Source organism: Ruditapes philippinarum, unplaced genomic scaffold (genome assembly GCF_026571515.1).
Source record: "Ruditapes philippinarum isolate M1 unplaced genomic scaffold, ASM2657151v2 ctg5032_1_1_1_1, whole genome shotgun sequence".
Taxonomy (NCBI): domain Eukaryota; kingdom Metazoa; phylum Mollusca; class Bivalvia; order Venerida; family Veneridae; genus Ruditapes; species Ruditapes philippinarum.
This window is the reverse complement of record NW_026858205.1, coordinates 1-72,089: the sequence shown is the minus strand read 5'-3', so window position 1 is coordinate 72,089 and position 72,089 is coordinate 1. Positions and strand designations below refer to the sequence as shown.

The 72,089-nt window shown below is 32.8% G+C and overlaps 5 protein-coding genes across 5 annotated transcripts in view; 2 read left to right on the top strand and 3 right to left on the bottom strand.

The window, feature by feature from the left end:
• LOC132752471 (uncharacterized) overlaps window positions 1–6,017 on the bottom strand; it is a 7,110-nt gene extending 1,093 nt beyond the window's left edge. The window contains exons 1-2 of the mRNA XM_060742796.1: window positions 4,472–6,017; window positions 1–912 (exon numbers count right to left, since the gene is read on the bottom strand). The exon at window positions 1–912 is cut by the window's left edge and continues 1,093 nt beyond it. Of these exons, the coding sequence (XP_060598779.1) occupies window positions 1–912; window positions 4,472–5,719 (2,160 nt within the window). The 5' untranslated portion in view covers window positions 5,720–6,017. The remainder of the gene's footprint in view (window positions 913–4,471) is intronic.
• Window positions 6,018–10,088: 4,071 nt separating this feature from the next.
• Window positions 10,089–17,047, bottom strand: LOC132752473 (beta-lactamase domain-containing protein 2-like). The gene is made up of 8 exons (XM_060742799.1): window positions 16,836–17,047; window positions 15,784–15,975; window positions 15,253–15,352; window positions 14,789–14,894; window positions 13,000–13,122; window positions 12,193–12,383; window positions 11,015–11,269; window positions 10,089–10,402 (listed from the first exon to the last, which is right to left on the bottom strand). The coding sequence occupies exons 1-8, from the start codon at window positions 16,976–16,978 to the stop codon at window positions 10,220–10,222; spliced, it is 1,293 nt and encodes a 430-aa protein (XP_060598782.1). The 5' UTR covers window positions 16,979–17,047; the 3' UTR covers window positions 10,089–10,219.
• Window positions 17,048–18,976: 1,929 nt separating this feature from the next.
• On the bottom strand, window positions 18,977–31,490 carry LOC132752470 (uncharacterized). Its single transcript, XM_060742795.1, has 6 exons — window positions 31,296–31,490; window positions 29,315–29,501; window positions 22,918–23,012; window positions 22,188–22,259; window positions 20,226–20,352; window positions 18,977–19,635 (listed from the first exon to the last, which is right to left on the bottom strand). The coding sequence occupies exons 1-6, from the start codon at window positions 31,374–31,376 to the stop codon at window positions 19,478–19,480; spliced, it is 720 nt and encodes a 239-aa protein (XP_060598778.1). The 5' UTR covers window positions 31,377–31,490; the 3' UTR covers window positions 18,977–19,477.
• A 4,149-nt stretch (window positions 31,491–35,639) lies between these two features.
• Window positions 35,640–59,887, top strand: LOC132752469 (serine/threonine-protein phosphatase 1 regulatory subunit 10-like). The gene is made up of 5 exons (XM_060742794.1): window positions 35,640–35,975; window positions 45,982–46,053; window positions 55,807–55,904; window positions 57,633–57,719; window positions 59,774–59,887. The coding sequence occupies exons 2-5, from the start codon at window positions 46,051–46,053 to the stop codon at window positions 59,862–59,864; spliced, it is 279 nt and encodes a 92-aa protein (XP_060598777.1). The 5' UTR covers window positions 35,640–35,975; window positions 45,982–46,050; the 3' UTR covers window positions 59,865–59,887.
• Window positions 59,888–59,919: 32 nt separating this feature from the next.
• Window positions 59,920–63,834, top strand: LOC132752467 (DNA topoisomerase 1-like). The gene is made up of 3 exons (XM_060742793.1): window positions 59,920–59,959; window positions 60,323–60,394; window positions 63,257–63,834. The coding sequence occupies exons 2-3, from the start codon at window positions 60,361–60,363 to the stop codon at window positions 63,808–63,810; spliced, it is 588 nt and encodes a 195-aa protein (XP_060598776.1). The 5' UTR covers window positions 59,920–59,959; window positions 60,323–60,360; the 3' UTR covers window positions 63,811–63,834.
• The last annotated feature ends 8,255 nt before the right edge of the window (window positions 63,835–72,089 follow it).

Sequence of the window (72,089 nt, the reverse complement as noted above, 5' to 3'; positions counted from 1 at the left end):
GGTCACAAATAGTGAAAGAATAGACAAAGATGAGCATGTGATAGAAACTATAATTTCGGCGGTCAACGTCCTTTCTGGTGTAAGATGGTGCATGATTTTCTGAAACATGTCTGTGCAGATCATGATATTTAAATGGTCTATATAGTAATATGTGTTACTTGGTATCTTTAATGTATTGAAATCCAACCCATCTACATCATTCGTCCAGGGAATATCTACTTTTGAGATATTCACCTTTGGGCAAGAAGAAAAGCGTATGACATCGATCTCATATGATTTCATATAACAGCCATGATTGAGCGAAAGGAAAAAAGTGTACGGCAGTAAAGTCAAACCATCTGTATCAGTCAGGGCGTACTTGGACATGATTCCGATTCTTTTTTCGGGCGTTGGAAATGATTTGACTTCGGAATGTAAACCATTGGATCCAAGTAACATTTCAGCAATGTTAAAAAATCGAACATCACTGTCCATTACAAATAAAGTATATTCGATTGATGTATTCTCGTTATTGACTATTCTCAGATTTGTATTATGTAACTTAAGTATATCGTCCGCCACTCTCCATGGCTCTCTGCTTTCTTCAAACAACCTTAACCTTACGTCAACATACTGAAGTCTCGATTGAATCAAAGCGGGTAATGTAATTTTATCAAAGTCTATATCAAACTTGAATAAAAGCTGTGTCTCACATATATCAAGATTTGAAAAATTCGCTTGAAATACATTCATTACATTAAACGACCAATCAGAATCATTTGCGAATACGTCACCAGCAGACTGGGTTGACTGTGGTTTTAGTCGTACGTATAGAATGTAGCTAAAAGCGTCGAACACGTCTGTGTATGCGTTAATGCAGCGTCCGTCTCGCAGTACTCTCATCCCCGGGCAATAAATATCTTTACAACGATTCTGAAACATAAAAAAAAGAATAAATTAGATGACACCGGGCATATATTATTGCGGTGAGGAAACCTCTATCAAATGCACAACTCTAGTTATATAACTTAACAAATAGTATCTCATTTTTACCGTTTTATACCTCGTTCCTTGGTACTGAAAAAGCCCATTATGCCCCATAAATGTTTTTGATTTTATTTCGCAATAGCTTTTATTTTTGGCGTCCTGTTATAGTTTTCTAAATGTTAAACATTGGCCAAGTACCTGAAACACTTTTTGCTTCTGTTGTTTAATTTTGTTAATATATAAAATTATAGTTATTTTGTATGGAATTAGAAAATATACTACTTTGTTTACATTTGCTACTTTTATGACAGATAATTTAACATTCAGTGCTTCTTTCGTTGGGTGATGAGTACATGTATCTAACATGCTCTAAGACATTTCAAAACCTATGTTTGGCTTTTATTAAGATGGAAAGAAATATGCATTTCTGAGGCATAATGCGCAGTAACACCGTACTTTGGGGTCCAACGCACTTTTGGGTCAAAATAGAGAATTTGACCCCAAAGTGCATAAAATGCTACATATCAACGCACTTTGGGTTTCAGAGTTTTGAAGGTGATCACTGAGTTCTGCTTAAATACTGTGTACTGACTTATGTTCGATCTGCGACATTGAAATATTTGAGGTGGAGTTCGAGATGACGGTCGATACTTTGTTTCATGCTTAAGTGATAAACGTTTCATTAATTGTACTAATTGAAATATCTGAAAATTGTGTCCATATAAAAAAGTACTCTAGTGCATAAATTGTGAATGTATTCCCAAAATTAAAAGATGCTGCGAAAAATATCATATTCTGTCAGCCATTTACTTGATAACTTTTGGTGCCATATTGAGCCCCATTTTAAATAAGAAAGTTCTTCACTAACTGACCAAGATCATTTAAAATCGCTATTGATTCGACTATAATTCAGTATTTCAGGGCACATGTTTTGCGTCTATTTTATACCTTGATATCACATTTTTTTGTAAGCTCCGTAACAACCGTTCGCCAGAGGCTTCTTAATGGGAAATCTCACATACTTCTTAAGAAAGGACAAACATGAATTTTATCATGTTTAAATAATGGTATCAGAGAGAGTAAGATGCTTGTTACCTGAATAAAGTAGCGATAACTGTGAAATAAGTTGTCATAAAAGTAGCAAAATGGAAACAATACAGTATTGTACTTTCATATAAAAAAACTAATTCACTATAACTGTACTCATTGCGAAAAGCCAACAAATGACAAATTGGCCAATGAGTAACTTTAAAAAATGTAAAGTTCTCATTGAAGGGTCTAAAGGGGATGGTGGGGTGTCGATCGCCTCGAGATTATTAAACTAAAGTTTTAAAGGCCCATGATGTATTTCTTAAAAGCTATTAATTTTTGGTGTACTATAGAAGTACATTTTCTAAATGTGTGACTATTATATAGAGGATATTTGTTTGTTTGTGTGTAAGATGAAATTTTATTTCATCGAGTGGGCTTTAAAAACAGTATTCTCACGAGTGGCGAAGCCACGAGTGAGAATACTGTTTTTAAAGTTCACGAGATGAAATAAAATTACATCTTACACAACAAACAGACAAATTTTCTTTTTATTTTATGCTTAAAAACAAGTTAAAACGAAATTTCCATAATTTTAACGTTAATATTAAAACTGTTTCCCCCCATTGAGAGCCCCATTTATTCGGAATTTCTCATTAAAAAAAAAGAAGTCTTGAGCTGAAAAATAAGTCCGCCAATCAACATTAAATGACGGTGATATTTATTAATTTTATTACAAAAATATGAATGATCGCTTGTTTTGATAATAAAAACAAACAATTCTTGTAGGAGAAAAAGTCCAACCATCCATCCATATTTCTGTTACTTAGTGCGAATTTATATTAGACCTGGCTTTGTAAATTGTAAGCGGCAGCCATTTTTTAAAGTTGTGTATTTCATGGGAGGAAAATAATTGTGTAAGATTCAGAGGGATATAATTTGGATTTGTTAGTCATACACATTTTTAAAAGAACGAAAACTTATTTGAGGATTGTAACAGACAAAAAATAAGTGTTGACAGATGTGAAAACATTCAGAAAAGGAGCTAGGAAAATGGAAAACTTGGAAACCTGCACAAGAACGCTGGGTTGATTTAACTTACTCTTCGAGTTATGGCTGTCAATGCTTTCAATTTTTCATAAAGCATACGGCAGTTATTGCTCGTAGGATACTTTAATATGCCCAAATGTCATCAAGAGCAGTTTTGCATGGGGAAGGAATGTATTTTTGAGACTAAAATGAAACAAAAAAAACGAAATTTGGTGATTGGAATTTCATGAATTTGAATGAATAGAAGTAAGTTTTCTTCTTTTTATTACTTTTGACATTTAAGTTATTTATCAATTTCAGTTTTGCTTTTTCTTTAAACAGCCTGACATTGTCAGAATTGTCAGCAAAAATAAAATTGAGGTACCACATGGGGAAAATCTTAAAAAAGTAGTTTCGTCATTGAAAAGAGTGAAATTATATTTTGATAATTTTCACTGTGAAATTACCAAATATAATTTTCACGGATAAATCAGTAATCCACTGAAAAGCATAAAATAAACTAAACTAGTGTTACAGCCTGTACGGACTATTACTACTTAAGGTCGCATCTTCACCTAGTCAAGTTTCTTAATGTCACATTTAGAGAAGCTAAATAATGGCCCTTTCAACATTTTATCAGGCACATTTTTTTTACTGAAATGTCTTATTTAGATATCCCAGGATTTATAAGTTTTCTTTGCTAAGACTATCATATTTCTATAAAATGTGTAAATAAAAAAAGGGAAAATGATGCAATTAGCTAAAGACAATGGAGTTAATGAAATGTGTACATGTACGTTCTTTAAAAATAAATGGACAATGTGAGAAAAAATATTTTGAGCTTATTAATTAATACAATTTTTTTCATTTGATAAAAGTTCTTCACTAACTTATCAAGATCATTTAAAAACCCTATTGATTCTACTATAATTCAGGGCTTCGATGTGATATATTGTCGGAGGAAGAACAAGAATCATAACACAGAGTACAGGACGCATTTTCTTATCAAAATCTTGTTGTAATTTTTAGATGTAATACATCTTTGTCATAGTCATGCTGATACAATGTAACATAAAGTATCTTGCTGTTATAGTGAAAAAAATAGTCATGAATCTTACAAGTATTAATTTTACAATGTTTTATGCATGTATATACTTAATACATTTAATGCATATAATGAAGATTAAAACAAACTATTAAACTAGAGATTTTACCTAAATAGGGAGATCATGGGGCATCTAACAGTTAACATATAGAACACTATTTCATTCCGTTTCCAAAGGAATATCGGAATATGCATGCTAACAAAACAAAATACATATAGCAAATGAAAAATGAAAAAAATAACAAAACAAATGGCCCTTTTTTCATCTACAAGGCACGTCCGTACGAGTACCTTGTGGGTATTCAGTATGTCAAATATTGACAAGAAAAACACATCACTTACTGTTAAAGCGTCGTATAGTTGCTCCGTACTGCACGATGAACGCTGGTTCTCCCTGTTTTGTGCAAGGTAAGTTGTTGTAAAACCTTGATCAAAATCAAGATTTAATAATCCTGAGAAGGCAAAAACATCCGTGGCAAGAATATAGTGTATGTCACACGTCACCGAATGTGGAATTATTCCATTACATAATGCACAAAATACATTCCGGAACACGTAATTCTCATGCGTGAACTTAGATTCATACAACTGACAAGCCAGATCAAGCCGTATATCGTATTGTTTCCAATCCGCAGTCACGTTACATTTGGATATAAAATATTTACATTCTTTTATATGAACACGTTCGTCGTAAAATGCGTATGTCAAATCACACGATTCATTTGAAAATATTAGCTCAACGAGTTCTTGTTCTGATGTCACGTGTGTTGAAAGATGTTCCCTATCACCGCAGGAAACTACTGGACGGAAGTACATTATATCCTCTTCAAGCACACCGTTACACAGGGCGCAGAATTTATTCCTGAACAAAGACAAGCTGATGTTACTATAAGCCGGTAAGGTATCCTTGATTCTAAGGTCATCCGTGTATGGCCTTGTGCAATTGTATACAAGTTCAAGGTCACTCTGAAAGGGGCAATCCGAAACAGCCAGAAATCCTTTTTGCAAATACGAAGGCCGAATTGTCAGATGGCGTAAATTACAAGTTGGTTTTGTCAGTCCTCCAGATTTAGATATTTCCGGATTAAGCATCATATTTATACCGTTCAACAGAACCGTATCGTTAATGTCATATACAAACTTCGTCTCGTTCAAAGCACTCGGACAACAACCTTTCTCACTATCACACGTGCTGTCACATAAGCACGAATCACAACAACTTTTCTGGTCCGTCTTTGCGTTAATTTCAAAATCACAGAGTTTAACGTATGGGCAATATTTCATTTGGGTTTCAACAACAAATCTTTGAAATTCGTTTTTAAAGCCCGCTAGGTATTCATGTACTCTATTCTGAGTCTTGATATAATTTTCTACGTCCTCTAATCTGGCATTAAACATTAACAAATCATGCTGAGGCATTGGCGCAGTTACTTCTTCAAAGAATGACGTTAACGTCAACAACGGTGGAAACGTTGTTGGTGCTATTGACGAAGTTGAACTATTCTCATATTGTGTTACAATATCACATCTACTTATTTCCAAACAAATATTCCAGATGCTCCAAACAAATATGAACCAGCTTTTAAACATTTTAACTTAGTTTTTAGTTCTTTTTTATTTAAAATAAATTCGTCCAAACCATAAACATTCACGCTCGCACTGTGCCTATCCGATCTAATATCAGTGATATAAACGTTAATGAATTATTAGTAAATTATTAATACAAAAATTCTAACAATAATGACAACATATTCAAAGGTATAATACATTAATGATGATATAAATCTATCCCCCGAAGGGGTTTCATTCACATTTTACAGTTTGGTAAACATGCAACTATTTAGATTTCCAGATATGGAAATTAATGTAACCGGAGTGTTTTTGTAATTGTCACGTATTGTGTGTGTGTGTGTTTGATTGATAATAACATTAACAATTGCATTTAGTTAATGCTCGAATTCGTCAGTTCGATGTTGTTGTTTTTAGCTCACCTGAGCATATGCTCAGGGTGAGCTATTAGGATCACACTTCGTCCGTCGTCTGTCGTCCGTTGTCCGTCGTACGTCGTCCTTCGTCCGTTGTCCGTTCACACTTTTAAAACGACATCTCCTCTGAAACCATAAGGCAGATCATAATGAAACTTCACAGGGATGTTCCTTGTGTGAAGCCTTAACAAAGTTGTTCAAAGAATTCCATTCCATGCAGAACTCTGGTTGCCATGGCAACCAATAGGAAAAACTTAAAAATCTTCTTGTCAATAACCACAAGGTCTAGAACTTAGATATTTGGTGTGTAGGATCCCCAAGCAGACCTCTATCAGTATTGTTCAAATTATGGCCCTAGGGTTAATATAATTGACCTCGCCCCAGGGGTCACATGATTTTACATAGACTAATATAGGAAAAACTCAAAAAATCTTCTTGTTAGAAACCACAAAGTATAGAGATTAGATATTTGGTGTGTAGCATCCTCTAGCAGAACTCTACCAAGATTGTTCAATGTATAGCCTTAGGGTCATTATTGGCCCCGCCCCAGGGGTCACTTGTTTTATATAGACTTTTAGAGGAAAAACATAAAAAATCTTATTGTCGGAAACCACAAGGTTTAGAGCTTAGATATTTAGTGTGTAGCATCCCGTAGCAGATCTTTACCAAGATTGTTCAAATTATGGCTCTAGGGTCAATATTGGCCCCGCCCAAGTGGTCCCTTGATATTACATAGGCTTATAATGGGAAAACATTAAAAAATCTTCTTGTCAGAAACCACAAGGCCTAGAGTTTAGATATTTGGTGTGTAGCATCCTCTAGCAGAACTTGACCAAGATTTTCAATGTATAGCCCTAGGGTCAATATTGGCCCCGCCCCAGGGGTCAGTTGATTTATATAGACTTATATAGGAAAAACTTAAAAAATCTTTTTGTCAGAAACAACAAAGTCTAGAGCTTAAACACTTTGCTTGTAGCATTTTCTAGTGGACCTCTACTGAGGTTGTTCAAGTTATGATCCCAGGGTAAATATTGGCCCTGTCCCAGATGTCATTTGATTTTACATAGACATACAAATGTATAAATGGCTATAACTTTGTTATAAATAAATGGATTGTCTTCAAACTTGGACAAAACAACACTTGGGACAAAACCTCAAATGTGTCCTAGCTGAATCCCATTTCATGTTTTGCTTGAATTTACATAGACTTATATTAGAAAAACTTCGAAAACTTTTCTTGTTTTTAAAAAGAAAAATACTTTATAAGATCAGGCAAAATTTTCATTTCTTTGTTTTTTAAAATTTTTCATTCATTATTCTGTAAATGTCCTCAAAATGAATATACTGGGCAGTCATAGGAACAAAACTCTTCTCATTATAAAGAATAAAATAGTGGTTTCCTAACTTGACCCACGTGGGTCAGGTTAGAGCGTTTCGTTTGATTGGAGTAACTATTGTTGTCATTAATTTGCCTGAGTATCCCTTTAAAGCTTTGCAATAATTAAGTACGGACCCGATATTTACATTGAGTGTCCAAATGTAAACTGTAAATCCTGTAAAGCATTTGATCATTCCTTTATTGAGTAATACTAATACTCTATTGTCCATTAAATCAATTGAATTCTACCATAAAAGATTTGTCCGTGGAGGATAACTATGACGGTGTAATGAGTAAATATTGTAAAAGGTGTATTTGATTGCTGAGCTTTGATAAAAAATAATATTGTTCTAATGACGCACAAACGACTCCCTCTGTACTGTAATTCATTTTTGCTGCTATTTATTTTCACTCCCAGTAGTGTAATTACATTCAGTGACCTGCACTGTTCAATTTTACTCCCCCATAGTGTTTTTTCCACTCAACTGTTTTTCAAAATTTTTGAACCCCTTTTGTTATACAAATCGTGTTATCTCATTTGAAATACATCTTTTTAATTCAGACTACACTCCATTCACTGTTTTTGATTAACACGCCCCTCTATTATAATATATTTTTTCACTCCCGCTCTAATTTTATATTATTACACTCCCCTTCTCTATTATATATCATATCACTCCCCTTTTATTATTATATTATTGCGCTCCCCTCTTTATTATTATATTAGTTCACTCCTCACACTATTATTATAATATCCCATTCCCATTATTATATTAATGCGCTCCCTTCTCTATTATTATATTATTTCACTCCCCTCTATTATTATGTTATTTCATTCCCCTCTCTATTATCATATTATTGCGCTCCCCTTTCTTTTATCATATAATTGCGCCCCGCTCTCTAATATTATATTATTGCGCTCACCTCTCTATTATTATTTCATTGCGCTCCCCTCTCTATTATTATATTATTGCGCTTCTCTCACAATTGTTATGTTATTACACTCCCCTTTCTATTATTTCACTCCCCTCTCTTTATTTTTTTCACTCCCCTCTCTATTATTTCACTCCCCTCTCTTTATTATTTCATTCCTTCTCTATTATTTCACTCCCCTCTCTATTATTATATTATTTCATACTGTTCCCTGTTATACAGTTATACAATTTTACTACTCTCTAAACCTGTGCCATTCCATTGCCTCTAGTGTTACTAAAATAATTCAATTTTACCACATCTATAGCTATTCAATTTTACTCCCTCAACATTTATTACAATTTTGTCCATTTAATTATTCCTTCTTTTCATTCTATTTAAATGCAACTCATTCTATAATTATTCATTGTAATATCTCTACTGACAATAATTTTCACTGGCTCTATTAAAATTCAATTTTATTCTAGTAACTGTTTTACATTTTGGTGGGTGGGTGGTCGGGGGATAACGTCGCACCAACACAGTGAAGGTCATATGGCGACTTTCCAACTTAACTGGTGGAGGAAGACCCAAGGTGCCCCTCCGTGCATCATTTCTGGCACGAACTGGCATCTAAGTAGAATAACCACAGTAAGTTAGCTCATGAAAGTAGTCAAAGTCTCGAGAGAGATTCAACAAGGACAAGTGATTAGAACCAAGATGGAAATTCTAAATTCCAATGTTTTTATTAAAACAATAAATACATGCCCATATAATGACATCAGTACTATTATGACAAAATTCGATGGATATAGAATTCAAAGCATTTCCAACAATATCACCAACATTTGTTAGTAACGGAAATTTTGACCGAATTTTCTATTTGTCAAAAAATATTTATTTTGCCAAATATTACGTTTACCTTTTTTTTGTAAAATATAAACAGATTTATTTAGAACTTTGTCCATGAACAGGCTCGGTTTGATTGACATTTTCAATTTTGTCCAACTGTGCGTTATTTAGGGATTCATTTTTCTCTCTCATTTTTTGTAGAAATGAAATGCAAAGATTTGTAAATGCTTATATAGCAAACAGTAAGCACAGTTTCATCAATAATAATTTTCAATACAACAAAGAAAATACTTAGCATAACAAATACTTAAAGCTGCATGCCTCCAGATAAACCAAAAATTTATATAAAAAAAAATAAATAAACAAACTTGAGAAAAATGAACCAAAATTTAAAGAAATGTAAAAAAGATTTAAAGATTCAAATAATAATTTACATGTTGTGTGCGTTAATGACTGATTTTTAAGTATTTATCATCTTATTTTTACTGCGTGACTAACGCAGTAAGGGTATTTTTTGTATATTTTGACCTCTTTTTAATTTATATGTCATTTATAAGTGCGGTTTGCAATATGTAAATTACTGTCTTTGTTCACATCGCAATATTTTACATTTAAAATACATTTTCAACATTTTCATGAAAGTTTGTATGAACCTGGAGGCTTGCTGCTTTAAGCGTTTTAAGTACGCATTGCAAAGATTGGTTTTTATTTTTCAATCTAACAATAATTATATGATTATTGTAGATCTGGCCCTGGGTAAATAAGCTTTGTAATATTGGTCTGCCATCTTTACTGTAAATTTAGAAATTTATGCAAAAGTTTAATTTTCGCGAGTAAATCTAAGCTGTTGCTAAAATGCAGGAATACACCACCAATCTTTATACACTATTATATGAGTATTATACACTTTTGTCAGATATTGGAAAACGAATAAAAATCAATTTGACTAGAATCCATCATGTGTTATTTTTTCTCTAGTTCTGCAATTGTTTCATACAGTATCTTTTCCAGATCTTGGTACCTGGGGTCATCTCCCACACCATGTATAGTTAAATGATTGGTCAAATAGGAGATCCCAATATTGTTCTTTATATCGCCCACGGCCACTTGACCCCCGTGACCAGTATGTCCGACTGTCTCCTCACCCTGTAATAATAAATATTTCTTGAAATGTACTGGTGCACTGTACAGGTGGCATCAAAATATAAAAATTATTACTGAAAAAAAAAAAAAAAAAAAAATACACAAAATTTGAATACCTTATATAGTGTGGAGCATTATTTACAATTATAACATCGCGAACAGCGGACAGGGCTTTTTCTCCCTAAATTATCAACGGATCCAAAGCTCATCTTATTGAGATTTTTTGTGTGTGGGTATGGTCTAGTTACCCTCCCCATCAAAATAGACCACATGGGCGAGCAACTTATTGTGATAACCGGGCGGCATTTTTTAAATACTCTTTTCAGATACATCACTCGAATCCCTTTGACGCTAACGGATTTTATACTTGATGGTATTAGGAAAAGGATCATACACATTCAACTGTCCAATAACAAAATGTATTGGATACTAGTGTCCAATACAGGAAGTGCATGTTTATTGGATGGTTTAGTGGTTCCTTTCAAAAGAAGCGACTTTATCGAAAAATAACTGGTGTAAAATAATGTGCAAATCAACAAATTATTTCCGGAACTTAAACTTAAGATATGATATAATTCTACGCAATAGTCGTTTGTTGTTGTTGTTTTCGCTTACCCATGGGTTCTTTCTATATAAAGTTCCAAGTCCAATTTCAGAGACCTCTCCCGTATTCATGACAGCGTCTGACCCTCTAACTATTGGTTTAGACAATCTATTTATAGATTGTTTAGACAATAACTGGTTCCCGTCATGTGCTCCTCCGTTTGCTATAATGCCATACATCTTAGCCAATCCTCGTGCAGTTCCCGTACCAGTTAATGAAGACACGGTCACTTCTCTGATGTAAGGGTTATTCAAAACATCAGTTCTCTGAAAACATTTATTTATTTATTCATTTATTCTTTTAATGTATTTATAAGAAATAATTTGAAAATTGCACGTTTGTCCTGTCTTTATCCCGATCTAGATGAAAAGCATTGCAACGCTTTTTAATTTTGTGTCGATTTTTTTCACAATAAAAAATAAATATTCTGGAAAAACGAAATGAGTGAATGATCTGAAATTTTGCACATAAATGTTTTGTATAGATCTGCATAAAATGGAACATCAATCTCGAAAAATTATTTCCAATCCCGTTGTGTCAAAAACCTTAGTGGAGTCCCTTTAAGGTCTTATTAAGAAAATTGAATCATTTGTAAAGTGAGCAGGACACATGGCTCATACAAAGAAAAAGTTCGTACGTAAAATCGGCCCGACATCGCCCGTGTCTCTGGATTCTTGTTAACCATAACTCCACTATGGCCCTTTGTCATAGATCTTAAAAGTTATAATTATGAGCCGCGTCATGACAAAGCCAACGTAATAAGTTTGCGACCAGCATGGATCCAGACCAGACTGCGCATCCGCGCAGTCTGATCAGGATACATGCTGTTCGCTTACAAACACTATAACAAGTAGAGAAACTGATAACGAACAGCAAGGATCCTGATCAGACTGCGCGGAGGCGCAGGCTGGTCTGGATCCATGCTGGTCGCAAACCCACTATGTTGGTATTGTCATGATACGGCTCATATTTGTTATAATATGAAGTAACATGGTTGCGACACTTAAAATGAGTTAAAAGGTTAAGAGGCAGCTAGGTCCCTTCACCACTAGGAAATTGCTCCGCTTGATTTTATAGTTACTTGATCTGGCTGAATATCATTTAGAACACAATGACTTAAGTAAAACAAAAACAAAATTATTTAAAAGATATAGGGTCAAATATCTATTTATAATGCAAGAAATCTTACTTGTGCAAATTCTATCACAGGTGATACGGATCTTGCCATGAGGGAGTCCGGATGAAAAACAATATCATATATGGGCTTAAGATATCTTCTGTACTGAAAAGCATCGAATAACAACTGGAACTTTGAGCGTGGTACCAGTCGTGCCGTACGGTACCAGTCTTCTAATGGCACCTTCATCCGGAAATCTATATCTAAAAGATGGGTGAAATATGTTAAACAAATTGTGATGCTAAGGCTTAAATAAGTGAAAAAAGGTCTTACAACTTTATTGAAGCAAACGTTATATAGAACTACCTAAGGAGTTCACAAACCACGTTTAGTAATAGCCCATCCATTAATTCATTATATATTAAATGAAAGCATTTTATTTTGAGGTCAATAAGCACATAAAAAAGAGACCGACCTAATCTATTCAAGAAAAACTTTTTTTCAGTCATTTTAAAATGTTTATTATGAAGCTCTAGTAACCAATACAAAAGGATCGAGAAAACTGATAGAAAAAATACTCCAGTTTAATAAAACATAATCATTGTTATGTTTTTCTTTTTAAGATTCAAATGTCTTCAGGCGTAAAATTTATATCAAAATTTAACAACATGTAGTTGCATGCTGGGAAAATTGTCGTCTGCTGAAATTGTCGTCTGTTTTGAATCTTGAATTGCATCCTTTTTTTCCGAAAAAAAGAAGAAAAGGATAATTGTCAAACAGCTTCGATCATACCTGGAAAGGTTCTGAGCAAAGGATATTGTAATTTCCTCCAGGAGCCGAGGCTAAAGCTTAAGGCTTAATAACATAATAATAAGTTACCTAAAGGTTTAGAAATTTCCTCCATAAATATAGTATCGGTATCTCTATGTGCGGGATCAACGCGCTGAATTAGCTCGTCCACAAAAAGGCCAAATGTTAGAGCATGGTATCCGAACTTCTCCCCTACAACATAACACATTTATTATATACATAAAATCATCATACCATATTACATAAGTTTTCCTCCGGTAAAAATACATCCATGATCATCTGAAGAAAATCTGTATCTGTATTTAATACTGTGTTCAATAAATTCAATAAATTCAGTATTGAACCTACATATATTACTATCCTCGTCCAATAGGTACGAATAAATCATATTAAATACCCGTCTTGCTCTATGATAATGACCAATTTTTTCCATGTCCTAAACACATATATAAATTAGTGTTTGAAATTAAATGTTGTCCAATGATATCATTCCATTTATTAACTAATTGGCAACTGGCACATTTTCGGCTATTATACATAATGTCATTATCCGAAGACTGACGGAAACGGCCGAAAAGTTGCGACTGATTATTATTTTTTTTTTATGCGTTTATTTAAGGTCGCCGCCGGAAAGCCCATATGGGCGACCGTACACTCAAGTCGGATCATCCTAGAGCGTCCCGCCGAGATTTTTCGTCGATTTTTTTTTCCAGCTTTATTGGTGGAGGAAGATCCCAGGTGCCCCTCCGGGCATTATTTCAGGCACGAGCGGGCACCTGGGTAGAACCACCGACCTTCCGTGAGCCAGCTGGATGGCTTCCTCACATGAAAGATTTCGACCCGAGTGAGGATCGAACCTACAGTGGTGAGGGACCTGTGATCTCAAGTCAGTGACTTTAACCACTCGGCCACGGAGGCGACTGATTAAATGGTATTCAATCTATTTAAAGGCACATAAAGCCTCAGAAATGAATTATATTTTCTTTCTGTTAAAGGACAAAAATGTGTCTTATACTGTCGTATTTATTGATTTAGGACATGTCAGATGCTTATCACATGCAGAAAATGCGCTAAATGAGAAATAATGTGTGATAAATTTAGCAAAATGTAAACAAAGTAGTATTTTGACTTGCATAAAAAATACCAAATCATTATAAGCATACCTATTGGCAACATGCAAAAGAGGCAAAATCTGACTCAGGTATACGTCCGTCTACTTATGTCCAACAGTAACTTTTTGGAAATTGTAACAGGCCCGAGGGCAATGAATATAAAATCTCTAAAAAATATTTGTTTGTTAATTGAAAGCGTCATGGGCACTAATTTGTCATAAAATAATATCCCCTAAAATCAGCGTATCATACCCGCACTTTGTTAAGATTCTAAACATAATTTCAAACTCTAACTGGGTTAGTGTATGCTAAATCAGCATAAATTCCGTTAGAACTGCCCACAGATTTAATTTCATTAAAGGCCCATTATGCCTCAGAAATCAAATTTTTCAATCTTTTGGAAATGTAAATATGTGTTTAATTATTTATAAAAGTAGCACTGAACATGCAGTTATGTATTGTAAAGGTAGCAAAATGTAAACAAAGTAGTATTTTGACTTCCATACAAAATACTAATTCACTATAATTATACCAATTGCCAACAGAACTAAAGATGCAAAAGATAGTTCATGTATATAGCAAATGAGTATGCTTTTGAAAACTGTAACAAGATACCTAAAATAAACAGTTTTTGAGATATAAAAATGATAGCAATTCTGAGGCATAATGGGCCTTTAATGCTAACAAACGCTAACCTATACTTAGCATATACTTAGCACGAATAATTGTGTTGAATTCCTACCTACCTGCAGGCCAGGCAGTTTTTTGTTTAGCTAAAATGTCCTGCCATCTCTGTCTGTTGTTTTTGTAGTCATAAATGGATAATTGTTCGTCCAAATAGACCAATCCCCCCTGATAAATAGAAAATAATCGGAGAAGATTTTATAAAATACAAAATGTTTAACAGGGGAAAGAAGTCTGATTGGATAGACTAATCTATGGGCTAATTGATATCTAATTATCCAAGAAACATTTAAACTGCTGACTGTTGATGCATTTAAAGTGACGTCATATCTGACGGTAAGTAATTTGATTAAAGTGACGTCTTACGGTCATACCTGACGGTAAGTATTTCGATTAAAGTGACGTCATAACAGGAGTCTTATAACGAAATGAAAGTGACGTCATATGTGACGGTTAGTGACGTCATAACTGACGGTTAGTGACGTCATAAATGGTGTCTTAGAACGTAACGAAAATGACGTTATACCTGGTGGCTTATAAGCATCTCTACAGTAATGTTGTCTTTATCTGCTTGAGCAAATTCTGGCCAGTAATAGCTCACTGGTTTGGAGTAGTCTAAGGTTCCCCTAGTGGATTAGAAGATGAACAATAGACTAAAAACACATAATTATGTGAAGAAGCAAAATGATGTTTATAATCTTTTGTGAAGATAATTGTGTTATAGTTAAAGAATAGACCTAGATTCCTTATTACATTTCGTCTTTCCTATAGTGATTAAGTGCATTCTTGTGCTTCTACAGATGTTAATGCACGAAATAAATGCATTAATCCTCTAATCAGATGTATTGGATTTTAAGTTTTAAAGAAATTATACACTTCTAATGTCATTTCATATCTACAAAAATGTATGGAAAAACAATTTAGTGTTCATCCCGTCGAAGTTTCTAATTTCTGTAGAACAGCACGGATGAACACTAAATATTTGTATGCATGCTGTCTTAAATATTGTTAATTTGTCTTTCCTTATTGGTCTATTTAGTAATAACTTTTTACTTACATTTCTGCCATTTTAGCCATTATAATGGCTGCAACTCCTTTAGAGCACGAGAACACGAGCGTGGTCGTATCCTGTTTCCACGGTGTGTGGCTTTCTAAATCCGTGTAGCCACCCCATACATCAACCACGGGTTTTCCTTTATAATAGACAGCAAACGCCGCGCCACGTTCTTTCCCGCTCTCAACATTTCGTCTGCAGAAAAAAAAAAGAACCGGAAGTTACTTAGATGTAACAATATACTCGTATTCATTTTACATGATTAAAAATGTTAGGTTTCTATTTCGGATGCAACAATTTCTATAAAAGACGTTTGAGGTAAAATAGAGCGTTTTCAAATTATCAACAATAGCATTATAATAAGCTAGTATTTTTGTTTTGTTTTCATGCGAAATAAAAGGCTAGCGGACGTACTTTTATAGTAGTAGTTTCAGAATTAGATCTAAGAGTTTTACTTTTATACCCTTTGACTATGTACTCAATATCAGGGTCTATTTCACAAGAAGAAAACTGCAAATATATTGGGAAATTACACCAAAGGGTGATTTATTTTTCTGAAATGCGATATATTGTGTTACGATTTATACCATCTCTTATAAAACCGAACCTGCAATTTTCTTATAATGTTGTTGCTTTCGGTGTTATCGAGTGACCATTACTTACAATAAATGCTCATTTTTATGTGATGTTCTATTTTCAAGACAACACAGTTTAGATAATTTTATCATTAACAAAGTGTTCAGATTATCAAATTATAAAATGACATTCAAAATAAATCATTTTAATTTCTTCAACATTCGCTTTTATTAAAGATGACAACTGACCAGCATTCTTGTTAAGAATAAATCTGTGACAGTTATCAAAAGAACGTTACATCTCATGTTATCAGAGAAACTCCGCCTTTCGTTTAAACTTCCCCTGTCGTATAACATTAAACATACATTTTAGAATGTAAGCGTTAAATATTCTGATAAGATATTTCAGTCATGCAGCAAACGATCATAATATCCCAATGTAAACAAATATAAAATAAAATAATAATCAAAATAACTTACTTAAAAACGTCGGCAACTTTCTTAAACTCCGGATCCCAAGTACCGCCAAAGTTGACTGGCAAAGGTGTCTCAAATAAACGTGACAGTCTTGTGGCGATTACCAAAACCATGCATACTACTATAGACTGCTTAATAACCCCCATAGTTCATCAAATCACTGGGGTACTATTGAGTATTATTTAGTACATGTGATTGTTCAAATGGGGCGTGCGTACAAAGTTTGTTTCGTCCGATAATCTATGTCAGCGTTTAACTTTTCTATATTACTATATGCCTATGTTGAAACGTTATCTGCGTGTGTGCGAGTGTTTACACAATAAAATCTGGCAATATTGCAGGTATATGTAGAAATTTATCAGCATATTTATTTGCTGAATATAATTATAGTTTTGAAATTGTGGACAGCACGTACTTTCATAATGATTTTAAAGAAATTTTAAGCGTACACGTGGTTATTTCACTTCAAATTGTGAACGCTATCATGTATACAGTAAAATCTCTGAAAACCGGACCCTCTGAAAACCGGAATTTTATAAAAATTGGACAATTGTTGAAGTACATTTTATTCTAAAAATCGCTACTAATGTATTTATATATGCATTTGAAAACATAACTTATCTTATGCATTACCGCAGATATTATATTCTAAAATTATCTAATTTATCATGGATTATCTTATCAATTATAGATAAAATATAGTTATCTCATATCTAACATGAACAAACAAAACCTGTACATTTAAGTTGCCGCTGAGTAAATCGAAAACTTACATGTAAAACGAATCTAAGGTCCACCCCATTTTTAACTTGAGTTCAGTCCACGATAAAAAGGCATGGACATTCTCTATCTCTCACTTACTCAGATTGTCATATGACACATCCCTGTCATTTCTCCCACACTATAGGTTAGGCTACAATTTGGTGCGAATATCAAGAAATTATTAATGCAGTCACATAACGAAATTAGGCTATGTTTTCATCAAGTAATTATTAATGCTGTCACATAACGAAATTAGGCTACAATTTGGCGCGAATGTTCTGTGTTTTCAACAAGTAATTATTTATGCAGTCACATAACGAAATTAGGATGAATGTCATGACCTGTACTTAATTCTTAATTCTGTAGAAGAAGACGTTTTAAGGTATTTCTATTTTTAGCTATAGCGGCCCCTAAAATTAGTCAATTAGTTCTGTAGAAGATGTCTAAAGGCTTTTTTTCTATTTTTAGCCCTAGAGACCCCTAAAAGGGGCCAATCAAATTAAAATGAGCAAACTTGATAAAAGACTACCCAAGAATGCTACAGACAAAGTTTGGTGATCATCCATCTTTTAGTTCTGTAGTAGAAGATGTTTAAAGGTTTTTCTATTTTTAGCACTGCTGACCCCTAAAAGGGGCTAATTGAAATGACATGAGCAAATTTAAGTGTGACTGTCACAAGAATGCTACAGACCAAATTTTAGGTAAATCTGCCAAACAGTTTCAGAGAAGAAGACGATTGTTGACGCATGACGACGGACGCCGGAGTATCCCCCTTTGATACTAATAGCTCACCCTGAGCCTTCGGCTCTGGTGAGCTTAAAAGTAAATAAGAATTATATAGGCTTAATTTCTCACTCTATTATTGCTATTCTGTAATGTACCTTAACAGGGCCGGGAAGCACTCAAGATATCTATATTCCAGAACAACCCTATTAATAAACATAAATATTTTATATACACATGATTTAATAGTAATACTGGTTTTGGCCCAGTAAATCGATTGGTAACACTTTCAAAACATTCCATGTGTTTTATAGAGAAACTTGAATGCTTTCCTGTGTCAGTGCTATCCTGTGTTTCTATGTACCCTTTCCTATTTCTGGAAATAATGCTTTCAATGGAAAAAAATTTCTAGGTCAGGTCAGCACAAAAACGCAAAAGGATGAGTGTGATTACACACAAAACTGAATAAAACTGGCAAATAAAGACAATTACAAATGCCCAATTAAAATTCATGCTAATTACAAGTCAACATATCTTAGCACAAGATACAAGAGATTGTCTATTTTCAGCCCAACATATATACTCCATTTTCAGTATTTCTGTTACTGTATACCACAAACTACAATAATGATTACATGAATAGAACAAAACAAGAAGCATTATATTCATATAACAATTTATTCAAACTTTTATCAGGCAAAAATATACAGTTTTTATGCTCTTGCAGACTTCAGATTTCTTAACATATGGAGAAAAAAACACCTTTTTAGTCACTTCAAGAGTAAAACACAAATAAGATGCTTATTTTACATTCAATTTTTGCAAACATCCTTTAAAGTTGAGACTGAAAAAGAACTGGACAGCCGTTTATGAGAATGGCATGTTTCTCAAGGTTTAACAACGTTAAATACTTACACTTTAGCAACCAACACACTATTCATCTTAATACATATGTATTCGATAACAAACAAAGCAAAATTACATACATTATGTAGTGTTTTAATACAGAGAAAATATGATAAAGGGGCCTTAACTCTGTAAGTTTCTAAAATATTTAATCTCTAATTGTCCCCCCTGACGATCCAACCATATCCTTGTTATTTGAAGTGGTCCCTTCCATAGATTTATTCATACAGCTCTTTTTCATTTGTTAAGATTTCTCAAAAACTTTCACTTGTAGAGGTCCCATCCATTGCTTGATTCATTGATGTTTCTTCAGTAGATGTTTTATTTGAGGTTAATGTTTTATTTTTCTCTGACATTGGTTCAAAGTATTCCTCCTCGTAATGTCGTAATGGAAAATATTTTTCCAGATACCCTGAAAAATAAAACAATAACAACAAATTATGACAACAATTTTTGAAAAGTCATTAATGCTTTTAAAATCTTTTAGAATCACTGCACATTGTCTCAATAAACAATTGATTCAAGTATCACAAATTCAAACAGATACTGAGCGGCCTGTCATCTTTAAGACACACCCTTGAATCTGTTCCTCGAAAGGTTCTTTCCGGTACTGAACAATAATAGTAAAGTTTCTTGCTCAAGGAAACAACGGCTTCTCCCTGTCAGGGTTTGAACCCACACAGCCAACAATCCTTTATATAACTAGTCCTATGCGTTAACCACCCGGCCATGTTGCCACGTAGTAATTTGTTAGCATGAATGGTATGTAGGTGCCTGTTCACATTAAGAGCTCAAATTATTTAGCCATTATTTCTTTGAGCAAGAAACTTTACAATCATTGCTCAGTACTGGTTGTTTTCGAGGAATGGATTCAAGGGTGTATCTATAAGACAACAGTTTCTTACAAAATCAACATAAAATAAATTCTGTATAAATTAAATTTCTAAATGGATTATTCCAAACAGAAAACGTCCATACAAAACAGTTAAAAAATTCAATTACCATAATCTTGAGCCTTTGCGACCTCAAGCTGCAATTTTTTCATCTGTTTTTTGCAGAGACCAACTTGTCGTATATTACGTGGTTCTAGTGAATCCTCAAATATAAACTGCTTTAATAACTTCACATTCTGAAAAGTAGATTTCATACATAAAATATTTTAAAAGGTATCTTTAACGTAATGAAGTAACACAGTCCACTCCACTTAGAATGAGATTTCTTCTATTTCTTTTTATTTGGTTGGGTTTTACATTGCACCAACACAGACTAAATCTATCAGGTGTTCTGAAATGTATTTTTGAGTGTACTTAGTAATAATGTCTACTCCACTAAGGTCAGATGGTGTGACTTTTCCTTCTACTTGAATTGTTTGTTTTTATTAAAAAAAAAAACAAGCGACCATTCACATTTTTTTACTAAAATAAATAATATCATCGCCATTTAACTTTGATTGTCAAACTTATTTTTCAGCTCAAGACTTCTTGTACTTTATGAGATATTCGACTAAAATGAGACTACCAGCGGGGAAAACAGATTTTAATATCAAAGTTAATATTAAGAAAATTTCATTTACACTTGTTTTTAAGCATAAAATAAAAAGAAAATTTGTTTGTTGTGTAAGATGTAATTTTATTTCATCAAGTGAATTTTAAAAACAGTATTCTCACTTGTGGCGTAATACAAATGTATTGTTTTTAACAAGAGCGATCAGTAATCACATGTGTCGCCTCATGATGGCCAATTTCATGTTGGGACAAATTTTGTGACAGACGGACAGACAGACGGACAGTGCACAACTAGACTAACCACTTTTTACTGATCATTCCTGTAAAATTTGGATAAAATTGCACCAGTAGTTTATGAGGAGTAGTCCGGACAAGCTTTTGTGTATCTGGCAACACACAGAAAAAAACACCTTTTTATCAAAGGGCCATAACTCGGCCAAAAATCATTCAAACCGGAAAACCCGTGCAATATGCGCAAGGACTTGAGCTACAGATCAATCCTGTAAAGTTTCATTGAAATTGCATAAGTGGTATAAGAGAAGTAGTCTGGACAAATTTTAAAAATAAAAATTATTAAAGGGCCATAACTCAAACAAAAATCATTGAACCGGAAAATGCTGACAATATGCACAACTAGACTTGGTACTGATCATTCCTGTAAAGTTGGATGAAATTGCACCAGTAGTTTATGAGGAGTAGTCCGGACAAGCTTTTGTGTATCTGGCAACACACAGAAAAAGAAACCTTTTTATCAAAGGGCCATAACTCGGCCAAAAATCATTCAACCGGAAAACCCGTGCAATATGCGCAAGGACTTGAGCTACAGATCAATCCTGTAAAGTTTCATTGAAATTGCATTAGTGGTATAAGAGAAGTAGTCCGGACAAACTTTAAAATTAAAAATTATTAAAGGGCCATAACTCTGACAAAAATCATTGAACCGGAAAATCCTGACAATATGCACAACTAGACTTGGTACTGATCATTCCTGTAAAGTTTGGATGAAATTGCACCAGTAGTTTATGAGGAGTAGTCCGGACAAGTTTTGTGACGGACGGACGGACAGACGGACAGACAGACAGACGGACAGACGGACAGACGGACAGACAGACGACGGAGAAGTGATCCCTATATGTCGCCACTACTCCGTAGAGGCGACACAAAAATCACTCGATGAAATAAAATTTCATCTTACACACAAACAAAAAAATATCCTCTATGTTTACATTTTGCTTCTTTAATGACAAACTATTTCACATTTAGCCCTATAAAAGATGTAGATAACATATTATCTATGTCTCTTGCCCTACTTTCTTCAGGTTACAAGCATTTAACTCGCTATAAAACCACTATTTAAACGTTCTTAAACTCAAATATGCACTACTTCAAAAGAAGTTAAAATTTATTCACTTCTGAAGCATAATGTGCCTTTAAAGAAAAGCTGAAGAAAGATACAAACCCTGTAGTCAAAAACCAGGTAATCGTCCCTGCATATCGGACATGCACTGCCTGTAGTTATAACCCCAGACCTCTGAAAAAAATAAAAGAAACCAATGAAAATGTATAATGCATAGTACTGGTACATTGTGATTCTTGTTTTTATTTAAAGTTTTAAAAAATGCAAAATGACCAATAAATATAAAGTATTGCAACACTTATCAATAAAACCAGGCTAAAAATCATGCAAAAAAATTGACTGTCAAGTTAACTCTTGTGCATAATTCTTTATCATCTTTCACAAAATTTTTCATTTTAAGTGCATTACTTGATCTATGCAAAGATTTTAAATATTATGCCTCTAGTTTTTTTTCATCAGTGGAGCTCCTTTAAAGGATACAAAGAGACAGTCTGTATTTAACAAAACAAACATGTTCATGATTATCTGACTATCTTATGAAATACAGTAAACACCCTGCAATTAAGACCACCATCGGGACTGGACCAAAGTGGTCTTAATTGCGGGATGGTCTTAATTGTGGATATTCTCATCATTGCTTACACACTTGAGAATGGTCTAAAACCTAAAAAAACAAACCAATGTTATAGATCGATTTGTTGATCACTTCTCCCTAATTTTCAAAACTTTCCTCTATTTTTCCTGAAGGTAGAGGTCAGGGAGGTCACTTCTCCGTCCAAGGTAGTCCTTGAATTATAATAACATGTACATGATTATCAAAGCAAATACATACTATGCAAGTCGTTCTGATCGGAGGGTAAAGATTTCCTTTGGTATTCTTCCTGTACGGTACCCAAACAGGTTCGTCTTTATAAACATCCCTGTATGCTGCAAATTTTAAGGAAAAGAATCATTAAATCTCTATGTAAACCTTAAAGTTGAGAAATTTGTTTGCTGCTGACTTTACATATATTATTTTGAGAACTCTGTGCTTGAAAAATTACAGTTTGCTTTTTTACTGTGCTGCATGACAGAGTTTTTATTGAAACATTCTTTTTTTCACATCACTTTCTGTTTAGGGTATAGTTAAACAGACATTGCGTCATTTGTTATTTTATAAACAACATTAATTTCTGAAGAAGACTAAATGTCAGAAAACTAAGAAAAGTGTTTGTTTTTATTAAACATATTATTATCATTAACTAAAAATTTCTTAAAAGAGACAAAAGGGATATATTCAAACATGTTATATCTTTTTTCATATAAGTTACTGAGTTATTGGGTCACACTAATGTTGTTTTGGGTTAACTCATTACAATTAGGGATTAAATGATGATAGATATATCGAAAAAATTGATTGTTTTATAGGACAGGTGGGTTGAGATGTAATTAATAATAATTTATATACAGTTAATTTAAATTTCTTGTGTGGTTGGTCCCTGATAGTTTGTTCCAGAATATGAGATCATTACATAATTTTCATAGATTGATAAATTTATTTGATTAAAATATTTTATCTCTCAAGGATAGGCAGTAGCATTTCTTTTAAACTAGGTAATTTCAGTTGCATAAAGATAGTATATATAGAATATAAATGGAATTCTTATAAATATTAAAGGCATGATATCGATGGCTGAACCGCAACACTGGTCTAACTGATTTTTACAAAAAAAATTTCAAGGAGGCTATAAACTTAATTAATTCTATAAATTTGGACATTTTTTGTTATTATTTTTAGATTTTTATATCCATATAAGTAAAAATTTTAGTTAAAAAGGAGTTTTTCATAAATAAAATTTGTTAAATAAAAAAGATAATTTGAAAAGATATGAGTTTAGATCAAGTTTTCCGATTTATAAATAACCAAATTTTCAATGGCATAAGTTTCAAGCAAAACTGGTCTCTAACTTGACTTAGCCCTTATGTTGGCATTTACAAAATTGGGTTCAATAAGGCCATAAAGAATATCAATAAGTGCTATGTTTGAAAAAATAGGATGATATAATAGAAAAAAAGCTGTAATACTATAACCATATTATAGATTATTTTAAAAGAAACAACTTTTATAAGACCGCAATTGTTATTTATACAAATTGACAACTTTTGCATAAATAACATACTAGAAATCAGACAATCTTAAAAGTCATTTGTTTTATCACATAAAAATATTTTAGAAAAAAAATTCTAATTATAAAGTTTCAGTTCAGAATGAATGTTTTGTAGACAAGATAAGATTTTTTACATTAAGCAGAATTCAATGTAACATTAAAATTTAAGCACATACTCATAACTGAAAAATAGAAGCATGTATATAAAACTTGCAATTCTAAAAACACAGGCAATATTATTCAAAATGAAACTAATTTTTGCCTATTGGATCTTCATTTATATTTTCAAGTTTATTTATGTAGTCAGAATTTAAAGAAAAATGTTAACTTTAGGAACATTTTGCATAAACTAAAGTTGCCATAGAAAAAACTTTTGCCTCTCTTTGTAATTAAACTTGGCATGGCACTTGTATCTATAGCTTTGTCCACCTTACTTTCTCATCATCCGTTATACTCAATTTTTTGTCAGATTTTTAAACATATTTTTTCCCATATTCCTATTACAGTAATTCATTACATTTATCTTTTATCTATCATCATTCTTACTTTTTTATCTAACATTTTCCCCATTTAATAACTATTTTCTATATTACATAAAGTATCATTTTAACCATTCTCCACTTGCCAGCACTCATCACCAGCATAATGATATCAAAAACCGTAATTTCACCTTCAAAATGATTAACAGCATTTTTATCACCATCATCATCCTCGGCTCTTATATAAACAGCATTCAGTCTCTACTAGCCCATATTAACCAAAATTACTATTCTGAATTCTTATCTCACCACCACTATCTTCCTTACCACCTATATAAGCAGCATTGCCACCAAATTAGACCTCACTACATCAATATTGTCATCAATCACACTTTTATCATCAGCATTGTCATCCTCAGCATATTTCCCTCTAACTATAATTATATCACCAATATTGTCCCCACTGCCCTTATAATACCAACATTGTCCTCACTATTAACTATAATATCACCAGTAATGTCCCCACTAACCCTTATAATACCAGTATTGCCCCAACTAACAATAATATCACTGTCCCAACTATGATATCACCAGCATTGTCCCCACAAGTTATAATATTACTAGAATTGTCCACTAACTATAATATCACCAGCATTGTCCCAACTAACCCTCATATCACCAGCATTGTCCCCATTTACTATGATATCACCAGCATTGTCCCCATTTACTATGATATCACCAGCATTGTCCCCATTTACTATGATATCACCAGCATTGTCCCAACTAGCCCTCATATCACCAGCAGTATCCCCATTTACTATGATATCACCAGCATTGGCACAACTTACCGTCATATCACCAGCATTATCCCCATTTACTATGATATCACCAGCATTGTCCCAACTAACCCTCATATCACCAGCAGTATCCCCATTTCCTATGATATCACCAGCATTGTCCCAACTAACCCCTCATATCATCAGTATTATCCCCATTTACTATGATATCACCAGCATTGTCCCAGATAACCCTCATATCATCAGTATTATCCACATTTACTATGATATCACCAGCATTGTCCCAGCTAACCCTCAAATCACCAGCATTGTCCCCATTTACTATGATATCACCAGCATTGTCCCCATTAACCCTGATATCACCAGCATTGTCCCAACTTACCCTCATATCACCAGCATTATCCCCATTTACTATGATATCACCAGCATTGTCCCAACTTACCCTCATATCACCAGCAGTATCCCCATTTACTATGATATCACCAGCATTGTCCCAACTTACCCTCATATCACCAGCATTATCCCCATTTACTATGATATCACCAGCATTGTCCCAACTAACCCTCATATCACCAGCAGTATCCCCATTTACTATGATATCACCAGCATTGTCCCAACTTACCCTCATATCACCAGCAGTATCCCCATTTACTATGATATCACCAGCATTGTCCCCATTTACTATGATATCACCAGCATTGTCCCCATTTACTATGATATCACCAGCATTGTCCCCATTTACTATGATATCACCAGCATTGTCCCAACTAGCCCTCATATCACCAGCATTATTCTACATTTACTATGATATCACCAGCATTGTCCCAATTTACTATCATATCACCAGCATTATCCCATCTATGATTTCGCAAGCATTGTCTCCACTATTACCCTCTTTGTCAGCCTTGGCCCCACTAAATATAATATATCACAAGCATTGACCCCACTTTTTTCTTAAACATTTCTTTTCTTGTTGGGTTTTATGTCGCACTTACACAGTAGAGGTCATATGGCAATACTCCAGCATTCCCAGTGGAGGAAGACCTCAAGTACCCAAGTTCTGCTGCTTCATGTTTGTAACATCCGAGGTTACCTTATAAGGAATTTACTTAACCTACAAGGAATTTACACCGGCTGCCAGTACAGACCAGAATATCTAACTTGAGGGTAATTTTTATGGCGGTAAAGAGACTGCAGACTGCAGAGTTTCCACTACACAGTTACCCTAGAGCTAGATATTCCTGTCTGTGACAACAGCTTGTGTTTGATTTTTTTTCTCGCAATATTACATATTAGTGATATTTCGTAAAGAAATGACAATAACTTATACTTTCATTTAGCACTTTTCTCGTATAGTAGCATATGACTCTACAACTTCATTTGTTTTGGCAAAATGATGTCATCTTTAGAAAGCAATTCATTCATAAAAGGCGAATGACTTCATTTAAAAACATTGACTTGTCTTACATGGGCGATGTTAGACAGGCTTTTCTTGCATAGCAGACTGGCGTTTCCGTGAGTTTTACCCATGCCGGAAATTTCATCTGGCATGGGGGGTGCCAGATGAGTCGCGTGCCAAACAACAATGTCATTTTAGCGCACTTTATGAATGAACCGCGTTAAAATGACGTTGTTTTAGAAGGGAAATAATTATGTGCATAGGATGACGTCATTTCGCCGTTGTTATTTAAGTTGTAAGTTCATACGCTATTGTAAGAAAATAGTTATGAATGAAATTACTTTAATTTCCATGAACGTATATCATATTGAGATAAACAATTTTAAATATGAAATAATATGGCAGAATATGCAAGAAAAATTATCTGACATATGTTTGCGGTTCAGACCGGAATATCCGTCCCTCGGGAACCCGCCCATGGGCGGGGTCCCCTCGGGACGGATATTCCGGTCCGAACCGCAACATATGACAGATATTATTATTCTAGCACCGGTGTAAACAGTAGATAATCCTATCTGATATGCAAGAACAAATCTTTCCTGTTTCAGCGACATTATTCTGAGGACCTCAATTGTGTTGGTGCGCTTTAAAACCAACCAAACCAAAAGTTTTATTTTAATGATTACAAGCCTTGTTCATACAGATACTTAAAGAAACTGCACTGTGGTCCAAAAGCATAAAAAACTTAAGATTTGAATTTATGAAATGAATCAACTCGTGCCACATAAACAAAAAGATACACAAGAGATACAAAGAAATTATACTTGACATGAAATTAAAAATTTTATCATTGTTCTATTAGAATCTAATTTGAGTTTAAAGCTGCATTAATATGCTTTTCAATATCGGGTAATTTTTTTAGTTCACATTATTGCTCTGAAAAAAACTTAGCAAACAATCTGAAAGTTTTAACACCACAAGTTATTTGTCCAGACCGTCATCAAATTGGGGTGTACATAAATCTCGAAAATATATTTTAAGTCCCATGATGCCAAAATGGGAGTCCCTTTAAGAATTAGGAGCAAATTGTATTAAATAATTATAAAATCTTGAAATTTTAAAGGGTGGGATATCTTGTTTCATCAGTATTAATAGATCACTATGATTAAAAACAACGACAACAAAAAACAACACATATTGTCTTGTAAATAATTTTCATCAACAGTAAATTATATGATTTGAATATTATGATAAATCTTTTTGAAAGGTTAATTTACTATTATTTTTTATTTCAATCTTATATGACTATGTAAAGATAATATAGCAAATTTAAACTTATTAATGTTCCTTGAAAACAAAATAGAATTAATTAAGAGCCTTGAATTTACAATTCTGCAATTTTGGCAATAAAAATGGGTAAAATGTAGAAATAAGTATTTATAAATATGCCAGACCTAACTTAATATCTGCAAATATAACAATACTGATTTTTCTTGTATTGAAATTTAACAGCAACACTGTGTTAACTAGAGTTAGTTCAGTGTTATCATCCAATAAGTAAATTTCCATTAATGCAACACAGTTCTAACTTGAGTTAGCTCTCTGTTGCATTTAAGTTATAATCACATTTGAGATAGAGCAAAATGCCAAGTGGTAAATAAAACCCATAAAATTTCACAAATATTTCTAATATTTTATTTACTGATGTATTTCATGCAAATAGACTAAAAAATGCAAAAAAGTCATTTTTGAAAAAAAATCAAGTTAGACCAGTGTTGCGTTCAGCCATCGATATGTACATGTATATATTTACTTTTTTATTGTAAATGCATCAATTATATAATCAATGATTGATCGAAAAGGGATGTTTGATTTTTTACACTGATCAATTATGATTTTTGTCAGATTAAGAAACCCTACATAATATATGACATTACTTAGGGACTCCCTATATCAAGTGCATTTTGGGAACACAACACCTCATCCCCCCCCCCCCCCCACACACTAAAAGTCAAGGAAAACCCTGTTGCCTGTTCCAAGATGATCTACTGTAATTTACATGTTCTATCCACTTGGAAAAACAAATTGCACGAGTAGATATTGCCAACCACTATGGCCTGAATGGCTTGTAGTTTTTTGGACCTAAATTCTTTGACTGTTAAATCAGCCACGTCACGACAAAACCAACATAATGGGTTTGCGCCCAGCATGGATCCAGACCAGCCTGCGCATCCGCGCAGTCTGATCAGGATCCATACTGTTTGCTTACATACTCTATATCAAGTAGAGAAACTGATAGCGAACAGCATGGTGCGCTGGTCTGGATCCATGCTGGTCGCAAACGCATTATGTTGGATTTGTTGTGACGCGGCTCAAATTGTATAAAGGTTTATGAACAGTGAGATACCTTCACTCTCCAAGTAACGAACACTGTCTATTGGATCGATATGCCGTGGCTTATAACCGCTACGTCCTTCCCGTGCAGGGTCATCCGAATATTTGTATTTGTATTTTTTCTTCGTTTCTGTATCTTTTAATTTACAAACTGTACACGATATCTGTCTAACCAATGATGTTGTTCTACATGTGAATGGCTGAAAAATGTAATATCTTTTGAAATTTTCATTAGATATACATTAGCTAATGTTTCTTGTAATATGTAAACCGACTTAAAATAAAGTTTCTTGTATCTTGTATATGTGCTGTACTTATTCTGTAGTGTCAGTGAAACATACATGTAACGGTGAAATATATTTTTATAAATTCATTGTGAAATTATCAAAATATAGTATTTCACTGTACCCATATTATTTCTGTCAGTGGTTGAATATTATATACTAGTAATATAACAATTATAATTTATCACATAACTCATAGCAAAGGAGTGCAATGAAGCAATTTATAAAAACAATATGCAACTCGTGAAAATATTGCATCTGCTGTTCACTCAGTGAAATATATTTCTATTTTATATGTAAAACAAATAAATTTTCTTTTTATTTCAAGCTTTATAAGTGATTTTTAAGTGTTTTTTACTGATTTTGCCACATAATGTCTCGCATCCTCCTTTGTGGCATCATCAAAATTTAAAACAGAAAAAAATAAATTTTGATTTTTGTTTTATTGTCGATAACAATACAACAAAAAAAAAAATAGGATCTATTTTAAATTTTTTAATATATTGATGTTGCTTTACATGAATAACAAGATTAAACATATTTTAGGTCAAATTAATGCAAGTAGCACCTTTGGTTGACAACAGTCACTTACAGACTGACCGTACACATAAAAAATAGCATACAGGATTCAATGGAGTAGATTTTAAGGGAGTCATTTTTCTTCTTTTTTTTTCTTGAACCTTGCAGTTGTGTCAGTCTTTATTGACAATTTTCTTGAATATTTGAGATTTTCTGCAATTAATTCAGGAAATTTTGAATTAACCCAGTGATTAAGATTTTCAGGGATCCCAATGGAATCCCCTGCTAGGAATCACAGGGAGTCCTTAAGACTTTTGGGGATCCTCGGAATCCTAGGCATCAATTAATGTCGAACCCTGGTTTGTTTTATTCACAACACTGCTATAAAACAGGCACTATTGCACATTTATATTAAAAATTTGATATCTAATCACATAGATGTGTGAACAAGACAAAATCTAAGTGTCAGTTTGGCAGTAACCCAACCCAGTAGGTACAGTTTTCATTCCTATTCACTTTCAACTGTGTCTTATCAAAATGTGACCTTGTAAACGTTGGGGATTCCGTCCTCTTAGCACACATGTGCAAAAATTTGAGACCTGTCAAAGGTTTTTTTATTATCAATTTGGTGATGGAAATATAGCTTTTTAAATTTAATAACTCGCATGCCAGTACAGACTGTCATTATAGTGAGCTCGAAGAACTGGCTTGAATGCCCTGCTTGCAAAGCGAGCTTTAAGGTAACGTGAGTACCTGCTAGATAGTGAAAGTTTTGAAAACTTTCGTCTGAAACCGGAAATTGACACATCGCAACTTGTCGAATTACAAGATAACAATAAAAGCCGAGGTATTCTGATTGAAAATAGATAGGAAGACTGGTGTCCTGCGCACTTTTATAGGAACCATAAATTTTATAGGACAGGGAACAAGATCAAACGGAAGCAGTGTATGAAACACCGAAGGACAGTTTTAAGACGGAAAATCTAAAATTAAAATGAACGATTATTTTATACTATTTCACGGTAAAAGTAAACCGAGCTCACTTTGAGGCTTTGCCTTTTTCATATTAATTATTAAAAAAGAAAGCAGTGATAAAGTAAAAGGGAGATTTGCATACTTTCTATTATCCGAATTATACAGAAAAATGCTATATCCGAATACTAATACACTTTTTCTAGCATGTTCACTTACAATAACCTTCATTTGGTGCGAAATAACATTTTGACAACTTTGTACTGTTGACAATCGTGAGAGTAATCTTCTCGCTAACATTTCGTATGTATATTTGTGGCTGTTTCAAGATAGTTTACTTTCAATGTGATGTTTTGTTTCGTTGTTGTTGTTATATTGTTGATCCCCCTTACTTAAAATGGACCCGTCCAAATTAACTACCAAAAAGAATTCTACAGGTTACATTTTGTATATTCTGTCCCCATTGTGTACACCGGTCTTACTGATATGTCGATATTTGAGAAAAAAAGTAAAAACAGAAATGTTCCTTATTTTTTTTTCTAATATAAGGTGCATTATAGTAAATAATGACATGACAATGGTGGTTTGCGGTACTGTATACGAGTATATATACGTTATTTAATTAAAATTATTGACATAGGGTTTTTGTTCATTTAAATATTATATGTGAAGTGTTATATATTCGATGCAGGAAATAATTACATTCAAATGCTTCGCATTTTAGGAAAAGGTCATTCCAGTGTTGAGATGTTTCTTCTCTTTTTTTTCAATTTAAGTCATTTTAAAATCTGCGGTTGCTTTTTTAACTTCCATTTTTGGAACCTGAAACAGGACAGCCAGAGAATGCTGTATATTTCTTTTCCTAATTTTTTTCTAAATTTCCTTTTTTTATTTTTTATCATACTGCACCTTTCTAACGTCGCTTTTCGTTGTATATTCGTGACTTTTCTAATGTACTGTATATAGTCTTATATATACGGCTGCTATTAGTTTATGAAGAATTCTCACTTTTTTTCTCTCTAAAAAAGGAAGTTTGCTGTATTATAAATATTCGTAATAAATATTCCTGGCAGTTAATATGACTGTATATAAACGGTTGTTTGGAAATAGAACCCGAGCCATTAACTGATGAAAGCTGCCTTGTTCAGCATTAGTCAAATGTCATATTGACCAATCAAGCTCCATTTGGTATGATAGTCTAAATCAAAACCTGAGAAATAAACTACAAATAGTTCAAAACAAAGTCATTAAATTGATTAAAGATTACATCCAAGATCTAGTTAAAATCCTTTAAATTTTACAAACGTTGAATATTGAAAATAGAGTAAAACAACTAAGACTTAATCATTATATGCATAAGGTGACATCAAACTTTGTTCGGATATCTGATATATACAAATACAACTCTAGATCAAATAAGTTAAGCTTTTCCATTTCTCAATGTAGTAAGACATGTATATGTCCTTTTTTGGCATAGTTTGCCAGATAATGTGAAATGTATAACAAAGAAAAAATAAGAACCCCTAAAGAAAATCGATCCAACACGCAAAAATGTTGCAAACTCGGTTTGATTAAGCCTGTTCATTACATGTATTTTAGAAATCCTACCATTAATTCGTAGTGTTACTATTTATTTATCCTTTTTCGTTAAAATAAGTTCCTCTGGTTTCATCCTGTTTCTTTCTGGAAATAAGTTTGACTGATATCATTTTTTACATTAATGTATAATAATAATAATTATTCTTTTTTTTCTAGCTGTATAAATATTGTGATTTTTAAGTGATTTAGTCTTTCCATGAAACTGAATGCAGCATGCATTAAATGAACTATTTAATTACGTTATATAATTACAGGATTTAGTAAAGATTTTTTCTGATAAATCAACTCTTTAAAACTCGATCGTGTGCTTGTGTGTATATTTCATTATGCATAATCATGCTCATGTTAATTATATAAATTTGTGTTAGATATGTAATGTACAAATAAACATTAACAATGTTATAAAAGTTTCTGTTAAGTCTCTTATTATGGTGGCATATAAATTTATGCAGATAAACATTTAATCATCACGATAATTATGTTACCAACAAGTTAGTTTTCCTGTTCAGAAGAAGAGGCAGGTGTCCTTGTAGGTGATTTTCTTGTTGCTCTGTCTTCCTTTAAGTCATCGGGTACTTTGGTAATGGTCATTAGGCTATACATTTTCCTACATATTTAGACAATCTTTTGTGTTTTATTTATTTCGTCTAATGTAACCATGACCATTGTTAGAATTTCACTTGGCGGAGATTAATTTTATTTACACTTTCGTGTCATTCAGGAACATATTCGGACTAAGAGTAAGGTTTTGGCGCGCCTAAAACCGGTTTAAACTCCCCAGTGGTTTAACTATCACTGACCGTTCCAAGGCAGTACCCCTCTTTGTTCCTCACGCGTTTTTCATGTCTGTATTGTTACTTGTTTTTGAATGTTTACATGTTTTGTGATGTCTGTCTTGTTTGATTGTCGTTTACGGTGGGTATTTCCTCACCTCCCCCCTCCCATTTTTTACCTCCTCCCCTTTTCACCCTTACAGCCCTTATCCCTTTAATTCCCTTATGGGCCCGTTTAATTTTATATTATTTCACACATTATATGTCCCTATCCTTTCGCCGCCCATATGTTCACTCCAAGTTTATGTTTGGTGTCTTCTGGATGCCCTACTTGGTTGCGTTGGGGGCTGCGTCCTGAAAACGTTGCCTTTACTTTGTTGATCTTTATTCTTGTTTTTTTTTAACTCGCATTATTATGTTAAAATTTACTGGGGCTGACAATGGAGGAGCAAGCTGGGCCGGTAAAGGGTGTTTCAAACATTCTATGTATAAGACCCTGGTCAAGGTGTGTGGATGACTTAAGTAACAAGATATGTTTTTAATTACTAGATAATGCAGGATATTTCATACAAGTTCCATAAGTTTATTACCCATTAATATCTAACATATTTCTTGATTATCACAATAAACAGTAAAAAGCTTTATAATATCTTTTATTGCTGAAAAATGATAAACTTATCAAAAATAGTGGTGGCACATAGCTATAGTAAAAGTAATCACAAGGCAACATTTTAAATCGCCATTTTCAGCCAGTTTTTACCCCAATTACGGTACAATGTAATATATTAAAACTTAGCCATCTATGCTTGATGGCGACAAAAAAAAACTGCATAGAAACTAATTTAAGTATCTCTACCCTAGAATCCCCTAAATTCTGTATTAGTGTAAGTGGCGTCCAGAAACATTCAACCACTTTACTGACTGGCAAAGCTTGTAGCGCTTACAATTTGAAACCAATAGTCTTGAAAAATTTAAAAATACTAATCGCTCTCCTGATCACAAAATGTTTCCAAATGCCGAAAGATACAATTTAAGTATTATTCCCCCCGACTTAACCAAGGCAAACGTCACCCCTCCCCACTTTTAAAAAATGTGGATAAAAATTATCCGGCAAACTACAGGTCCAAATTTCTTTTAATGTTATGGACTACATTAATTGTTGCATCAAACATTACACAGCAAGTTCAGGTCAACAATATTTTATTTAACCTCAGGTTAAAATGTTTTCATGAAACACAACTTTAAGGACTTGTTGAGGATCCATCAATGAACTTTTAATTCAAGGTCAACAAAAATATTGAATAATTATCGTTTTTTCAAAAACCTTTGATAAGATAAATCATTTAAAATTACTCTACAAATTTCACCACAATGGTATCCAATACTTGCACGCTACAATGGGTAAAAGCTGTTCCCATATCGCCTACAGTCTGTCTTAGTCAATGATGAAATATAAGATTTATCTATCTTCCATTAATGTTAACCCCCTCATGGGAACGTAGACATGACTCACTTCAGAGACAACTACAAGGGATTCCGGGAATCAGCCCCTAGCTCTTATTTAAAAGAATGTTAATACAGGAGTTACACGGGGCTCTGTCTTCTTCTTTCCTTAAGCTTCATCTATATCGCAAGTGAAGACCAACTTAAGTACCATTTAAATAACAGATAATCATCTTTTTCTCTATTTATAGCTTCCGGTTTAGTAATTAGTAAGATAAGTAATACAGTATACGTGTATGTAATCGGTCTTATTTGAAATATTTCCCCGTTCCCGACCTGATTTGGATTTTAGCACCGGATTGATGTTCTTGAACTTGACACATTGTACACTTATGTGTGTGACTAGTGTTTTTCTTAGCGATATGCTTTGTATATTTTCTGTAAACTGTTGGTATAATATTTTTCTTTTTGTAAGTTAAGAAGAGCTCATTACATACAGAACGCCCCTGCGCTGCAAATGGATATAGCCAAAAGTTCGAAAGGAATTTAATACATATATTTCCGTATAATTTGCAAAAGAATTTTAACTCGTGCTTTAATTTAAATCTGATATATTAAATGTTTCTTTGGGCATCTTTGAAATAAATATTAATTTCGTTATTGAACTGATGAATCAAAGAAGCGATCGTTTAAATATGTGTCTTTCATTTTCATTTAATTTGTTTCCGTATCATTTGATCCTTTCGATTTCCGATGCTAACTCTTATGTGACGTCATTATCTCGCCCTTGCATGCATCGAATTAAACATACACAAAAACATTAAAAAATTGCCTTAAAAAATCTGATATATCCATTAAATTTATGTCATTATTGTTGACAATGAACCACTTTATTAATCTGCAGTGATGTTAAAAGCGGATATTCAATAATAGTGATGTTATTCGTGATTTTCTCTTGGTCGTTAACTAAGTCAAAGATGGCCGCGGTCGATTGTTGAAAACTAGACTAGAGCTTCTGTTGTAATAAAAAACTTGTGATTTATTTTTGCCAGATATAAAGGATTTATTTATTATGAGACATAACGTAAGCATAACATATTTGTTTATCAAACCTCTACATAGATAGGAATTTTATTTACTACAGACTGTTGCTTATATGTCTCGAGAAAAGAACGCAGATTTCTATAAATCGCGCATGCGTAATCGTATTATGATGGCACTTGACCACAGTTGGTTGTAACTTGTATATTTTTAACATATAGCTAATAATGTTTTGTTGCGCTGTAAGTTGTTAACAGTAAAGGGATGTTCATAACTTTAAGTTTTATTCCATTGATTTCTGATTTATAGCAATTTATTAATGCCCCAGTTGAATGATGAGCAGTTTTTAACTTGTGCATTATGTAATAGTTATAGTATATGAAATCGCAATGGCATAATGTTTTCTTTTTTGTATAGAAACAAATAAATAAATTAATCGTTAGCTACATTACAGTTATTTATCAATAGGCAGTTTTTCAAGTTGTTTTCGCTGCCGCAAAAAAATATACAAAAGACATCCAATATAAGAGGCGGATTGTATACTGTTACCAAGATTGATTTAAGATTAAAGGGCTTTTTTTCATTTCATTAATTATCTTTGTTTATATTTTTCATTGTATTTATATATTTATTTTATTTTATTGATTTCATTTTTTTTGTTATCTTATGTTGTTTTTTTTTTGCTACTGGGAATGGTCGTTACAACTGCCCCATTGGAGCCTCTATTGATATATACAAGGTGGGAAAAAAACTCGACCGATATATAACAGTCGAGTTTTTTTCCTATATGAATCAATGAAAAAACTGTACTGTTATATATCAATACAGTTTTGAAATGCTCCTTGAAGTGTACTGAGTATAATGGGTTGGAAAGAACAAAGGAAAAGCTCACAGCCATGTGATAATAATCAGTTAATATAGGGTTTCATGGATAATTATGGATTCACAAATTCGAAAACCTAGCTAAACGCCGTTTTCCGGTACTTTCAGTACATAGCTCTGGGGAATTCACCTAATGGAGTGTAATAGCGAACTTGATGTTTTCGGCCTTTTTTTTAATTAAATGGAAATAAAACAGTTATTTCTTTATCAGAAAATAATTGAATATCATTCTTTGAATAATACCATACAAACAATAAAGTACATACAAAAGTTTACGCTTGTTTATTATGGAAGATTCCACTACGTCTGTTTAAATTTTATTGATTTTCATTATAAACAATTTATTTTTTTACAAAACAATGCAATAGATATTAAAGGAATATTGATAATTTTCTAAAACATCAATTTTTTTCACCTTGAACGGTAAAATAATGATAGAAAAGTAGAATTATCATGTAACTGTGTTATGTACTTCATTTGGTGTAATTCCCCAGAGCTAAATCAGCAATGTACCGGAAAACGGTGTTTAGCTAGGTTTTCGAAAAGGTCAATAGTCCATGAATATATAGATTTTTTAATCCATACATTTACAGATATTCAATGTGAAATTTGCTGGTTTTAGTTTAATACTAAAATCCGCAGCTTGAGATGAGTTGTTTTATTGATTGTTTAATTAACAAATTGTATGATTACTAAACTTTTAGGATAAAAAGCGAAAATTTAAAGTCATCAAACTGCCCTGAATCGTACCATACTGTTGCATTTAATCATGTACTCAGTAACCTAATTCTATTTAACCTGCGGTTTTGAATTTTAAGTTAAAATTTAACACGTCTAATATTTTCATACTTAATGATAATGAGTTCAAGTTACTGTCTGTAAATTTGCCGATAAAAAAGTCTATAAGATTATTGACGGTCCATATATTTAAATATGAAATCAGTGGGTTTTTTCCACCAAAATATTCAGCGAAATTTGGGTTCATTGTCCCTTTAAAATAGTATGGTTTTTTCCCCCTCAAACTTCAAAGCAGAAATTTCCATCTATACGGCAGCCTGAATTTGCCTTCAATGAATATCAATTTATTTGCAACTAATTGCCAAAAAATGTTGTATTTTATGCCTGTAAGACTTACTGTTAAGCAAGGTTGTTAACAAATTGATCTCTGATAGATAAGGGGAGCTACTCCCGACGACCCAACAAGTTAAACATGTGATGCGTCGATATTTTAGATCCGTTTATTAAATAAAAGCGACGTATTTTAAACTTGTGTTGCAAGAGTTGCTCCGCTTTTCTACCGCAAGATCACTACATGAAATAAATAAACAAATAAAATTCCCCCTCCTATTGTATTTTTCCCCCTCCAAAGGGCACGACCCCCATCCCCCAAAAGTGAAAAAAAATGGAAATCCTAGAACTGATAATTAAACAGACAAGAAATGACTAGGTGTATGGGGTCTGTATTGCTAGCCTAAATGCACTGTTGAGGAGAGCCTTACAGCATTTTTTCAGTTACAAATGAATGAAATGATGTTTAATGTCAGTAACTTGCATGTCTTAAATAACATTTTCACCAAGAGTGATAGATTCTAATGTAATTTATATTTTTTTCAAAATAATTTTACGGATGATATTCAGCCATTTATATTAATTTATGACAAGATATCGGATAGATCTATTAGATATAACTTCGCCTTCAGAAAAGTAGTTTTCATAAGCCAGGGCCAAAACACCATTTTTGGGGAAGGGGCCTCAGCCTTTTTCTTGGGGAAAATATGCATGATTTTGGCATACTTTGGAAAAAGGTGTCTCATATTTAACACAAACTTTTAACAAGTTCTTCAAAATAGAAAAGCAAAAAGCACTGGGAAATACTAATAAGGCAGTAAAAGAACTTAATTCAACACCATCATTAAATTTTGTTCCAACTTTTATGGGAAATTTCAAAAGACTGGGGAATTTCGATGACCAAACTGGGGAAAAAATGAGGCTAGTTTGGTTGGGGATATAGGCCTCTGCAAACAAGGGTTTTTTGTAAATTTTGTCTCATTTAACCCTTTACCTCATGTAGACATGTTTTGACGGCTTTTCAACTCCCTCCCCACCCCCCCCCCCATTTTTTGAGGCCTCAAACTGTGAAATAATGCCCTTTTTAGGCCCCAAACACCACTTTCTTGCATGCTGTTATGGAGGCTATGACCCAGTCAACATTTGTGCCAAGTTTCATCAGTATTGAAGCATTTTTCATAGTTTATTATACAGGGTTGTCATTAAGAGGCGGCAGGAGGCCAAAATGCCTGTCTCAAATGCATTATGGGCCGCCTCAAAATTAAGAAAACACTCTTTGTTATGCATGATCAACACAGAAATGACCGCCTCAAATTCAAAACAAACCTTCTGTAAAAAATGTTAATGACAACCCTATTATTTTGAACTTGTAACAGGAGGCTTTTCATTGAAAACGGCCATTTTTCACTATGCTCATTAGGGCTGGGGCAAGTATCCGAGTACTCGGATAATCATGAATCAAAGTGAAAAATTGTGTTTGAATATTCGTAAGCCCAGAGATCGTGGATTGCGATCTAATTTTTTTTATACATTCACTGTTTCTCACACACTTAAAATCGAGAAAAATACGATTTGAGTATAAAGTATAAGAAGTTTACCTAAATACAATTTGCTGGTTAATGTACCATGATGCTGAGCTAGGAAGTAATTGGTTTCAAAAAACAAAACAAAAATACTCATCCAAAGAATAAAAACATAAACCTTGTTTATATTTATGTTTAATGTTTAGTATTGTTATTTTTTTTTAAATAAACATGTTTTTATTTGTTTGGGTCGTCAGACCAAACAAATAATGGTAGCGAAATTTCAGAGTCTAATGTTCTTATTTCCAAATGCCGAAAGTAGTCCACTTTTTTGAAGCGGTTACTTCCCTTTTGTATGTACACTAAAGCCGAAAAATTCAGGGGAGATCACTGCGTAAAGATGGTCAAAGACAGGCGCATCAATTTTCAAGCAAAGTAATTCCCGAATGGTCGAAGATTTCTAATATTGTTTTCTGGTATTTTCTGATCGAAAATAACTAAATACAAAGCGGACATTCAATCTCTGACACAGAAGTTTATGACAAACCTAACAACAAGTAGTTCTCAAAACAGCTTAAAACTAGCGATTTAAAAGAAAGAAATATTTTATTTTGTTACAAGTATCCAACAAATTACAACGCATTTAAAGTTAAACAATAGCGTTGGCTTATAGAATTGTCAATAAATGCACAATCACAAATTACGCGGATGAATATGATTTTATCAATGAAAATACTATTTTTAGCCATGTAGATTACCGAATACTACACAAACCGAGTAGTGGAATATATAGATTCTACATGTCGGACTGTTTGGGCGAGAGGATTTTCGCTAAAATATTTACTTCAATTTTAAACAACAGGTTTACCCTGAACAAAATACCTCGAAATTAATAAGGATTACAAACCTGAATGCAATGGAAGTTCTAAATTTAGAATCACTTGATATTATTCAGACAGTGAGTGTATAACTTCTCCGTGGTACAGTGGTAACGCGCTCGCTTAGTGAGTGAGAGGTCTCGAGTTCGAATCCCAGTCGAGGAAATTTTTTTTTTGTTAAATTCTTTTTTTAATTGTTTTTGTTAAGGAAGTAGCCATGATTTACAAGGATAAAGTGTGGCTGTCGTAAAAAAAGTACATAAATGATTTTTTGATGCAACTCTAGTTATGCAGAATTCCGTATGTGCCTTACAAAATGAATTATAATACATAAAAATAAACTTATACAGGAAAATGCATACAGATATACAGTACGATTTAGATTGCAAAGATCAGAAAATACCAAAAGAACTTGAAGCCCTTTGATTCTTTATAAATATACATGCTTATAGTAAGCTTCAGGATTATTTACATCTGTGTTAAACAACAGTTAAAAGTCGTTACAAGCCCTAATTTAGAATAATATGGTTTTCTTCAGGCCGTTTACATATAAATTTAACCGTGGCTGAAGGGTTTTCGGGCTCGCTTAGGAAGCGAGAGGTCTGGAGTTCAAATCCCAGTAAAGGTAACTCATTTTTTTAAATTGTTAAAGTCAAATAAACATTGGATTGAATATCAGTGTTGCAATTAGTCTTATAGCCAATTTACTACAATTAAAACGCTGGAAAGCATTGGTGGCACTAAACATATAATCTCACAACCTGCACCTTTCTTACATTCTGAGACCCAAACAAATTCAGCGCCTTCTGTGCTTTGATTATAACTAATGATCATATTTTTATGGGTGTCTTGATAACAACAGATTTGTGGTTCGATTTGTGAATTGTAAGTGCTGAATCGTGGTTCGGATCGTCACTTATCCGACGATCCACACCCCTAATGCTCATGGGGGGTAAAAGGTTAAAGCAGCACACAAAAACTACCATCTCAACTAATGTTCCAAAATTTTCTTCAAAATCATTATGATTTTTATAGTATGACACTTTAAAATATTCATATATTTGAACATTTTTTGCTCTTCAAAATTGTCTTTTGGCCAACAGGTTAAAATTATACCTTCTTTAATTATACTACAGAATTCGGAGAATTCATTCATGAAGGTTTTTATAGCCTGTAGATTATATACATGTAGTGAACTTAACTGCTTCCAAAGTTGTTCAAAGAATTTGCTTCCAAGCAGGAATCTGGTTGCCATGGTTATAAGAAAAAGATGTAAAAAAATCTTCCTTTAAAGACCCACATTAGTTAGTTTTAAGTATTTATAAGGCATTGTCTAATAGGCAAGGGGTTAGATATTTGTCATGAAACATTGTGTAGTCAACCTATACCAAGATTGTTAAAATTATATCCCTGGGGTCAAAATTGGCAAAGACTTGGTGGGTCATTGATTTTCATTATTGTACAAATAGTAAAAACTTAAAAATCTTCTTGGCTGAAAGGAAACAACTTATATTGGAATGCTGCCAGTTTTTAAATTACTGTCAGACACTATATAATTATATTGTGACCTCCTAGTTTATAGAACTTTCAACATAAAATATTTACTTTGTGTGATGTCAAAATGTGTTTAGTTTATAAATGTAGTAAATTGCCCTATGGTCAAAATTGGCCCCATCTTGGGGGTAAAGTATTTTCCTTACATGTAAAAATTTAAAGACTCTTTTTCTTCAAATTACTAGGGTTAGAGCATAGGTATTTAGTAGTAAACATTGTCTAGTGAACCTTTATTGTCCCCCGCCTTTTCATATATAGAAATAGGCTCTGTCCGTCCGTCACACTTTCGTGTATGGTTCGTAACTGTCATTTATCAATGAAATTTGAAATTACTTGGCACAAATATTTTTTGTTGGATGATTTGTCATGTGCTAAACCAGACCCCTACCTCCAAGGTCAAGGTCACCCTTGGTGATGAAAGGTCAGCATTGTCTATATGAGAGTATATGTGGTGTTTGGTCCATAACACTTATCCATGAAGGGATTTTGAAAATACTTGGCACAAATGTTATCAATAATGAGACAATATGTCATACGCAACAACCAGTCACCTACCTCCAATGTCAAGGTCACAGTTGAATGTCAAATATTAACATAGTCTGTTATAGGGTATATTTTGTGTCTGGTCCATAACTTCTTAAAAGATCAAGGGATATTGAAATTACTTGGCACAAATGTTCACAAAAATAAGAGGATGTGTTGTGCGCAACACCCAGACCCCTACCTCAAAGGTCAAAGTCAAACTTGGAGGTTAAAGCTAAAATAGCCTGTGGTATGATGCCAAGTGAGGCCCATGCAAATAAAATGTTATTGATGAATTGCCCACATACCTTGATTGATGACTGGACATGAAAAACATGTATATTAACCATATAACAGGCCATATCCTGTATTGATTTTGTATTTTGTCATAGGCCTAAGAGATTAATAACAAAGCATTTGAACGAAAAAACATGCACTATTCTACAACAATGCTCAAAGAATTTAAATATCTATTTCCATTCTAACATGTCAAGAAGAAATAAAATAATTATTTTGTAGTTGGGACTTTATGTTTGGTGGTTAAATTTGTTTTCGCCTCGGCTTCCAATAGAAACGTTCACTATTCTACAACAATGCTCAAAGAATTTAAATATCTATTTCCATTCTAACATGTCAAGAAGAAATATAATAATTATTTTGTAGTTGGGACTTTATGTTTGGTGGTTAAATTTGTTTTCGCCTCAGCTTCCAATAGAAACGTTCTTTAAACTTTTTTAAGGCTGTTCCAGTGAGTTGGAAAAAAAAAACTCGTTAATTTAATGTGTAGAAACATTTTGAGGATAACGAATTTTGAAAACTTTGATAAAACTTTGTTTATTTAATTTCACTCTATATTTTTCAAGCGAAATACAAGGTATAAATAGTGAAAATAAGGAAATTTAACTTGTTTGCGACATTGAAATAGCGTTCTTGATTTAATTGTTTTGCATGTGCTGTTTGGCGCTACATTGTGACGTCACGTAAACAACACTTTAAGCGTCTGTACAGCGTTAACAACTGAATTAAAGATATTGGTGCTCGGATTCATTTTCTTAGTTAGATCATTTTCTTTCATTCGAGATAATTTTCACAACAAAATTCGACAAAAAATTGTTTTTAATTTATCAGAATTTTCAAACAAAATGGCGCTGCCATTGTGTCGGTTTGAAAATATACAGGGTGGTAGTAAGAACGGCCAGTGCATTGTTGTAGAATGATGCATGCTTCCGGCCTTCTTTGTTTATATAGAAAAATTTCTGATAGTGTAAAAATAAAAATTTTGCTTTGAAAGTCCAGATCCATACCTCAGTCTTTTGAAATAGCACAATTTTGTGGTTCATGTAAAACTTCCCTTAGGCAGGAGACATTGGTTACTCTTTTACAAATTCTTGTTCAAATTATTATAGCTTTGGGGTCAAAATTTGCCCTACCCCAGGTCATGGCTTTTCTTCCCTTGATGGATACATCAAAGGATTAAGCAGGTCAAGTTAGAATTTGGTCATGGTTCAATGAATTTTGGCAGAGTAATGCTCCTTAAACTTTGAAAAAATAAGAAATTTTCAGTTTCCTTTCATTATCTCCGGTCCCCAACAGTTGTACACATTCGACTCAAATCTGACATATAGATACAACATAGGAATAAGCAGGTCAACAGGTCAAGTTTGAATTTTGGTATTGGATGATTTTTGACAAAGCTACATCTTGAACGTTGGAAAAAATTTGAAATTTTCAGTTTCATCACTTTACTAAATTGTAGAAATGTGTGTATAAGGTTGAAATCACATATGCAATTTAACAAGAAAATACAAGTCAAGTCCGAATTCGGTTTTGGTACAATGATTTTTGACAGTTATCCTTCTTGAATTTAGGAAGAATTAAGAAATTTTTGCTACTACAAATTATGAAATATGCAGTTTGCAAAAGGTTATCACTGAATAGTTTCAGGGCTTTGAACATTGTATAAAAATGGTTTGTGTTAAACATTGAATAGTTTAAGAACTTAGAATGAAAAACTGGTTTGTGCAATTGCCACACTTCTCATCGCCAACATCTCCTTGAAAGCTATTGGTGACGGGCGTATTTTGAGAACATGTTTTCCTGTATCAGTTATTATACTATGGCCTTTGTATCTGAACATTAGACACATCTGCACAATTGAATCCCCATTCCCCCCCCCCCCCCCAAAAAAAAAGTCTCTATAGTCCTAGAGTGGTATTATAATAGATAAAAGTCAATTTCTACAACTTGAATAATAATCATCGTCGGATACCCACGATTGATAAACATGTCACACAACATGCAATCAAAGTTTAATGGTTCGCTAGTGGGTATCCGACGATGAATAATAATATGACTATTAGATAATTTTCAATATAGCCGTTATGTCCATGCTTTGATTCGACCAAGTTTACATTCAATGTCTTAACACATTCAAATTTCAAAAGTCTATAATTGTTTTAATACATTGTCTTGATCACACAACATTATTGGGCCAAATTAGAGTCTAAGAAATAAAATTGCTTTAATTGCTTTTGAACAAAAATTATGTATAAGGAAAGCCTTTACACCATTATGTATATATTATTAGTATGAACATTCATTTTTAGCTCGACTTTTCTATGAAAAGGGGAGCTATCCTACTCGCCCCGGCGTCGGCGTCGGCGTTGGCGTCGGCGTCGGCGTTGGCGTCACACCTTGGTTAAGTTTTTCGTACCACCCCACTTTATTTCAGAAGTATTACAAGTATGGTTTGAAACTTACCATACTTGTTCACCATCATAACCTCCATCTACAGACAAGAGTACATAACTCTGTCAAGGTTTTTGACAGAATTATGCCCTTTTTTTGACTTAGAAAGTGTATTGAGCTTGGTTAAGTTTTTTGTACCACCTCACTTTATTCAAAACCATTGGAGGTATTGCTTTGAAACTGACCATACTTGTTTACCATCACGACCTTCATCAAACAGACAAGAGGACATAACTCTGTCAAGGTTTTTGACAGAATTATGCCCCTTTTTGACTTAGAAAATACATTGAATATGGGTAAAATCCACTTATTGCCTTAACCCTTTGAGATATTGCTTTGAAACTTTTAATGCTATTTCACTCATTACCCCCATCTGTACGCAAGAGAAGGTAACTCTGTCAAGGATTTGTTTTAAAAATTAAGGCCTTTTATCGACTTAGAATCTTGGTTAAGTTTTTAGTACCAGTCCACTTTTTGACTGAACTGTTTGAGATATTAATTTGAAAGTTGGAATACTTGTTTACAATCATGATTCCCAAACATGTCCAGGAGAAGGTAATTCTGTCAAAGATTTTATTTGAATTATGGCCCTTAACTGTCAATGTTTTGTATTATAGGCAAGCACTAAAAAACTTTGCTGCAGTGTTCAAGGGTATCACACAATTCAGTAAAATAATTCTTCACTAAATATCTTAATGCTCATGGCCATTGTTCACTTTAAAAATACAGAGATTCTTGTATTGCCTTTTACTGCAAAAACTTTTTTTATTGGCAAGCAATAAAAAAGTCGAGCGCGCTGTCTTACGGACAGCTCTTGTATCACAATCTTCTTGTGATGCATATTAGTAAACGTTTTATTTCTTTCTATTTTCAGTATGTGATGTGTTATTTCTAAAGCATCAACTTTTAATCAACATTGAAAAGTAAAGAAGTGATTGCAAGAATGGTAATCTTTTAAAAACCGATTTCATTGTGTTTGTTTTTTGAATATTTGAAAATATTAAAAAAAGAAAAGAAAATAACCCTTCCCTCAAGTGCTCAGTATAAGCAAATCATAGGTGCTCGCCTTTTTAAATTTTCAATCATAATTAAATGGACATAGTCTATTCAAGAGAAATTACCTAATACAACTTACGTAATGTATAAAAGTTTATGAACAGATGATATTCTTTGTGGGATTGTTAGTGATTCTGTTTTGGTATAAAGAAATTTTCAAGAAATATATGTCCATGATTTTATGATTTTGTTTATAAGAAATGTAGCGGAATTTGATTTTGTCCCATACTGTTAACATGTTATTTTTAGATCCCGTCTTTTATACCTGTTGTAAGCAGGGAAGGTTTAGAATTTTGTTTCAGGGTGTTTGGTGCTGGGCTGACTGACTACTCGTGTTTGGATGTCTTGTTTCGGTAATGTATAAATATGGTAAAGTATTAATTTTATCCGGATATAGTCGTGTAAAGTAAAAATGATCGTAAATTATAATTTTGAGACTGTATTTTAAATTTTACTTAGGGTCTTGTGCGAAAGTGTTGTAACTTTCTTGTGTATTTTGAGTAATAACTGTTTGATCCAAGTGTTTTTAATAAGAGATTATTATCTTCAAAATCATGCCAAATTACGTCATTACATTGTCATATTAAATGAAAGACTTTGATTTGCTTTATACTTGAGGCATGGCATAGTTACTGTTTCTAACATGCAGGAAAATAATTCAGATTGCATATTATCATCATCGAAAAGTTCATCATGACTTTGTCCGAAAATACAATGCTGTATTTTGTGTAAAAAAAGCATTAAGCTTGTTGATGTGTTGAATTTAAACAGCCATGTAGTATAATTGATTGACAGAAGATTGGTGGTTTCGTCAACATGCCAGATCTTGTCTGAAATGATCAGTAAGGCACGGCGGAAAAAATTTCCATATCATCGAACCCCAATAAAAAAGTTTGTGGAAAACGACCTAGCAAAAAGAATTGCTAAATTTTGTTTAAAATATATAATTTTTTGATATGCAAAAACATTGTTTTTTAGTGTTTTTTTAGCAAAGAATTTTTCACAGGTCAGGCGTCGTGGATTAAATTGGTGAAACTTGCCTTTTATATCGGCCATAAAGTGTTTTTGAACAGGGGAAAAAGAAATCGTACCCAATTTTGGGGCTGTTTAAAAACCCGTGAAAGCTTGAAATTGTTTCCACCCTCAACTATGTTCTTTGGGGGGTTTTTTGAAAAATGAACTTTTAGATTTTTTTGCAGCCCTTTTTACATAGTTCACAGGTCCAAAGTCAACCTAGTTTTAAGTAAAATATCATGTTTTCGTAAATCCTATACTATTCTAAAGCTGTTACTGATTAATATAGTTCTTACTAGTTCTTTCAGTGCTAACTTCTTCTAAGGCTAAAATGTAAAAAGGAAACCTACATGTAGTCCTCAAAAAGAATTTATTTTGGCTATCCTTTGAGTCAAAATATTTTCTTGGTTATGGTTATAGATTAAAACATTAGGCCTGATTCTGTCTGCTTTTGGGAAAGGGGTGGGGAGAATTATTTTGGCATTTTTGTTTGATGAGAAGTATATGTGGGATGTACATATTTCCTTCCAAGGATATTTTCAATTCAAGAGTTTGGTTGTCTAGGCGACAGGCTGAAATTAAAATTGAGGGGAATAAATTGTACATGACTTGTATCTTGAGAAATAATGCATACTTATAATGAAAGGGAGAAAACTCTGCTTTTGGTCCACTTAATGTTGACCCATATTTGTTGTATACATGTTAAGTATACATCGTTAATACATGTACATACATCATATGCAGCTTATTTGAAGACAATAAATTTTGCTGCAGTGACATGTGTATTACAGTGATTTATATACTTAAATCTTCTACGAAAACACCAATTGATATTTTCTTGATATAAAATAGTTATTGGATTAAAGCAGCATGCCTCTAGATTCACTCATTTTCATGAAAATTTTGAAAATATATTTAAAAGAATACCTATTATTGTGAAGTGAACAAAGAGAGTTGTTAACCAATTGCAAACAGTGCTTACAATCCAAAAGATGTCAAAATATGCAAAAATTGCCTGAAAGTCACACAATAGAAATTTGGTGATAAATACAGCATGATCACTTACTAATCACACATATTATGTAAATTAATACTCAAATTTTTAATCATTTTACTTTTCTGAAAAATTAAGTACATTTTTCTCGAGTTGTCTTAAAATATTTTGGTATATTTGGAGGCATGCAGCTTTAAGTCCAAAATTTTTAAAAGTTTCTTTTTACAAAAAACAAGATTATCCTTCTGCTTGTCAGTTTAAGCTGAAAGTACTGAAACTGGAGCTGAAATTAGCTCTCATTCTAATATGAATTGAAATTTAAAAAAAAATGTTTGTTTTAAAATTACCCCCCTTGTGTAGCTGTGTTAACAAAATTACTTCTATTATTTTTTTTTGCCTTTTGTATTGATGTATGACATTGGTGTTTTGGTAGAAATACTCAATATTATGAGCCCATGATTACATGGGACAAAAAAATTAACAACAAACAGAAGTATTTGTAATACCTAGAAACTAATTGTATATTGGTTATAATTCTTTTCACTAGACATTTGCAAATTTGTTAGAAAATGTAATGAATTTTTATTTTCTAAATCTGAACATTACAAATACTTCTGTTAATTATGAGCCCATGTGTTATAAATGGGACAAAACAACACACAAAATTCACAAATTTGTCCTTGGATATGACATTCTTACTGTCAAAATTGAATTAAATGATGAGTGGTTTTTGGCAGTTTCTTAATGCTGAAATTTTCACTGGAAATTGATCTCTTGTTGTGCATGTGATGAAGTAATACTGGACGAAGGTTAAGGTCATTGTTCTGCTCTAGTCATAAAGTTGAGGTCATTTGACATGCAATGTATACTCAGAGTCTGTCATTTTATGAAGTGGAAGGTCAAGGTCATTTGACGTGTGTTCTCTGATAAGTAGGTCAAGGTTATTTGACATGTTTCGTCTGAGGCCCTTAAAGGTCATGTGACATGCTATGTATTCTCTGAGTTGAGAACGTGACGTGCTATGTATTCTTGGGTCTTGGAAGGGTCAAAGTCTTTGTACAATAACTGGTAAATTGTTATGGTCAAGGTCACAGTTTGAAAGGCCAAATATTTCAATACTTGGATGAAAAAAAAAAACTGTTGACCGGCTTGATGAACTAGGAAAATGGTAGTGCCATATATTAAATTATTGTTTAATGAAGTGTTACAATCTAGTCAATGGCACTTGTTATTTTGTAAAAACATGAAATACGAAGAAATAGCCGTCTTGCTTAGAAGTAGGGTAGAAATAAGATTTCATGAGAATATTCAGTCCAATTTTACGAGCATGCCACATTTCTTGAAAACATTTACAAATTCTTATAAATTAAGAGAAGCTTTAAAGAATAATTGTAGGTAATTGCAATGTCAGGGGTCGCAATTGTCATTTAACTTGGTATGTTATCAGTGGGTTATGGCTGTATAAACGTAAGACATAATTACTCAAATGTCAAGGTCAAAAGTAGATGTCAAAACAAGGTCAGAACATTTTGTCCTTTGATGTGTGATATTTTTATTACTATTGAGCATTTCGAAGAATTGCATTGTATTTGATGTTTAAGAAAAACATGGGTCAAGGTCAAATGTAGTTTAAAGTTTTAGTTGCTATTTATTTTGGCCATTTAGCATGATGAAACTTAAGATGTAAAGAATATGTAGGTCAAATGTCATTTATATTTTCAAGGTCAAATGTCCGAAAATAAAAGAAAGCTTGGTCTGTACCGTAACTTACATACTGCAATTTAGAATAACAAATACTTAGGCAATGTATTTGATATGGATAATATCTTACTTTATTCAAAGATACCAAGTTGTGTTTAATATGGGGCAAGTTGAAAAATCAGATGGAACAACCTGCCACACACTGATGAACTCTAAAATGTATCTGCAGAATTGTTTTCTGTCCAGAGACCTTCTGTTGTGTACAAGACCCATGTATGTTGCAACTAGGTTAAGGTCACCATCACATTGAGGTCAAATATAAGAAATTACTATTTTCTTTTCTCATTACACCTGGCTGTGTTTCATTGCCTATAATGACTCTATCCCTGTTATATAGACCTCGCTCCAGTTAAATCGGATTATTTCTCAACAACTTGTGTTTGGGATCATTGAGGGAGGTCACTCTCCAAGGCCAATAACTCTAGTATGGATTTTGTGAATTTTTTGCATTATGGCCCTTTGTGAACTTGGAAATTACTTGTTTAAAGTTTCATGTGCATCATAAGTCTTTAAAACAATACATGTCTTTGGGGTCACTTTCCAAGGTCCACACTGATAATCAACTTATATAGGTTTTGACCTAGTGACCTACTTCTTGTTTGAATTACAGCTTTCGACCAAATGCACAGTTAGATTTGAAATGGAACTTTGATATCGGCTGACCTAGATTTTGGCCTAGTGACCTATTTTCTTGTCCTTTGATGTACAGCTATGAAATTTAGGTCATGTGCACAGTATTATTAGATGTAAAATTAAACTTGGATATCAGCTGACCTAGATTTTGATTTAGTGACCTACTTTCTTGTATATCAGCTGACCTAGATTTTGATTTAGTGACCTACTTTCTTGTATATCAGCTGACCTAGATTTTGATTTAGTAACCTACTTTCTTATTCTTTGAAGCTATGAAATTTGGACCACATGCTCAGTTTCAGACGTGAAATTGAACTTTGATATCAGCTGACCTAGAGCTTGACATGGTGACAAACCTTGGCTTTTTTACTTGTTTTCTATAAAAAAAGATTTAAAGGTTTATTTAAACCTTTTATTTGTTTGCTTTTGCAAAAATTTAAAAAGTCAACCTGTGGCTCCTGTATTGTCCGTCCCTCAGAACTGTGACTAGTCCATAACTTTGTTATTTATGGATTTACTTTTAAATAAATGTGTAGCCATGTGCAACATCTAGGTCTGAAGCTCAAAGGTCATGGTCACACTCTGACTTTAAATGTAATTTATAGGAAAATATGCACTGATGTTTGTGTCCGATGTCATTAATCGATGGGTTTTGAATTATTAATATTATGGGTAAATGTGTTTCACATAATTACATGTGCACAGCGCAAGTATTGGGTTCCTACATCAAAGGTCAATGTCACCAATGTAGACCAAAAGTAATGATATGAATCTTTATAAAAATGCACTGATGTTTGTGTTTGGTCAACAATCCTGTCATTTGTGGATGGATTTAAAAATTATTATGCATAAATGTTTTTTAAAGTGTTGCAAGCATGAATCAGTTCCCTAGCTCAAAGGTCAAGGTCAAACTTGTTTTCCAAACTGGTGACGATTTTTTCATCAATATGCATAAATAGTTGTGTCCAGTCAACAATTCTGCCATTCTTGGATGGATTTTAAAATAATTTGACATAAATGTGTTGGACATGATGATGAAGTGTCGTGCAAAGGGATCAACTTCAATTATCCAGTTCAAAGGTCAAAATCACTCGTGTATGTCAAATTTGATGAATGTGAATAGATTGTCTTCTTTTGTGCATGGCTTTGGCATTTGTGGACAGATTTTGAAATAATTAGTCTTAAATATGCTACTTATTAAGATGATCTGTAATGAGCAAAATTAAGTTCAAGGTCACAGTAGCACTTTTAAGGTTTATAGTTTCATAAAAGTACATTAAAGGTTATATCTAGTCATCAATTCTGTCTTGTTTATGCATCTTTTTATACCACTTATATGACTTTATTTATAACAAATTTATTTAACTTAATTATAGTACATCACATGTCATATGTAAGTACAAGGTCAACATCTTTTAGAATTCAAACATGTACTGAATGTGTTAGTTACTATGTATAACCCCCATGGAGTACTGACTTCTTATTTCAATTAGAGCCTCTCTCATAACCATCACTTATATATTTCATACTTCTTTCAAGTTTTATTCCTCATTTGGTCATAAGAGTATTGACCTATATTGAAATAAAACAATGAAACAAAAACACTACAAAGTATTAACCACCTAAAGAGCCCATAAGTTAATCTTGTACATCTATTTAGCTAAAACTTAAAGGTTTTAGTCATCAACAGTTTAATTTCCTGCACAATAACAGCTGCTTTTATTATTTAGTTAGAATCAGTATTGAACAAACTTGAATCATCTGTACATTCTGGAGTTGTAGCCCCTTAAAGATCTGTGATCCAATCATGCTTGACAGAGTTGTAGCCCCTTAGAGATATGTGATCCAACAATGCTTGACAGGAGTTGTAGCCCCTTAAAGATCTGTGATCCAATAATGCTTGACAGAGTTGTAGCCCCTTAAAGGTCTGTGATCCAATCATGCTTGACAGAGTTGTAGCCCCTTAAAGATCTGTGATCCAATCATCTTTGACAGAGTTGTAGCCCTTTAAAGATCTGTGATCCAATCATCTTTGACAGAGTTGTAGCCCTTTAAAGATCTGTGATCCATTCATACTTGACTCCCAGTAGATACATGATAATGGTTTGACTCAATCATGCATTTCAAAGTTGTGGTCTCCTATGTATGGATTTAGTGTTATTGATGCTTATTTGTTTATATAATAGTAATAAAGTGAGTTAACTGAAATGAGTTTGTATCCGGCAGAATTCAGATGTATTAGGGCATTAAGCACTTTGTTATGCGAGGGTCAAGTGGTTAAGGTCATTGACTTCAAAACACTTCCTAAAGTGCTGTTTTTTTGAAACCGGCTAGGGACTTTTGATTCCTTCTTTGTGGGAGCTATCCAGCTAGCTTATGGAATATCAGTGGCTCTTCTTAGGTGCCTGTTCATGCCTGAAATAACGCTCGGAGGTAAACCTGAGGTAGTCTTCCACCAGTAAAGCTGGAATGTCGCCTTAAGACTTTTATAGTGTTGATGCAATAAATTCCCAACTAAATAAAACACCAAAAACAGTTTTGTGAGGTGTATTCACACAGGATGTAGTTGGTAGAGAAATAAGCTATTTATGACACTATGTGCACTTGGGTTGTGTTTTTTGTTGTGGATAAATAAAGGAAGTAGAATATGCGTGAAGAAATGAGAGTTACAAAGTGAAATGTGAGGTGAAATGTATTGACAGATATGTGTGTGTTGCAAAAAGGTGTATTGACAAATGAGGATGTAAGTGCTGAGTTGAGATGTATGGACAAGTGGATATAAGGTGTTATGGCAGATGATGTAAAAGTGTGCCAAGTTGTGATGTTATGACAGAAGATAATGTCAAAGTGTATGGATAGAAGATGATGAAATAGTGTGCAAAGTTGAGGTGTATGGACATAAGATGTGTAAGGAGTTCAGGAGTATTGACAGAAGTGGGTATTATTATTAAGTGAGGTGAGTTGAGATGTACGGACAAAAGAGAATATAAAGTGTGCTGCAAAAGAAAATGTATTGAACAGTTGAGGATGTTACAGTGTACTGTACTGACATTGTAGTATATAAAATTAAACAGGATGTATAGTGTTTTGAGGTGTGCTGTATTGACAATGGAGGATGTATAGTGTTCTGAGGTGTGCTGTATTGACAGTGGAAGATGTATAGTGTTCTGAGGTTTGCTGTATGGACAATGGAGGGTGTATAGTGTTCTGAGGTTTGCTGTATGGACAATGGAGGATGTATAGTGTTCTGAGGTTTGCTGTATTGACAATGGAAGATGTATAGTGTTCTGAGGTTTGCTGTATTGACAATGGAAGATGTATAGTGTTCTGAGGTTTGCTGTATTGACAGTGGAGGATGTATAGTGTTCTGAGGTTTGCTGTATGGACAATGGAGGATGTATAGTGTTCTGAGGTTTGCTGTATTGACAATGGAAGATGTATAGTGTTCTGAGGTTTGCTGTATTGACAATGGAAGATGTATAGTGTTCTGAGGTTTGCTGTATTGACAGTGGAGGATGTATAGTGTTCTGAGGTTTGCTGTATTGACAATGGAAGATGTATAGTGTTCTGAGGTTTGCTGTATTGACAGTGGAGGATGTATAGTGTTCTGAGGTGTGCTGTATTGACAGTGGAGGATGTATAGTGTTCTGAGGTTTGCTGTATTGACAGTGGATGATGTATAGTGTGCTGAGGTTTGCTGTATTGACAGTGATGGATGTATAGTGTGCTGTGGTTTGCTGTATTGACAGTGGATGATGTATAGTGTTCTGAGGTGTGACATATTAAGAGTGAAGGCTGTATAGTGTTCTAAGGTGAGATGTATTGACAGTGGAGGATGTATAGTGTTCTGAGATGAGCTGTATTGATGGAGGATGAATAGTGTTCTGAGGTGAGATGTATTGACAGTGGAGGATGTATAGTGTTCTTTGATGAGCTGTAACAACAGTGCAGGAAGTGTAGTGTTATCAAATGAGATTTATTGACAGTGGAGAATGTATAGTGTTTTGAGGTGAGATTTATTGGACAGTGGAGGATGTATAGTGTTCTGAGGTGAGATTTATTTGCAGTGGAGGTTTATAGTATTCTGAGGTTTGCTGTATTGACAGTGAAGGATGTTTAGTGTTCTGAGATGAGATGTATTGACAGTGGAGGATGTACAGTGTTCTGAGGTAAGCTGTATTGACAGTGGAGGATGTGTAGTGTTCTGAGGTGTGCTGTATTGACAGTGGAGGATGTGTAGTGTTCTAAGGTGTGCTGTATTGACAGTGGAGGGTGTATAGTGTTCTGAGGTGAGATGTATCAACACTGGAGGATGTACAGTGTTCTGAGATGAGCTGTATTGACATTGTAGGATGTGTAATGTCCTGAGGTGTGCTGTATTGACAGTGGAGGATGTATAGTGTTCTGAGTGAGATGTATTGACGGTGTCTAAGGTGTGCTGTATTGACAGTGGAGGGTGTATAGTGTTCTGAGGTGAGATGTATCAACACTGGAGGATGTACAGTAATAAGTATAGTGTTCTGGCTTGAGATGTATAAAACAGTTGACTCTAGAAAATGAGATGTATTTTATAATAAGGATGTAAAATGTGCTTAGTTATGGTGGAAAATATAGTGCCCTGAGGTAACATGTATTAGCAGTGGTGGATGTATAGTGTGCTGAGCTAAGATGATTTAACAGAGAAGGATAAAATGTATGCTTAGTTATAGTAAATCAAGGTTCTAGGGTAAAAGTGAATCCTGCCCTGTGTGTCAATTAATTTGTATGCAGCAACATTTTTCTACTCGCCCAGTATCAAGCTCTTAAGTAAATTCTACTAGTAATTACAAGTGAAATTTTTAATCTCTGCTTATGATATACATTATATGTGTGATTCTAATTTTGATGTTTACACATCAATTGTATGACTAGATCTTTATATGTACTTTGTTAAATTAATCATACATGTCTTTTCTTTATATTTCAGAACATGACGATCTTTGCAATGTATTAATGCTTGCTGAATGTATAAATTTTGGTTTATTACGAGATTTTGCTAATACTGAGCACATATGAGAATGTCCAAAGTGATAAATTACACTTCCTTTTTGCCAAAACTAAGAAGAATTTATGCAAAAAATGAAATGTTTTATTTTTGTCCATATTGTCACATATTCTTATTATATTTTCATTTGATGACAATAGCAATGTAAGATTGTTAGGTACGAGGGCTTTGATGAATGTTATTTATTTGTATTTCAGGCTCCTCTAGATCCACAGTCATTACTGAAGGCCTTAAATGAGCTGCTAGGACCCAATGGTGCTATTGTTGGAACAACTGAAGCTGTTAGAGTTGCTAAGTAAGTGTATTATCATGGCCCGGGGGGATGAACATTCTTAAAATGGCTGGCAGGAAAGTGAAACATCCTGAAAGATATTAAAAATGAATTAAAATGCCTTTGAAATGGCATATAGTGTGGTAAAACTTCTAAAACATGGCATATAGTGTGGTAAAACTCCAAAAACACGGCATATAGTTTGGTAAAACTCCAAAAAACATGGCATATAGTGTGGTAAAACTCCAATGACATGGCATATAATGTGGTAAAAAACCATTACAATGGCATATAATGTGGTAAAAAAAATCAATAGAAAGGCATAGTGTGGTTAAAACCATTAATTAAGAAAGCATATAATTTGGTGGAAATGTTATTTAGTGTGGTAAAACTCCTAGGAAATGTTAGGTTGTTTGGTAAAACGCCTTGGAAATGTTATGAGATGTTGAAGTTTGGTAAAACTCCTAGGAAATGTTATGAAGTGTGGTAAAACTTCAAGGAAATGTTATGTAGTGTGGTAAAACTCCTAGGAAATGTTATGAAGTGTGGTAAAACTTCAAGGAAATGTTATGTAGTTTGGTAAAACTCCTAGGAAATGTTATGTAGTGTTGAGGTGTGGTAAAACTTCTAGGAAATGTTATGTAGAGTGGTTAAACTCCTAGGAAAGGTTATGTATTGTGGTAAAACTCCTAGGAAATGTTATGAAGTGTTCAGGTGTGGAAATAGTACTAGAAAATGTTATTTAGTGTGGTAAAGCTCCACAAATAGCATTTAATGAAGTTCATGTATAACTTCCTTGATATTAAATATTGTAAGTAAAACGTAATTGAAACGGTATGTAATGGGTAGCTGATTTAAATTGCCTAATTAAGCATAGAAAATCTTTGAAAAATGCATATAGTCTATGAAGTTCATTAATATGTTATATAGTGAGTTAAAACTTACCAGAAATATCTGTCATTTAAATGGGGATTACTTCCTTGGCATAAACATAGGTAAGAGCGTCTTTGAAATTTAGTGTAGTTGATATAGCGTTCTTGAAATGGCATGTTGTGTGGTAAACCCTGTCGAATAGATGTAGCAGTATTTGTAGGACTGGTAGTGAGGTAAAACTTTTAATTGGCATATAGGTAATATATTATCATATATTAGCATATAGGGCAGTATAAGATCCTTCAAATGGAATTTAGTTAGGTAAAACTTCTTTGAAATAGCATATAGTTTTGGCAAAACTAGGGCAACAGCATATGGTGAGGTAAAATCTCCTGGAAAAAGCATATATTTAGATTTAGCTCCCCTGAAATGCATCCAGGGAGGTATAATTTCCTGATGATGGCATATTATGATACGCATGTAACTTACTTGAAATAGAAGATTATTTGGTATATTGCCTTTATGGGCACTAATAGTTCATTATTCAAATGGGAAATAGTATCTTTTTGTGTTAAATTTTCAAGCTGTTTTCAACTACAAATAACAGCAATGATGTCAATTTTAATAAAGACAACTCCCGATGTCTCAATGAAAAAAAATAATATTTGTTGATTCATAAGAAAATACTTCCCTATGTGTTGAAATATGTAATTTGTGCCATTTCTAGTCTTGAATTTCACAAACTTAATTATAAATGAAAATTGTATATACTAAAGGTTGTGGATTTATGCCATTTTTTAATTGCTCATAAAACAATTTGACAAAAATTAGAATTTGAGCCAGTGCTATGTTCTTATATTGGTTTCTTTCTATTTTCAGTTTGATGAAAGATGCCAACAAATTAGTGAGCAAGTGTGTATACATTAACATCCTCAAAGTTGAGACACCAGCTGAGATACTAGAGAAGTAAGATTTTTGTTCACTGTCGCCATGGAGACACAATTTTTAAGTTTGATTTATTCTTAACCCTTAAAGTGCTGGAACCAAAAGTGTTAAGCCTTGCCACCAGTATAGAGCCAGGCCAGCCTGCACATCCGTGCAGTCTGACCAGGCTCTATACTGTTGGCTCACAAAACTTTAAATATTCAAATTGATTATGAAACTTTGCAGAAGTATACTATAAAGTAGCTGTGGATTTCTAAAATCTTAAATTTTAACAGATTGCGAAAGAATTGAGCAGAAATATTAGTTAGGCAGTCAAAAGTAACTCAGCAGAATTCTTTTGAAAAAAAAAGAATAATTACAACAATTGAAGTCAGATGTTGATTGACTGAAATAAGTGATATATATACATGTATATATATTTCTACATGTATGCTAACAGTCAATGAATTTAAGATTTTGAATTGACTGGCCCGAATTTCAGTTTTGAATTTATTCTACTACATATTTAAATTTTCTTAAAATTTACACTGGCCCGAACATATTCACACTGCCCATAGGCCATCGGGCCAGTGCTAAATTTGATGACTGTGCTAACTAAAGAGTCTTATCACATATCAAGCTGGATTTATAATATCATATTGTCCCGTCTAATATGTTAAAGTTTGATATTTTAACAGAATTTTCAATTTCAGAATTCTAAAAATGAGCAAACAACAGGTTTATTTGAGTCTATACTGCTAGCTTAGAACTTTAATTGCCTCTATTGGTGTTAAAAGAGTTTGTTAATAGAGTTGCTGGCCCAGTGGTTAATGTTTCTGCCTGTAAATTTATAGATCATGGGTGTGTGCTCGTCCATGTTTCCTTGAGAGAAAAAAAGCCAATATCATTACTGGTTAGTTCCAGGAATGAGACGAGAAAGAGGTTCAAATAACAAGCTGTCTTCAAAGTCTGTCAGAAATAATATATAGAGTTATAAATAAGACAATCAATACACAGTGAAATAGCTGGTTTTATACAGGGGTATTATTGGCTAAATCTGTCATTCTTCTACATGTTACGATTATAGCAAAGAAAACAAAATCATTTTAAGCTGCAACATTGCCTATGTTATCCAACATGATTATTGTCTGTCCGTTTGTCCAACAATTTCTGCTTATTTTGTTCTGTCCATACTGATCATAGCGTCATAGGACAATCTTAGCTTAATAGGACAATGAAAGAGGACAAAAGTGCAACAAAATAGGCCAGAATTTCTATAATGGATGTATTAACTTGAAAATGAAGATTGTATTTCAGCCCAGTTATCAAGGGAGTATCCACTTTTGTTTAGTACATTTTATCTATAAACAATACTGTTTTAGCATGGTCTTAGTTTTGGTATTTGATAATGACGTAATATTTGACAATGGTTTCAAAGCTGTGGAAAACAGCTGTATTTTAGTTCTTTAGAGAAATACTGATAAAATGAACAGCTGGGTAAGCAGTGAAAATAGCTGATAAATGTGGTAGCTTTTAAAAGCTTGACACATTTCGGTATTGATTACATGGTTAAAATTGCATTATCTTAGCTTATCCTTTCTGATAAAGAGATTTAATTTCTGTTCTCAGATATCTATTTTCTTAATGTTACAATGCTGCATACACTATTGTATTCATATCAATTTATTTAAAATTTAAATACCTGCACCCAAGTACATCTAAACCATTAAACTCTTGTTTAGTTTTAAATTTTGTCATTTGAGAGACGTCTATGATGGATTGGTTGGATACACAGATTTCAAATCTTGTCCTATAGCCAGGTCTTGCCATGGAAATGTTTTTATGTCTGAGAATTAGCATATTGGACATCATTAGTTCTTGATAGGTTCCTCATGCTTGTTGTCAATTTGTCCATAGAATGTAAAGAGACGCAACTTTTTATCTACCCGTAAAGTTTGAAAAATCATCACAAATGACCTTAACAGTGATGCTGTAAGTTGAAAAATAAGGACCTTGAAAATGTTTATTATAATTATTAGAAAATAGCGCACCGAAGAAAAAATGAAGTAACATTTTGTTGGAACTTTAACTTTCAGATTAATTTGCTCTGGAGGCTGGGACACGATCAATGAATGGTTACAAGACGCCAAGGAGTCAGAGAATTTCCCGTTTATTGTGAGATATTGAAGGTGTATCAGTTTGTTGCCAATTCCCCGTGGTATTCTATAAAGACCAAAACGCTGCCAAAACTATAAAACAGTTGTGTAAATCCGACAATGAAAGTAAGTAGTCAATTTTCTGTACAAAAGTTATAAATATTAACATTTGATTCTGATTTTCAATGTAAACAATGATTATAAAAGTGAAAAAAAAAAAAAGAAGAGAAAAAAAAGATTAACATTTCTTTTGAATAAGAAAAATATTCTGATATTCTGGTATATCCTTGAATAACCCAGTAAACAGACCATCCTGATTTTGACATGTGTTCTCTCCTCTTCATTTTACTTGCTGTATTAAAAAAAATATTTCTTTAACTCTAAAAATGAGCAATTTCATCTTTTTCAACTACATCAAAATGACTTGTGTATAAAGTTAGTTGTGAATCTCATTCAGATTAGTTATATTTTTTTCTTTCCAATTTTCAGATACTAAAACTCTGGCTACCAATATCTTTGATGAATGGATGAAAAAAGTGAAGGGAAATAATAATAACTCTGGTAAGGCAGATGTGTGTAACACTTGTAAAATAAATTATATAACAAATATTGCATGCCCATAAAAGGATTTTATTTTTCTTTCAGGTGCTTTATTTCATAATTAAATTGCTGTAGGAATTCATATATACCATATTTAGTCATCTCTTAAAGATGGTTTTTGTTCTTCCAATTATTCGGAATGTATGTTATATGTCACAGAGTCTATGGAAAACTCTAAATTGTCAATTACGACTGTTAAAGTATTTGATTGTTTAGACCCCCTTCAACATTCAGTCTGTCTTAAAAGTGGATGAACTTGGTAGCCAATAAAAAATGAGAAAATACAGCTCTCCTTGTGCTTAAATTAATAAAAGAAATTTGATGGATTATCATTGACAAAGTGGTTGTTGTGAATATTGCACTTGGATATTATAGATCAGTGCAGGTTTGCTAATGCACCGGTCATTTGTTTTACCCTCACACCTTATGGGCAGAGCAGCATGGAAAATGTACCAAATTTTTACTTTCTGTTCATCCCACACTTCTTGGTCAATTTGCTTATTTCATTTAGGCATCAGATTAGAAGTGTATATTTTAAATGGACATTTAGCAGGGGTTTTAGCACCTGACTTACAGATAGGAGTCTGTGTGGGAGGTTTGATACCTTCAAATGTCAGTGTCAATGGTTTTGCTAGAAATATGGTGAATATTCCATGAGGGATGCTTATTTTTTGTAATAAAATACTGATATTGTGTCATTTAATGGTTTTTTAAGGCAATTGGGATTTAATACACCTATTGCATGCTAATGATAATTCATATAGCATTATCTGATTGTTTAAAACGTTCAAATTTTGATGTCCAATTCAAGGTATAATAAACAAATCTTCTAAAAACAAGATATGCGAACTGTACTTATTTCTCTCTTCTTGATAAATCAGTGTGATAATTTGATTTTTATTGTTCAGAAAACTTTTAATGATAAGGTTAAGTGTTTGTGCTTTGTACAATACGTTTGGTGAACCTACGAAAGGATCAGTGCATCTTCTATACAAATGGATGTCATTGCAGGTGTATTCTACATGTAACTTCTATCCCATATAGCCTCCCTGAACTCTATTGCAAATTTATTTAATTAATGATCATAATAAGAACAAAAATCCAAGTTTCTTTGATCTTGCAGAAAAACGTGTTTCTTCCTTGTTTAGAATAAAGATCTAATTCTGGACAAAATGCCATGACAGGCTTTTTGTAATAAATTTAAAAAATTTAGTTTTGTAGGACCCATAGGGGTTTTTAAATGATAATTTAAAAAAAAAGGGGGAAACCCTTTTTTAAAACCCTTTTAAATTTTAAAAGTTTCTTTGCCAAAAGGTTTTTGTCATCTGCTTACGGGTCGGGGACCTTTTAACCAGCCCATTTTTTTTTTAAAAATTTTTCCAATAAAAATTCAAAATTTCTAAAGCTAAAGATCTGAAAATAAATTAAATTTTAGAAATGTTTAGCTTTTTTCTGTCATTTTTGTCCAAAAATTTAAACAATGGTAGAATTGGGGAAATTTGGGAAATGGAATTTTGTGTCAAAGAAATTGGTAAATTTTAAAAAAATAAAGGGATAAAAACTTTTTCCAACAGGGAAAATGGGAAATAATTATAAAACAAGCTAAAAATTTTAAGGGGGAAAAAAAATGGGATGGAAATTGTACAATTTCAAACTTTTGGCATTTTTTCTTCACCTTAAGAAAAACATGTTTCTGTTGTTTGTAAAAGTTGATGATGTTACATTTAGCTGTGCTTGTTTTCTTTAAATTTTCAGATCTGGTAAGTAAATTAAATGAATGATTTGTATGTTTTGTCTATACTTGATACATGTCATGTCAGATTTTACATTGAAAATAAATGTTGAATTTCACTTTAAACTATAGAAACAATATGAACATCCTTCAAATGATTGAATCATAGCTTTATAAGCATTGAATTTCAGGAATATGTCCCACGTATAATAAACATGCAGTTTAATTATAAAACAATTTTACAGAAATGCTATATAAATTGGCATTGTAGGGATGACCTATAATTCAGGGAAAAACCAGACTAGTGTTGTTTTTTTTGGTTACAAATATCTATACATGCATCTCACCAATGTTTGCTAGAATCCTATTGGCTGCTGATCCTTTTTGATGATTGGTTATAAAAGTCCGTCAGTTGTAAAACACTAACACCAGCCCATACCATGAAAAGGGCAGGGGACATGAAATCCTGGTGCCTGGGTCAATGCAGTGGCTGGAGGGGCCGTGGGTATAATTGAATAGTGAATTAGACACTGGAAAAAGGTTTACCTCAAACATGACAAACTGGGCTTCGGTGATTAATTGCTTGCATGGAATATGAAAAAAAGTTCCCTGTGTAAAAAATGCATACTATACATATTACTACTAAATTAACTCTTGTGCATAGAATATGGAAAGTTTCGTGGGTAAAAAATGCATTTTAAAACTTTAGGTTCCTACATATTACTACTGTATATACTGATTGCTTGTACATGTAATTTTATACATGATGTCTTATACTTAACCTTTAACCTCCTAAATTTGTTTAATGGACTTGCCCTAATTTTGAATTTGGATCAGTCCATTTGATTTTAATAATCAAAAAAACAACTAGTCTGATTTTTGAAACCATAATAGATAATACTGACTTTCAAGGAAGGAGTTTACAAATATGCAAATTCAGTAGGGTAAGAGTTGAAGCTACAAGCAATTCTGTCATAAGAGCATTATATAAATATATATATATTGTGTAGTAATTGTATGTCTTTAGAAAAAAATGATTGAGTAATAAAAGGATGAAATATAAATTCATCCAGCGAGTATGATATTTTCAGATGATAAATCAAAGAAGACAAAGAAAGACAGGAAAGACAAAGACAGGGATGAGAAGAAAGACAAAGACGAGAAAAAAGACAGTAAAAAATCGTCCAGTAGCAAAAGTGATAGCAAAACGAATAGTGAACACAAATCATCGCACCACTCGGAGCATAGATCGAGCAGCGAACATCGAAATAGTAGTGATAGTAAATCAAAGAGCAGGGACTCTAAACACTCGCACGATTCTAGTCATCACAATCACAAGTCAGATTCAAGTAAAAAGAACCGAGACCGCGATCAGAAGATAGAAGAGGAGAACACAGATTCTAATTCCAATGATAGTGTCGAAAGTGACGATAAAGTGACCGTTAGGCAAGGTTCGGGGCTCAAGTTGCATATTAAATTAGGAAATGATAAGGAACGGACCTCAAGTAAATCAGACGAAACAGATAAGAAAAGGATGTCAACTGTTAAAAGACCGCCAAGCAAATTTAGATCAACAGGTTGTTATATGTTGAATAAAGATTTGTGTTTTTTAAATGATTTCGATCGTGTAAGAAGCACAATCTAGCAGTGCCTTTAAAAAAAAAGAAAAGGAAGGAATTACAGGGTTTGAGTATTACTAACAGACGAGTTCCTATGATCATTCACTTTAAAAAAAAATGTCCCAACCTTTGTGAAACTTATTTTACTTTTAAACATAAATTCTTTAATAAAGAATTACAAGTTTTATAAAAAAAAAAAATCAAAGCATGCTCTTTAGCAGACATTTTTTTGCGTATCTGAGCTGAATTACATTTTTGTAATGGCTGAATTACATTTTGTAATGGCTGAATAACATTTATGTAATGGCTGAATTACATTTCTGTAATGGCTGAATTACATTTTAGTAATGTAACTTAGGTAAATAAGTAATTCAGTGAGGACAAAACAAAATTCAGAAAACCAATACAGCTTATTCATAACTTAAGTTGAAAAGAAACAAGTAGTAAATAGTGAACTAACACACACATAAACTTTAATAAATATACATATTTTGACTGAATAACTACACATTAGGTTAAGTCTGTAGCGTATGTTCAAGGTAATCAAGTCAGTACATTACTACTTCCACTGTATTGATTGTAAGCAATTACAACTCATCCATTTCAACTGCTGTGATTGGTCTATTTAAAAATTTCAAGATTAAAACCAGCCAATCAAATGCGAGACTGTTGACTGGTATGACTACAGTATTTTGACTGGTTCCAAAAAAATCAAATTTCAAGATTTAATGACCGACCACAAGTTAAATAAAACTTGTTTTTGTTGTGTTAGGTAGTTGGTATGTAGTTTCAGCATTTTTACAGCAGTTGCATGAGGGACACTAAATTGGCAACCAGGTAATAAGAGAGTCATTGACAGGTAAGAACATCAACCCTGAACATTACCATACAATGCATAGTACATATATTAAGGATATATTGAAATTCATGTTGTTGATTTTCTTTTCAAAATGGCAAGAATGAAAGTACAGAAAAATATATATGTAAAAAAAATAATTTTTAAAGTTAACTTGCGAGTTCCTTGCATATATTTATTTCAAGTTCATGTCATTGGAAAGTTTTGGATAAATGTACAATGTCCAAAAAAAAAATACACTAATTATCACAAAATTGGAATGTGAAACAGGTGTGCCACATGTGGCCAATTCTATAGTGCGGGAGAAATTAACAAAGAGATTGCAACAAAAAAGAAGTGAAGTTCTCATGGACCTATTTAAAGATATCATATTTAACCTCTAGATTGTCCTTTTTGTCCGAAATTATTGATGAGATTCTAAAAAGTGAATTGATAAAATATTTAACAGTAATGTTATTATATTATGTTCAGTCCATAGGGTAGGGACAATTTTATGATACGATAATGAAAGGAAAAGTACCATCATGTATATACTTGGTATGGATATTTGTGTTTCAAAGCATGATTGGTGCATTGGTTCAGCTAATTTAAAAGGGTTTGCATTACTGCCAAAAAGCTATAAAAATGACATATGAAGATGTACTGTCATATTGCTGTTTTAGAATGGATATAGGTTTGAAAATAATACAAAATTATTTCAACTACATAACATAATAAAATTCAACTTCACTACCTGATCAGCTACAATGTATCAGGGAGATTCAGAAAAAAAAAATACCATACTGGGATATTGGGCTGACAGCATTCTTTAGACATATAAAGTATCGTATTTTCACCATTTAATGCCCCGTGTGCGTTTTTTCAAAAGGGGGGGTGCTTATTAGAACTGTAAAAATTGCGTAAGATACGTTTTAAATTAAAAAAAAAAAAAATTATTAAAAATACAATTCAATTATAAAAATCTTTATTCATTATGCATTATTATGATCTAATATATAATACAGGATTTTTTTAAATGATTTTACATTACTGGAGTATCATTAAGTGTTATTTTTACATAAAACTATTTGGAATGCCCTTGGATTGTTCTTTCTATGGATTACAAATGTACATGGTAAGATTTTTTCACCTGCTGTTTGGGGTGGAAGGGGCACTAGTTTGAAGGGTGTGCCATTGATTGTAAACAATACGGTATATCGTTTAGTTGATAAGTAACTATTGATTTCCTATGATGAGTCCATACCCTTTCAGTTTACTGTAGTTTAGCTATATGAAGGCTTGATTTAGTATTGAAATACAGGAATAAAATGGTTGCTTAGGCAACTTGTGGTTAAAGTTACTAATTATACCAGATTTCTTCAAATCATCTTTAAAAGGCAATTGATCTGAGGCAATTCTTTTATAGTTACTCTTTTAGTATTGAAGAGGATGTATTCTTTCTTGTTTAAAAACTAGTACTATAACTATTTGAGCCCTGTTACATGACTAGTAAAATAACAGTTAAACCTGCTTCGATGGTTACGAGTAAGCACTTGCCTTATGTTGTATGTGAATTTAGCAGTTTTGTTTGATACTTATAGGGTCAAGGTCACATGGTTATGATAAAGGTCATAATGTCACCAAGGGTCAGTTAAGGTTAATTGAAATATTTTTGGGCCCATTTTATTCACTTCATGACATTTTACTTTTGTTCTTGTTGGGATTTTGATCTATACTATTTTATCTTTCTATATTTTTTTCTGCTAATGTCACTTTCCTATTGGTCAATTTCAAATTCGATATTATCTGATTCTACATAATATTCCACATAGATTTGTGCAATCAAATTTTTAATGAGAATTGCTTTCTGATTATGCAGATTCATACACAGTTTCCTGAAAATGAACTGTCTTGTAAATAATTGAGATTAAAAAGATGTATTTGAAGATATTAAAAGAATGCTCCTTTGAATTTGCCTTAAATTTTTTTGAAAGATATTTATTGCATAAACATTTCTTTTAGCTTTTTTCCTCTCTTTTGATAGATCTAATTTGTTCGGTCTGGCTAGGAAAAATATTGGAAAATGAAGTAAAAATTTTAAAAATTGCATAACTTTTAGGCTTTGGTATATACAAAATATTGAAAGCATTGTGCTGCAATCAATCAATAGCAAAAAAAGCAGTTCAGTTAGGCCCAATAGGTGATTAATGAAAAATAATGTATGAAAAAGAAACTTCTTCAGACCAACTTTACTAAAACCTCATAATTTGCAATGCAGAACTTTATACAAACATGGCGGACTCTAGCCGGGTGTTAAAACCAGCTCATGTTGCAATTACATTATATAACAAGAAAAAGTGTCTGGACTGTTGTCAACTCTCGAGTGCAAGAGTTAGAGTAATTAAGTGTTAGATCTTGATGTAAATACCTGCAGCAGATAAATGGCTGAATACTGCAAGATAAGCCTGCCGGCTTCTTTTATGCCAAGATATGATGCATTACACTCACTTAGTATGCTAAAACTGCATGTAAGTGGTTATTGGGAAAAGTCTCTATAGGGAGAGCATGGTCCTTTTTCATGCCATAAATTTTTTACCTAAAAAGGGAACTGTGCCAAATTCAAACTAGGATAAAGGACCAATTAAAAAAGGACAAAAGGCCCAGTAAATCTTACTTTCCCCTTTGTACTTACCTCTTTTCTGCCCATGTTCCTAAGAAAGTAAGCCCAAACATTCCTGAGGTAAAAAAATAAAGACGGGCAGTAAAGAAAAAGTAAAAACCAGCCCAGACCTGTTTTGAATTCAATCTAGGAAGGGGGCGATTAAACACAAAAAAACAGTATGGTAAAAGGTGAAACAAACAAAATGGACTGCCCAAGATTAAAAAAGTAGACTTGGCCATTACACAAAAAAAACAATAAAAGGTGAAAGTTTCCATTTAACCACTAAATGCAAAGAAGGGTTAAGGGCCAAATTCGCAGATGCACTAAATGGAACAGTCTAAATAAGTTGTGGCATTTAAGCCTGTTTACTGGGAATTAATAACGGTAATTAAGACTAGAAAAATTTAAATTAGTTAGTACTTTAGTGTGCCACTTCTGTTTTGATTCTGACTCAACCCTAAAACAAATGGTAGATAATATTTGTATAAATGGTTTTTAATTATCTGAAAGTCCTTCAATTGATATTTGTTAATAAGAAATGGGTTAAACTCTTCAAACGCGTTAAAAATGTCAACTCGGTACATTTTAAACTTTTACTGGTTGCCTCCCTTTACCTGTTAAGCCCATGTAAAAGAATCTTTTAAGCATGCATTAAATCAACAAGTTTTCCCCAAAATTAACAATTAATTGAATTTTAATTGAATGATTTTTCTTCAAATATTCAAATGACTCAGCAATATGCATGAGGCATTGGAGTGTGGAAAATCAATAGTATATTCAAATAGCACTGAAGTAGTAATATGATGAAATTTTCAATAATAATAAAAAAATTTAAAAAAACTTAAATAATCTTAAGGAAAATATTATAAAATATAGTTTAAATAATCTTAAAAAAATATTATAAAATAGGAAAATAACTTAAAATATAGCTTTGAAACGCAAAATTTTAGTAAAAAATTAAAAAATGATTTATAAACATTTCTATTTGCACAGATAAGAATTAAAAAGAGTGTTATATAATATTTCTTGAAATACTAAAGAAGCCAGGTGAGCGGCCACTTTTAAAGCTTTTCAGACCGCGGGTTTTTAACTGAAGTAAATCATTTTAAATTTCCTTGTGCTGAAAAACCCAGTGAATTTTAACATCAAAGACAGCCTAAAACAATCAAACAGAACAAGGCAATCGAGAAAATTTTAGCTATTTAAATGTCATATTCTTTAAGGAAAAGGTAAAAGAATGAAAAAAAAAAAAACTTTGAGTATTTTTTGTGAAGTAAAATTATAATTTTATGAAAATAATATGGTATGTTATATTGTGATTGATAACATATTTGAGGAATATTACGGTAATATCTACTTGACTTATATATAGAAATAACACACCTGTGGTAAAATATTATTTGATCTCTTGTGTTTTCCTAAAAGGCATTTAGCTATTTAATGTAACACAAGTAAACACATATCATCACCTTAGTGCAGTAAAAATATTAAACTCCAGTAAATTATATAAGGGGGTTAAACCCATTACTGCAGTAAGAATGAGAATATAATTACTATATTCTACACCATATTAATCTTAAGCTTGCTTGGAGCAACTGTTTTAAAACCAATTTAAAACAAGTGCAGACCAAGATAAGAATGGCACATCCACTGGCTGTCTGCAACTTGTTTGCTATTTTCGTTCATTAGCTTAACTTTGAAAAACTCTCCCTTTAAAAATGAAGAATGGTTTTGCCAATTTTGAAATATGGGAAGCCCATTTAAAATATAACAATTTTCAAGTGGGCAAGAGTTTAATAGCTTTTAGTGGTGGGTAAGCTTGTTAATTGTTTGCCAACTTAAATTCACTTGTACCTTTGCCCTTGCCGGTTGGTTTAAAATTTGCCAGGGACCAGGCCCTGACAAGATTTTATGAAGATTTCTTATTTGGGAGGAAAGCTAAATGCACTAGCTTGTGGGAAGTTGGTGGCTGTACTCTGATGGCCCAATTCTTGCCATGAAGTAAGGCCCGGAGCGGCAAATTCGAGTCCTTGCTTTAATATAAGAACCCTGTTTATGAATTTTTTTCTTGTAATATTACCTTTACAGTGCAGGCTTACTTAAAAATTACTGGTAAATAAAATGGGAAATGTGCCTGAGACAGTTATGAATAAAAACATTAATCTAATTTTCAAAAAATGTTGTCCTTTAAAATAAAAATCACATGCATAGAGAAACAATGACAGAAATTTCTTTTCTACAAAAAACAAAATAATAATTTAGTTTGGCCTGTGAAAATTTAATGCTCAATAAATTCAAAGATATTAAAAATGCACGACAATAGTACAATATATGTTCCTGTTTGTGAAAATTGGACCAAATGAAAAATTTTGGAATATCAGTTTTATGTATACAAAGTTAATTGGGGCACACCTGTTTAATCTGTAAATCTTTTTTATCCTACTTCTTTTCAACCAAGGAAGCAATAACATATCTCAATTGTGGTAGATTTCATTTGTAAATTTCCAGGTTAATTGCAGATGTAAGAAATATAAAAAGTAAATGCTTTTATATGGTTAGTGTTTTAGCCATACTGTTGGTATTTAGCCATCAATGTGGTGTTTTAGCCATACTGATGATTTTTTCAGCCATCTGGATGGTGTTTTAGCCATATTGATGGTTTTCAGCCATCAGGGTGGTGTTTTAGCCATATTTTTGGTTTTTATGCCATAATGGTGTTCATTAGTCATACTGTTGGTTTTTTAAGCCATCTGAATGGTGTTTTAGCCATAATATTGGTTTTATCAGCCATCTAAATGGTGTTTTAGCTAAAGTTAGATTGTTGGTTGTTCAGTCACCAGGGTGGTGTTTTAACTATGAAATGACTCTATACCTATTGCCATTATACAAAATATAAAAAGTAAACAACAGCTGAAGGTGTGAAAAAATATTTTCTGTATTGAAAGCAAGATGAATTTTATGATTTACTTTTTGTCTGTCACAGCTAGAAAAAAGTTGAAACAAATTTTGCTCTTTATTTGTTTCTAAGGTGGGACACAAAAAAGAAATTCTGCTATAGTCATATACAAGAAAAGTCTTATTTGGCCTTGAAAGAAAATGTGACACTGCAATCATTCCTGATGAGAAAATGACTCGCATTTTGATCAAGACATGTCTGAACTTAATGATTTGCATGTCCGGACAAATTCTGTGTTATTGACCACTCGCTTATATTTTGATATTGAAGTCTGTGAAAATAAAAATATGACTGTTCCATATACACAATGATACAAGTCTATACGACAAAATAGTGTGACGAAAAAAATACAATGAAGTAAGTTGTACGAAACACAAGGCATTGCTAGATTGTATGAAATTATTTCTTTAAATAACGTTACAATTAGTCAACAATTTCTGTTACTACTTTTCATTTCATAGATATTTATATATGAAATTTTATAGTAATTTGAATGAAATTACGAAAAAATATTACATGTGTTTTAAAACCAATAAAAATACTGTTGTTTTTGTGTGTAGTATTTCTATGCATATTATTATTTTATGATATAGACCTGGTCAGAACTAGATGTATTGTTATTTGTTATTCAATTTCTATAGAAATAGTTCATCGGAGCAGAGTATTATTTTATTTATTTATTTATTTATTTTTGTATAAAAGGGTAAAAAGTGCTTTTATTGGATAAAGACTAAGAAATTGCAATTGAATTTAATGGCAAGGGAAGTAAGTGGTTAAGAGAGATATGTATAGTAAATATTACTTCAATTAAGGTTCTTTTAAAATGGCATACCTCCAGATTAGCGAAAACATCCTCAAAAATTGCACATTTACCCATAACGTTCTGAAATTGAAATTTGTAAGCCTTAGTTACTAGATATGTATGATACAAATTATGTAGTAAATACTACTTTATCAATTAAGGTACTTTAAAGTGGCATACCTCCAGATAAGTGAACAATTTTATTTTTTTTTAAATTCCCATTGACCCATTACGTACTGAAATTGAAAGTTATAAGCCTTAGTTATCAGTAAAGAGCTAGGCCAGCCTGCACATCATTGCAGTCTCAATCTAACCAGCCTATAATACTGTTGTGAACTCCATGTTTGTTATCTCATACTGAAATTCCTTTATTTTCAAATGGACTATTCCACAGTCAAAGCAAGGCATATCCAATATACAAGTTGAGCAGAATAAGTTTTTAAGAAAAATTCTGTACTTTAAAACATATGTGAAATGTTTTGTTATTCTTTGCATTATGTCTGAAATATTTTTTGTTAAATCACAAGTTTTTAACTGTCCCTGAATAAAAAGGGATAAAGCTATGGTTTTGCAAATTTTTATGCTAAGCCTTGTTTGTTGATTTTTGGTCACTTCTATTTGAACCTTTGATTATGGGTTTTTCTTCATGTATTAAGGAGATTTTTCTTATATTTTATATATACATATTTTAAAGAAAATTTGGAGGTTTGCTGCTTTAATAAGGTCTCCTTTAAAAGCTAAGCTAGAAGAAAATTAAAGATTTCAGTTATGTTGGTTATTAATTTATTAAATAACATGATATTTTTCATTTTTCAAAGTGAAAGTTGTATATGACTAATTAAACCTAATTGCATAATGTATTAGGCTCTTTACTACTGACATTTCTATGCCATCAGTAAAAATCCAGGGCAGGATGCTCAGCAATGCTATATGTACAGACTGTGGATTACTTCACCCTTTTCTTGCAATAAGATACATTTGAAAACAAGAAACAAAAAAAGTATATCCTGCCTTAATTAAAGGGACTTCAAACCCTTTCCCAAAAAATCT

Coding starts and splice junctions, on each gene's coding strand:
- LOC132752473 (XM_060742799.1), bottom strand. CDS start 16,978: ATGGGGGTTATTAAGCAGTCTATAGTAGTATGCATGGTTTTGGTAATC. Junction 15,976..16,835: donor AAAGTTGCCGACGTTTTTAA/GTAAGTTATTTT, acceptor TTTTTTCTGCAG/ACGAAATGTTGAGAGCGGGA. Junction 12,384..12,999: donor GGAAATTTCTAAACCTTTAG/GTAACTTATTAT, acceptor CCCATCTTTTAG/ATATAGATTTCCGGATGAAG.
- LOC132752470 (XM_060742795.1), bottom strand. CDS start 31,376: ATGTTAGCGAGAAGATTACTCTCACGATTGTCAACAGTACAAAGTTGT. Junction 29,502..31,295: donor CGCACCAAATGAAGGTTATT/GTAAGTGAACAT, acceptor TACATTTTTCAG/CCATTCACATGTAGAACAAC. Junction 23,013..29,314: donor TCGTTACTTGGAGAGTGAAG/GTATCTCACTGT, acceptor TAAAATTTGCAG/CATACAGGGATGTTTATAAA.
- LOC132752469 (XM_060742794.1), top strand. Junction 55,905..57,632: donor GAAGCTGTTAGAGTTGCTAA/GTAAGTGTATTA, acceptor TTCTATTTTCAG/TTTGATGAAAGATGCCAACA. Junction 57,720..59,773: donor CCAGCTGAGATACTAGAGAA/GTAAGATTTTTG, acceptor TTTAACTTTCAG/ATTAATTTGCTCTGGAGGCT.
- LOC132752467 (XM_060742793.1), top strand. CDS start 60,361: ATGAAAAAAGTGAAGGGAAATAATAATAACTCTG. Junction 60,395..63,256: donor GGGAAATAATAATAACTCTG/GTAAGGCAGATG, acceptor TGATATTTTCAG/ATGATAAATCAAAGAAGACA.